Here is a 72,089-nt window from a genome sequence, read left to right as displayed (position 1 = left end):
GCACTTCTTGTCCTTCCACATGGGGAATGCACATTCTCAAAATTCCATCAGCACACTTTTTGAACAAATAGGGCTCATCCCAGATGTAGTGTTTAGCATCCTTGATTAGCTTTCTCTTCATGTGTTTGTTGATGTTGGTTGGTAGTTCCCCAATAGCCTTGAAGTTGGCTATGTCTGCAAACCAAGGGGCTTCTTGGATCATCATCAAATGCTCATCAGGGAAGCTCTCATTCACTGCAAATTGGTGTGCCTCTTCTTCTTGTGGAATCCTTGAGAGGTGGTCAGCTACTTTATTCTCTGCTCCACTCCTATCTTTAATTTCAAGGTCAAATTCTTGGAGTAGCAGGATCCATCTTATGAGTCTGGGCTTGGATTCTTGTTTAGTAAGCAAGTATTTGAGTGCTGAATGATCAGTGAATACAATTACTTTAGAACCAATAAGATATGATCTAAATTTATCAAAAGCAAAGACTATAGCTAGAAGTTTCTTCTCTGTAGTTGTGTAGTTCTGATGAGCGGATAATTTATACACTTTTTGACATTGTTTTTAGGTATTTTTAATATATTTTAGTTACTTTTTAGTATATTTTTATTAGTTTTTATGCAAAAATCACATTTCTGGACTTTACTATGAGTTTGTGTATTTTTCTGTGATTTCAGATATTTTTTGGCTGAAATTGAGGGGCCTGAGCAAAAATCTGATTCAGAGGCTGAGAAAGGACTGCAGATGCTGTTGGATTCTGACCCTCCTGCACTCGAAGTGGATTTTCTGGAGCTACAGAAGCCCAATTGACGCTATCTTAATTGCGTTGGAAAGTAGACATCTTGGGCTTTCCAGAAATGTATAATAGTCCATATTTTGCCCGAGATTTGATGGCCCAAACTGGCATCCAAACGCCCAATAGAGACCCTTTTCTGGCGTAAAAGGCCGGAACTGGCACCAGAACTAGAGTTAAACACCCAAACTGGCATCCAAGCTGGCGTTTAACTCCAAGGATGGCCTATGCATGGGAAAACTTCAAAGTTCAGCCCAAACACACACCAAGTGGGCCCCAAAAGTGGATTTCTGCACTACCTACTCATTTTCTGTAAACCTAGGTTACTAGTTTAGTATACATAGCACTTTTGACTATTATATTTCATCTTTGGATCTTTTGATCACTTTTGGAGAGGCTGGCCATTCGGCCATGCCTGGACCTTCTTCTCTTATGTATTTTCTACAGTGGAGTTTCTACACCTCATAGATTAAGGCGAGGAGCTCTGCTATTCTTCATGAACTAATGCAAGTATTATTGTTTTTCTATCAATTCACGCCTACTTATTCTCCAAGATATACTCTCGTACTTAATTCAGTTAAGTAAGAATGAAGGAGGTGACCCGTGACAATCACCCACTATCTTCATTAATCGCTTAGCCAAAATCCGCGTGCCTGACAACCACAAGCGGTCTATATGATGCTCAACGTAGTCATTGGACGACAGCTGGAGTATACTCTCTTGGGTTTCTGATCCACAGACTGAGTCCACGTGGTTAGAACCTTCGTGGTATAGGCTAAAAAAAATTGGCAGCATTCCTGAGATCCAGAAAGTCTAGACCTTGTCAGTGGTATTCCGAGTAGGATCTGGGATGGGATGACTGTGACGAGCTTCAAAATCACGACTGTTGGGCGCAGTGACAGTGTGCAATAGGATAGAGAGATCCTATTTAGACACAAGTGGGAACTGACAGATAATTAGCCATGCGGTAGCTGTGCTTGGTATTTTTCATCCGAGACGAGAAATCCAACAGTTGATTTGCCGTACAGAAATCGCAGCCGGACCATTTTCACTGAGAGGATCATTCAACTTGTCCTGGAAGGAAGGACGCATGATTAGATGAAGACAATAGGTAAACAGAGGTTCAAAAGCAACAAAGCATCTCCAAATGCTTATCTGAAATTTCCATCAATGAATTACATAAGTATCTCTATGTTATTTTCCATTTTATTTACCTTTTGATTATCAATACCTCATAACCATTTGAATCCGCCTGACTGAGATTTACAAGATGACCATAGCTTGCTTCAAGCCAACAATCTCCATGGGATCGACCCTTACTCATGTAAGGTATTACTTGGACGACCCAGTGCACTTGCTACTTAGTTGTGTGGAGTTGTGAAAAGTGTGATCCCAATTTCATGCACCAAGTTTTTAGTGCCATTGCTGGGGATTGTTCGAGTTTGGACAATTGACGGTTCATCTTGTTGCTTAGATTGGGTAATTTTATTTTATGTTTGAGTTTTTTTTCGAAAAATACAAAAAAAATTTGTGTTTCTTGTTTGAGTCTAGTGTCAAATTTTAAGTTTGGTGTCAATTGCATGTATTTACTTTTCTTAAGTTTTCGAAAATATATGCACTGTGTTCTTCTGTGATCTTCAAGTTGTTCTTGATGATTTCCTTTGTTCAATCTCATGATTTTCTTGTTTTGAGTTTTATGTTATTTTTCATATGCATTTTTGACTTCATAGTATCTAAACATTCAAAATTTCTAAGTTTGGTGTATTGCATGTCTTCCTTTTCTAAAAAAAAAATTTTCAAAATATGTTCTTAATGTTCATCTTGACATTCAAAGTGTTCTTGCATGCATTATTGGTTTGATCTTAAATTCTTATGTTTTGAGTTATTTTGTGTTTTTCTCTCTCCTCATTAAAAAATTCAAAAAAATAAAAAATATATATCTTTTCAAGTAAATAATACAGAGAAATGAAGATTCAAAATATAAAGCAGAAGAATCACAAGAAAAAGAGCTCACTGGCGTTAAAATGCCAGTAAAGAGGCACTTTGGGCGTTAAACGCCAGAATGGCTATCATTCTAGGCATTTAACGCCAGTAAAGCTATCATTATGGGTGTTAAACGCCAGAATGAGCAGCATTCTGGGCATTTAACGCCAGAGATGGCAGCATTCTGGGTGTTTAGAAAAACGTCCAGTAAAGGATTCATGGCGTTTAACGCCAGCCAGGGTATCTGGCTGGGCGTTAAACGCCCAAAGAGGCAGCCAAATGGGTGTTAAATGCCAGAATGGATAGCATTCTGAGCGTTTAACGCCAGGATGACACAAGGGAGGTAATTTCTTTTCCAATTCAAATTCTTTCAAATTTTCATTGTTTTAATTCATAATTTTAAAATCCTATCTTTTTCATATCACATTTTCAAAAATTCTTGCTAACAATTAATATTTTGATTAAAAAAAATTGCAAGTTTGTTACTTTCTTGTTAAGAAAGGATCAATCTTTAAATTCTAGAATTATATCTTTCAGTTTGTTGTTTGTCAAGGCATCAATTTTAAAAATCAAATCTTTTCAATTCCTTTTTCAATCATATCTTTTCAAATCATATCTTTTTCAATCAAATATTTTTCAATCATATCTTGTTTTAAAAATTTTAATTTCAAAATCTTTTTTCTAACTTCTTCTCTTTTCAAATTTATTTTCAAATCTTTTTCAACTAATTACTATTTCTTATCTTTTTCAAAACCACCTAACCACTTTTTCACTTCCAATTTTCGAAAATCACTAACCACTTTTTCAAAAATCTTTTTAATTAACTAATTGTTTTAGTTTTAATTTTTGAATACTCTTTCTCTCTCTCATCTCTTTCTATTTTATTTGCTAACATTTCTCTTCTACTTATATTTTGAACCCTCTCTCTCCCTCTGTGTTCGAATTCTTCTCATTCTCTCTCTACCTCATTCCTCTATTCTTCTTTTTTTCTGACACATAAAGTAATATGTATACTGTGACATAGAGGATTCTACTACTCCCTTTGTTCTCTTCTTTTTCATATGAGCAGAAACAGGGATAAAAACATTCTTGTTAAAGCTGATCCTGAACCTAAAAGGACTCTGAAGAAGAAGCTAAGAGAAGCTAAAGCACAACACTCCGGAGAGGACCTTACAGAAAATTTCAAAAAAGAAGCAGACATGGCAGCCGAACCCAACAACAATGCTAGAGATGCAAGGAAGATGTTTGGTGACTATACTGCACCAACTTCCAACTTCTATAGAGGAAGCATCTCAATTCCTGCCATTGGAGCAAACAACTTTGAGCTTAAGCCTCAATTAGTTTCTCTAATGCAGTAGAATTGCAATTTTCATGGACTTCCATCGGAAGATCCTTATCAGTTCTTAGCTGAATTCTTGCAGATTTGTGATACTATTAAGACCAATAGGGTTGATCCCAAGGTCTACAGACTTATGCTTTTCCTCTTTGCTGTGAGAGACAAAGCTAGAACATGGTTGGACTCACAACCTAGAAAAAGCCTGAACTCTTGGGACAAGTTGGTCAACGCTTTCTTGACCAAATTCTTTCCACCTCAAAAGCTGAGCAAGCTTAGAGTGGACATCCAAACCTTCAAACAGAAGGAAGGTGAATCCCTCTATGAAGCTTGAGAAAGATACAAGCAATTAACCGAAAGATTTCCTTCTGACATGCTTCCCGAATGGAGCATCATATGTATATTCTATGATGGTCTGTCTGAATTGTCCAAGATGTCATTAGACTATTCTACTGGTGGATCTCTTCATCTGAAAATACCTGCAGAAGCCCAGGAACTCATTGGGATGGTTGCAAATAACCAGTTCATGTACACTTCTAAAAGAAATCCTGTGAATAATGGGATGACTCAGAAGAAGGGAGTTCTTGATATTGATATTCTGAATTCCATATTGGCTCAGAACAAAATATTGACTCAACAAGTCAATATGATTTCTCAGAATCTGACTGGATTGCAAGCTGCATCCGGTAGTGCTAAAGAAGCCTCCTCTGAAGGAGAAGCTTATGACCTTGAGAATCCTGCAATGGAAGAGGTGAATTACATGGTAGAATCCTATGGAAACACCTATAATCCTTTTTGGAGGAATCATCCAAATTTTTCATGGAAGGATCAACAGAAGCCTCAACAAGGCTTCAACAACAATAATGGTGGAAGAAATAGGTTTGGCAATAGCAAACTTTTTCCATCATCTTCTCAGCAACAGACAGAGAATTCTGAGCAGAGCCTCTCTGGCTTAGCAAACATAGTCTCTGATCTATCTAAAACCACTCTCAGTTTCATGAATGAAACAAGTCCTCCATCAGAAATTTGGAGGCACAAGTGGGTCAGCTGAGTAAAAGAGTTACTGAAACTCCTCCTAATACTCTCTCAAGCAATACAGAAGAGAATCCAAAGAGAGAGTACAAGGCCATTAATATAACCAAAATAGACGAACCTGGAGAGAGTGAAAAGGCAATGATTCCCAGTGAGGAAGACTTCAAGGGACATCCATTGACCAATAAGGAATTCCCTATTGAGGAACCAAAAGAATCTGAGGTTCATACAAAGACCATAGATATTCCATTGAACTTAATTTTGCCATTTATGAGCTCTGATGAGTATTCTTCCTCTGAAGAGGACGAAGACACTGTTGAAGATCAAGTTGCTCAGTATCTAAGAGCAATCATGAAGCTGAATGCCAAGTTATTTGGTAATGAGACTTGGGAGGATGAACCTCCATTGCTCATCAATGAACTGAATACCCAGATTCAGCAGACATTACTTCAAAAGAGACCGGATGCCAAAAAGTTCTTAATACCTTACACCATAGGCACCATGACCTTTGAAAAGGCTCTGTGTGAGTTGGGGTTAGGTATCAACCTTATGCCACTCTCTGTAATGGAGAAACTAGGGATCTTTGAGGTACAAGCTACAAGAATCTCACTAGAGATGGCAGACAAATCAATGAAACAGGCTTATGGACTCGTAGAGGATGTCTTAGTGAAGGTTGAAGGCCTTTAAATCCCTGCTGACTTCATAATCCTAGACACTAGGAAGGATGAGGATGAATCCATCATCCTTGGAAGACCCTTCCTAGTCACAGCAAGGGCTGTGATTGATGTGGACAGAGGAGAGTTAGTCCTTCAATTGAATGAGGACTACCTTGTGTTTAAGACTCAAGGATCTTCTTCTGCAAACATGGAGAAGAAGCATAAAAAGCTTCTCTCAATATAGAGTCAGACAGAGCCCCCACATTCAGACTCTAAATTTGGTGTTGGGAGGCCATAATTATGCTCTGAGTATCTGTGAAGCTCTGTAAGAGCTTCCTGTCAAGCTATTGACATTAAAGAAGAACTTATTGGGAGGCAACCCAGTTTTATTTATCTATATTAATTACTTTTTATTTTATTTTCCATTGTTATTATATGTTTTCTTTAGGTTGATGATCATGTGAAGTCACAAAAACACCTGCAGAAATAAAGCAGAAATAAAAAACAGCATCAAATACAGCACACCCTGGAGGACGAGCTTACTGGTGTTTAAACGCCAGTAAGGATAGCAAATTGGGCGTTTAACGCCTATTCTAGCAGCATTCTGGGCGTTAAATGCCAGAATTGGCAGCCAGACTAGTGTTTAACGCCAGAAAAGGGTGTCTGCCTGGCGTTAAATTCCAGTAAGGGTAGCAGAATGGGCGTTTAACGTCTAGTCTGGCAGCATTCTAGGTGTTAAACGCCAGAATTAGCAGCCAGATTGGCGTTTAATGCCAGAAAAGGGCATCAGCCTGGCGTTTAACGCCAGAAATGGCGCACAGTGGGCGTTTAAATGCCAGAAAGGTGTAGGGATGAGAAATCTATGACACCTCAGGATCTGTGAACCCCACAGGATCCCTACCTACCCCAACTCACTCTCTCCCTTATTCACACCTCTCCATAACACTCTTCCCCAAACACCATTCACCTATCAAATCCTACTTTCTTCCCTATAATCTCTCCACCACTCACATCCATCCACTATTTCCCCAAAATAAACCCCACCTACCTCACCATTCAAATTCAAAACCATTTCCCTCCCAAATCTACCCCTTCTCACACGGATTCCCTATCTCCCTTACCCTGTAAATAACCCTCTACACTCCTTCATTTTCACACATCACTAACACTTTCTACCCCCTTGGCCGAACCCTTCACACACCTCAATTTCCTCCATTTCTTCTTCTCCTCCTCCTTTCTTTCTTTCTTCTTTTGCTCGAGGACGAGAAAACCTTTTAAGTTTGGTGTGGGAAAAAACGTTGCTTTTTGTTTTTCCATAACCATTAATGGCACCTAAGATCGGAGAAACCTCTAGAAAGAGGAAAGGGAAGGCAATTACTTCCACTCCGAGTCATGGGAGATGGAGAGATTCATTTCAAAGGTCTATCAAGACCACTTCTATGAAGTTGTGGCCAAGAAAAAGGTGATCCCTGAGGTCCCCTTCAAGCTCAAAAAGAGCGAATATCCAGAGATCCGACGAGAGATTCGAAGAAGAGGTTGGGAAGTTTTCACCAATCCCATCCAACAAGTCAGAATCTTAATGGTTCAAGAGTTCTATGCTAATGCATGGATCACTAAGAACCATGATCAAAGTGTGAACCCGATCCCAAAGAATTGGCTCACAGTGGTTCGGGGGAAATACTTGGATTTCAGTCCGGAAACCGTGAGGTTGGCATTCAACTTGCCAATGATGCAAGGAGATCTTCATCCTTTCACAAGAAGGGTCAACTTTGATAAAAGGTTGGACCAAGTCCTCATGGATATCTGTGTGGAAGAAGCCCAATGGAAGAGAGACTCCAAAGGCAAGCCGGTTCAACTGAGAAGGCTTGACCTCAAACCCATGGCTAGAGGATGGTTATAGTTCATCCAACGCTCTATCATTCCTACTAGCAACTGATGTGAAGTAACTGTGGATCGGGCTATCATGATCTATAGTATCATGATTGGAGAGGAAGTGGAAGTTCATGAAATCATACCTCTAGAACTATACAAGGTAGCTGACAAACCTTCCACTTTGGCAAGGTTAGCCTTCCCTCATCTCATATGTCACCTATGCAATTTAGCCGCAATTGTCATAGAGGAAGACATCCTCATTGAAGAGGACAAGTCCATCACTAAAAAGAGGATGGAGCAAACAAGAGAGCCCACTCATGGACCTCAACAAGAGCATGAGGAAGTCCCTCATCAAAAAATCCCTGAGATACCTCAAGGATACATTTTCCTCCACACAACTATTAGGAGCAACTCAACACCTCTTTAAGAGATTTGAGTTCCAATATGGAGCAACAAAGGATGGAGCACTAAGAGCACTCCATTATCCTCCATGAAATTAGAGAGGACCAAAGAGCCATGAGGAATGAACAACAAAGGCAAGGAAGAGATATTGAGGAGCTTAAGCACTCCATAGGATCTTCAAGAGGAAGAACTAGCCGCCGTCACTAAGGTGGACCCATTCTTTAATTTCCTTGTTCTTATTTTTTTCTGTTTTTCGGTTTTTATGATTTATGTTTTGTCTATGTTTGTGTCTTTTACATGATCATTAGTGTCTAGTGTCTATGTCTTAAGGCTATGAATGTTCCATGAATCCTTCACCTTTCTTAAAAGAAAAATGTTTCTATTTGCAAAAGAACAAGAAGTACATGAATTTCGAATTCTATCTTGAAATTAGTTTAATTATTTTGATGTGGTGGCAATACTTTTTATTTTCTGAATGAATGCTTGAACAGTGCATATTTTTTATAGTGAAGTTTATGAATGTTAAAATTGTTGGCTCTTGAAAGAATAATGAAAAAAGAAAAATGTTATTGATAATCTGAAAAATCATAAAATTGATTCTTGAAGCAAGAAAAAGCAGTGAAAAACACAAAGCTTGCGAAAAAAATGGCAAAAAAATAAAGAAAAATAAAAAGCAAGCAGAAAAAGCCAATAGCTCTTTAAACCAAAAGGCAAGAGCAAAAAGCCAGTAACCTTTTAACTTAAAAGGCAAGGGTAAAAATAATCCAAGGCTTTGAGCATTAATGGATAGAAGGGCCCAAGGGAATAAAATCCTGACCTAAGCGGCTAAATCAAGCTGTCCCTAACCATGTGCTTGTATCATGAAGGTCCAATTGAAAAGCTTGAGACTGAGTGGTTAAAGTCGTGATCCAAAGCAAAAAGAGTGTGCTTAAGAACTCTGGGCTCCTCTAACTAGGGACTCTAGCAAAGCTAAGTCACAATCTGAAAAAGGTTCACCTAGTTATGTGTCTGTGGCATTTATGTATCCGGTGGTAATACTGGAAAATAAGATGCTTAGGGTCACAGCCAAGACTCATAAGTAGTTGAGTTCCTATGGATGCCAATCATTCTGAACTTCAAAGGATAAAGTGAGATGCCAAAACTGTTCAGAAGCAAAAAGCTATTAGTCTCGCTCATCAGATTGAAACTAAGCTTCATTGATGTTTTGGAATTTATTGTATATTCTCTTCTTTTTAACCTATTTTGCTTTTGGTTGCTTGGGGACAAGCAATAATTTAAGTTTGGTGTTGTGATGAGCGGATAATTTATACGCTTTTTGGCATTGTTTTTAGGTAGTTTTTAGTATGTTTTAGTTACTTTTTAGTATATTTTTATTAGTTTTTATAAAAAAATCACATTTATAGACTTTACTATGAGTTTGTGTGTTTTTTTGTGATTTCATATATTTTTTGGCTGAAATTTAGGGACCTGAGCAAAAATCTGATTCAGAGGCTGAGAAAGGACTGCAGATGATGTTGGATTCTGACCCTCCTGCACTCGAAGTAAATTTTTTGGAGCTATAGAAACCGAATTAGAACGCTCTCAATTGCGTTGGAAAGTAGACATCTTGGGCTTTCTAAAAATGTATAATAGTCAATACTTTGTTCGAGATTTGATGGCCCAAACTGGCAACCAAACGCCCACCAGAGACCCTTTTCTGGTATAAAACGCCGGAATTGGCACCAGAACTAGAGTTAAATGCCCAAACTGGCATCTAAGCTAGCGTTTAACTCCAAGGATGGCCTATACACGTGAAAGCTTCAAAGCTCAGCCCAAACACACACCAAGTGGGCATTGGAAGTGGATTTCTGCACTACCTACTCATTTTTTGTAAACCTAGGTTACTAGTTTAGTATAAATAGCACTTTTGACTATTGTATTTCATCTTTTGATCTTTTGATCACTTTTGGGGAGGCTGGCCATTCAGCCATGCCTAGACCTTCTTCTCTTATGTATTTTCTACGGTGGAGTTTCTACACCTCATAGATTAAGGTGAGGAGCTCTGCTGTTCTTCATGAACTAATGCAAGTATTATTGTTTCTCTTTCAATTCACGCCTACTTCTTCTACAAGATATACTCTCGTACTTAATTCAGTTAAGTCAGAATGAAGAGGGTGACCCGTGACAATCACCCACTATCTTCATTACTCGCTTAGCCAAGATCCGCGTGCCTGACAACCACAAGCGGTCTACATGATGTTCAACGTAGTCATTGGACGACAGTTGGAGTATACTCTCTTGGGTCTCTAATCCACAGACCGAGTCCGCTTGGTTAGAACCTTCATGGTATAGGCTAGAAACAATTGGCAGCATTCCTAAGATCCGGAAAGTCCAAACCTTGTCTGTGGTATTCCGAGTAGGATCTAGGATGGGATGACTGTGACGAGCTTCAAACTCAAGCCTGTTGGGTGCAATGACAATGTGCAAAAGGATAGAGAGATCCTATTCTGACACAAGTGGGAACCAACAGATGATTAGCCATGCGGTAGCTGTGCCTGGTATTTTTCATCCGAGACGAGAAATCTGACCGTTGATTAGCCGTACAGAAACCGTAGCCGGACCATTTTCACTAAGAGGATTATACAGCTTGCCATGGAAGGGAGGACGCATGATTAGATGAAGACAATAGGAAAGCAGAGGTTCAGAAGCAACAAAGCATCTCCAAACGCTTATATGAAATTCCCATCAATGAATTACATAAGTATCTCTATGTTATTTTCTGTTTTATTTACCTTTTGATTAGTAATACCTCATAACCATTTGAATCCGCCTGACTGAGATTTACAAGATGACCATAGCTTGCTTCAAGCCGACAATCTCCATGGAATCGACCCTTACTCACATAAGATATTACTTGGACGACCCAGTGCACTTACTGGTTAGTTGTGCGGAGTTGTGAAAAGTGTGATCACAATTTCGTGCACCAAGTTCCTTTGATTCTCATTAAGAACCTTGCTAGCGTAGTAAATAACATGCACTAGCTTGTCTTTCCTTTGTCCCAGAACAACACCAATAGCAAAGTCAGATGCATCACACATTAATTCAAAGGGTAAGTCCCAGCTAGATGGTGCTATAATAGGTGCAGAGGAAAGTCTGTTTTTAAGTTCATCAAAGGCTAACATCCACTCTCTATCAAAGGCAAAGGGGGTATTTGAGACAAGTAGGTTGCTAAGGGGTTTCGGAATCTTTGAAAAATCTTTAATAAATCTTCTATAGAAACTAGTATGTCCCAAAAAGTTTCTAATTGCCTTGACGTTCAAGGTGGATGCAACGTCTCAATTACTTCCATCTTTGCCCTGTCCACTTCTATGCCACTTTTAGAGATCTTATGACCAAGAACCACCCCTTCAGTCACCATAAAGTGGCATTTTTTCCAGTTTAAAACTAGGTTGGTTTCTTGGCATCTCCTTAGCACCATGGCAAGATGACATAGGCACTTAGAATATGAATTTCCAAACACAGAGAAGTCATCCATAAACACCTCTATGAACTTCTCAATCATGTCTGAGAAGATGGAGAGCATGCACCTTTGGAATGTTGCAGGTGCATTGCACAATCCAAAGGGCATTCTCCTATAAGAACAAATACCATATGGACACGTAATTGAAGATTTCTCCTGGTCTTTGGGGTCTACAACTATTTGGTTGTAACCTCAATAACCGTCTAGGAAGCAATAGTATTCATGTCTGGCCAATCTTTCAAGCATCTGATCCATGAATAGTAAGGGGAAGTGATCCTTCCTAGTGGCTTCATTAAGCTTTCTGTAGTCAATACACATGCGCCAACCAGTCACTGTTCTTGTTGGTATCAATTCATTCTTCTTATTTGGTACAACAGTGACTCCTCCTTTCTTAGAAACTACTTGCACAGGGCTCACCCAAGGGCTATCTGAGATGGGGTAAATCACCCCTGCTTGCCACAACTTCAACACTTCTTTTTAGACCACTTCATTCATGGTTGGATTCAGCCTTCTTTGTTGTTGTCTTGAGGGCTTAGCACCTTCTTCAAGTAGGATCTTGTGTATGCACATTGAAGGGCTGATTCCTTTTAAGTCTGCAAGTGTCCACCCTATGGCGTCTTTGTGTTGTTCAAGCACTTGGATAAGCTCCTCCTCTTGCTCCTTACTCAAGCTTGAATTGATGATTACTGGGTAAGTGTTGTCATCACCCAAATATGCATATTTTAAACTTGGTGGTAAGGTATTCAGCTTTAATTTTGGTGCCTCTACTTCGTTGTTGTCCTTGTGGTTTAGCATGATTGAATTCTCCATGGCTCTTTGTGGTAGCTCTTCACTTGATACTGGTTGTTCTAGATCCACAGTTCCTTCACATTGTTCTTCTTCTAAAATCCCTTGAACTATCTGTTCTATAGTGTCCACCATCATGCATTCTCCTATGGGTTCCTTGGGGTAGCTCATTGCCTTAAAGACATTGAAGACCATCTTTTCTTCATGCAATCTCAAGACTAGTTTCCTTTTTTGCACATCAATGATAGCTCCAGCAGTAGCTAGGAATGGTCTTCCTAGGATGATTGAGGTGTTCGCTTCCTCTTCCTTGTCCAGCACAACAAAGTTAGCTGGGAAAATGAATTCCCCCACCTTCACCAGCAAGTCCTCCACTACCCCATGTGGAAATTTGAATGTTCTGTTAACCAATTGCAGTGCCATTCTTATTGACTTGGCTTCCTCAACCTTCATCCTCCTCATCATGGTTAGGGACATGAGGTTGATGCTAGCTCCCATACCATACAAGACTTTCTCAATATTAATGTCCCCTATGATGCAGGGGATTTGGAAACTCTCTGGGTCTTTCATTTTTTGAGAAAGCTTCTTTTGTATGATGGCACTACACTCCTCAGTTAACACTATGGCCTCTTTTTTTCCCCAGTTTCTTTTTCTTATCATAAGCTCTTTCAGAAGTTTGGCATAAAGCAGCATTTGCTCCAATGCTTCAGCAAACGGTATGTTAATTTGGAGCTTTTTAAAGATCTCTAAGAACCTAGAGAATTGGCTATCCTTCCCATCTTTCCTCAGCCTCTGAGGATATGGTGCCTTTGGCACATAAGGCTTCAAGATTATCTTTGGTGAAGATGGGGCAGGGATCTCTTCTTTATTATTGTTTCCACGCTTCTCTGCAGCTTCTTCTTCATGGTTATCCTGGCTCAGGGTTGCTTCTTCTACAACCTTCCCACTTCTAAGTGTGATGGCTTTGCACTCCCCTCTTGCGTTGGCCATGGTATCACTAGGAAATTTATGTGTGGGCATTGGGATTTGTTTGGATAAGATCCCACTTGTGCTTCCAGCTTTGAGATTGCTGTGCCTTAATTCTTCAAATTTGATCTATATTCTTCTTGATTGGAGTCTATCTTTCTTTTAGCCTGTGTCTCTCTCTCTAAGAAAGTAGAGATGGCTCCTGTAAGCTGTGATGATAGTTGTGCTATTGCAGCCTCTACTCTCTCAAAGTTGCTCTTGATCTCACATGGTTGCATGGGTGAAGTTGATGTATCTTGATGGTGGTTGTTGTGTGTTTGCTGGATGGAGTGGTATGATGTATTTTGTGAGTTGTGATAGGGTCTATTGTTGCTTGATTGATGGTTGGGGTTGTGAGTGTTGTATTGGTTGGATGGGTAAGGTTTGTTGTGATCTTGGTTGTGGCTTTGTTGGTTCCCCCATCCAAAATTTGGGTGGTTCTTCCAACCTGGATTGTATGTCTTGGAGTTGGGATCATATGGTGAAGTAGAATTGTTCACATAGTTAGCTTGCTCCTGTTCACATTCAACTTCTGGTGCATCTTCTTCTTGTTGAGGGGTTTGGGCTTGAATAGTTGAAACTTGATTGCTCTCCATCTCTTTGGTCAAGGCTGCTAGTTGTGCAGTAATCACCTTGTTTTGAGCTAACAGGAAATCCATTGAATTGAGCTCCATAACCCCTTTCCTCTGAGTTTTCTCTGAAGCATAAAAGTACTCATTCTCAGCCACAGTCTCAATGACATCTATGGCTTCTTCAATGGTCTTCTTCTTGTTGAGTGATCCTCTTGAAGAATGCTTTACTGCTTGCTTTGACTCATATGACAGCCCTTCATAGAAGATGTGTAGTTGCACCCATTCCTTGAACATATCTGGTGGGCTTTTCCTTGTCAAATCCTTAAACCTCTCCCAGGCCTCATAGAGTGTTTCACCATCTTGCTGCCTAAAAGTTTGCACCTCAGCTCTTAACCTGTTGACTCTCTGTGGAGGGTAAAATCTTGCTAGAAATTTGTTTACAACATCATCCCATGTGGTTAAGCTCTCATTGGGAAATTCTTCTAGCCACTTTGCTGCCTTATCTCTGAGTGAGAAAGGGAACAAAAGTAGCTTGTAGGTTTCAGGATGTACACCATTAGATTTTACAGTATCACAGATCCTCAAGAATATATTGAGATGTTGGTTTGGGTCCTCTTGGGCACCTCCTCCATATGAACAGTTATTCTGGACAAGTGTGATGAGTTGAGGTTTCAACTCAAAGTTGTTAGCATGGATTGTTGGCTTCAGAATGCTGCTACCACAGTTTTCTGGATTTGGGTTGATGTAGGAGCCTAAGACTCTCCTTTCTTGCTCAACATGATTGCCAGCTTCCTCCCCAACATGGTTATGTGCTTCCTCTTCCATGGTGGGTTCTAGATCTCCTTCCACTACTTCCTCTCCAATAATGCCTTTGCCTCTTGCTTCCCTCCTTAATCTAAGGAAGATCCTCTCAGGTTCACTATCGAAGGAGGATGAAGTTTCTCCTCTTCTACCTGTCATACATTCAACAAATAGCAAATAGAGGACAAGTGGAAGAATCACCTTAGTTAAGATTAGTGGTTAACTTGGCTGATGCAATTAATCAAACAGTTAGAAGAATGGAGATATGGACAATGGATAATTTGAATGATCTCAGTAAAAAGACCAAAATCCAAATAAAAAGTAAAAAAATGATGAAGAAAGAAAAGAAAAAAGAAAAAATAAAAAGGTAATTAAAATGCTTAATCTAGCTCTCCAATCAATTTAATCATTATCAAATTCAAACCAATCCTCGACAACGGCGCCATAAAACTTGATGAGTCTGGAATTCACACCCTATAATTTTTTTATTATGAATTCGCTCTTTTGGCAAGCACACCAAAATTATCGTCAAGTATTAACCCACAGTAGAGTGGGATCGTATCCACAGAGATTGGTAATTTTGAGCAATTTTAACTAATTGGTGAATTAGTCAACCTAAATAGAATAGATTGTGATTGCAGAATTATAAATGGGCAGAAACGTAAATGACATGAAAGTAAAGAAAAGCAGTAAAGTGCAGAAATAGAAATAGCAAGAATGTAAAGGGCAGAAGCTTAAATGACATAAATATAAATGGGAATGGAGAATTGCAGAATGTAAAAGAAAGCTATAAAGAAAGTGATAGATGAGGATGGGGGAATTCATTGAGATCAGGAGATGTTGTCTCTTTGGATTAAATCCAGCTTATATCCTCTTCAATCATGCAACTCATTGACCTCTTGGCAATCATGATTGATTGAGTCCCAATCCCTTGGTGACTCAATCTCTCAGATCTTGATCAATAGCCAATTCCTTGGTCTAATTGCTCATAAAGAGAGATATGCTTGGTCCGTGATTATACCACACATCATCATAGGTCTAAGTAGAGGGAGGATTTTATGTCACCAAATCCAAACACCAAAACCCAGATCCTAGTCAAGTGTGAAAAGGCATTTCTAGCATGGTTTCATGATTCCTTTTCCAAGGTTCCCATGAAACCTATTTTGCATTCAATCTCTTTCCCAAGATAATTGAACACTAAGCATGAAGAACAAAATTCCTTCTCGAAATCAAAGAGAAGATGAAGAGAAGAAGAAATTTTCTATCATCAACCCATCAAGTACAACAGAGCTCCCTCTCTCAATGAGATGGAATTTAGCCACTCATATCTCAGAGAAAAGTGCTCAAGATGAAGAATATGATGAAGTAAAAAGTAAATCTAAAAGCTTCCTAACTGCTTGAACTCCCTTTCTCAGTACTTCTTGGGGTTATTTATACTACTCCTAGTTCGAGAAATAAAAGAAATACAAAAAGTGAAAAGAAAAATTACAATTTGGAGGGAAAAGAACTCAATAAACGTGATCTTCCAGCTGGTGTGTGGCTGGCGCTTCAGTGGCGTGCCATGCCTTCCTCTGATTCTGGCTTGGCGTGCCACGCCCAGCTCATCAAGTGGCATGCCCTCCTTCAGTAACATCCCTGGCGTGCCACGCCTTCGACCTCAAGTGGCACGCCTAGGGTCTTTTTAACCACGTGTATAGCCTGGCGTGCCACGCCTTCGATCCCAAGTGGCACGCTCAGGTCTTCTCCCTCTTCTTCTTGCTTCTAAAAGATTGAACTAGCATGGCACGCCCAGGGTTTGGCATGCCACGCCCATGCTGTGTGCTTGATCCATCTCTCTGGAAAGTTGAACTAGCGTGGCATGCCCAGGGTCTGGCGTGCCACGCCCATTTGTATGCTTGGCTCCTTCGTTGGCGTGCCATGCCCATCATTCAAGTGGCACGCCCAGTTCCTTCTTGGTTGATTGGTGATCATGGCGTGTCATGCCTGAGACTCAAGTGGCACGCCTGAGTGGAGAATGGTGGCTGGTGTGCCACGCCTTCGACACCAAGTGGCACGTCCTTATGGTTGGCGTCCTAACTCCCTCTCTGGAAAATACAACCAGCGTGCCACGCCCAGAGGCTGGCGTGCCATGCCCATCATTTAGCCTTAGTTCCAGTAGGTGGCGTGCCACGCCCAGCATTCAAGTGGCATGCCATAGTGAGATTTTTGAGCTAGCGTGCCACGCCTTCGATACCAAGTGGCACGCCCAGCCCTTGCTTTGGCTTCTTGTTCATTGGCGTGCCACGCCTGGATGCTCAAGTGGCATGCCCAAGTGAGGGTGAGAGCTTGGCGTGCCACGCCTTCGACCTCAAGTGGCACGCCCAGACCTTTTTAGCGTTCAACCCTTTCTCTAGAATCTTGTACTAGCGTGTCACGCCATGCTGCCCAAGTGGCATGCCCATTCGTTTGTGGGTTTCTTGTGCTTGGCGTGCCATGCCTGGCTCCTCAAGTGGCATGCCCAAGTGACTTTTGATGCTGGTGTGCCACGCCTTCGACACCAAGTGGCACGCCCTATAGTAAGTGATGGGTTAGGCGTGCGACGCCCAACCTGGCGTGCCACACCCCTTCAATGGCCTTCATTGTTGTTCTCTGGAGATCTGTATCGGCGTGCCACGCCCATGTAATTGCTTGAGAAACTCCTCTGGCCTTCAGTACTCGCGTGCCACGCCCAGCTCCTGGCGTGCCACGCCAGTGCATTTTTGTGGCATTTGCTTCAAGTGGCACGCCAATTTCACACTCCCAACTTGTTTTGTTGTTTTCTTCCCATTTTTGATGTCTTTTTCACCTGAAATTTAGCACAATCCATTTCAAAGCAATGTACTATGATATTCATCAAATATTGCATGAATTGCAATGATCAAATGAGATTATGCTCTTTTGTGGTCCTTTTTATGCAAGAAAAAAGGGTAGATGATGCAAGTCATCAAGAAGCAAGCCATCAGAGGTAGAACTAGAGAAGGTAGTTGCAAGCAAGAAGCCATTGTAATGATGGCATTAAGAAACAGAAAATCAAAAGTATGGTGTGGTTGAGGTCTTTTCCACTAAAGGTAAGATGTCGTGAAGCAATCTCAAGCTCTCCATACCCAAAAATGGAAGAGATCCAATTCGGTCAGAGGAAGAAGATCTCTTGGAAGCATGGCTCGTCTCTACTTTTGATCAACCACTACAAGAGGTAGCTACTGTAGCTACTTGGAGGAAGAGGCAAAAGTTAGAGCAGATATAGCTGTCATCGTCAAGGACTCATTAAGGGCTAGGAATCTTTCTTAGGGAGCAAGTCAAGATGGAAGGCCCGGATTGATGAAGTTTGGTGAGAAGAGATGACACAGAGGTAATTGCATGTTGGTTATAGCATTCAGTTTTCTCTCCTCTCTTTCTGGCCGAACCGGTTTTGTTTGAAGAAGAAGATTAGCTCGGTTCAACAATTTCAACCTTGGAGACTTCTCCTTCTATAAATAAGGGAGAACAGCCAGGATTTGAAGCAATGAAAAAATAGTGAAAAGCACATAGTTCTCATAACTACCTAAGCTAACGGAAGTTATTCTCCTTCAATGTTCTTCATTTTGTAATTTTCTGTTTAGTTTTGTCTGTCTTGAGTCTCATGGATAAAGGCAAACAGTGAGGTTTGTATGAAAAAGCCATAGAGCGGAAAAAAGCAAAGTATACAAAATTAAAAAAAAAAGCCATAGATGTCTTAGAGGTCCTTTGCACATCTGTGTTGTGTTTCATGATTCTGTGGGAATCTCCTTACAAGTTGGGTTAGCACTTAGCAGTTGAAAGCTTGGTAGATGACCAAGTCAAGTTCAGGATTGGGGTTAGATTCTGTACTTGTCCCAAATATGAAGGGTAGTTCCTAGGGAGAATTGGTGTATGTAATCATGATGATTATAGTAAAATTCCATCATCGTTGTGATGGAGACTAGATGTAAGCTGCATTACACTTGGCAGCTAAACCAGGATACTTCGTGGTGTGATTCTCTCTTTCTTCTACTCCATTTCTGTTTTTGCTGCGTGGGAGATAAAACTGAAAAATATCTCTTGCCTGGTTACGAGATAAAAAGAAAACGTCTCGTGGCTAGGTACGAGACAAAAAGCAAAAAGTCTCCTGAAGTTATTTCAAAGGCTAGCAAGTGTTACTAAGCAGAAAAAGGGGTTAAGATTCAACTCCGCTTCTCTTAACCACTGATTACCATCAATAATAATAATAATAATAATAATATGATAATTATATAATAATGGCACCGGTTATTAATAACCAATTTATATTTTTCTAAATAAATTTATTTTAGAAAAATATCTTTATTATAATTATATTACAATATTACAATTAATATTTAATAAATAATGTATAATTATACTAATTTAAGAAAATATCTTTATTATCTATTTATTCTATTTATTTTATTATATAAAAATTGGATTTTTGCACTCAATGATGGAACTTATGTGGCATGTTCTTGGGGTGTTTTCTTATTTATTTCATTTAATTCGTTAAAGCAAATCAATTATAATTAATTAATTATATCAATTAATTAATTTGATTAGATATTCAAATCTCACCATTTATTATAATTTACATGAATTGATTAATTATAATTAATTATATCAATTAATTAATTTGGTTAATTATATTAATTATTTAATTTGATTGGAGTAAATATCAAATTATTTAATAAATATTAAATATGATAACAAAATATATGAATTAATTTAATTAGTTCATTTTTTTCAATATCATCTATTTATACAAGATCAAATATTTTTTACTCATTCGCTCTCTTTTCTCTCTTTCTCTCACTCCCTCCCTCTCTATTTCTCTTTCTCTTTACTTTTTTTTATTACTATTTTTACTTTATTGTTAATTATTTATTTTACTTTTACTCCTCATATATAAATTTATTATAATTCATCATATGTTCTTTTTTAATTTAAGTGATTTTTTAGGTTATATTTTACGATTGATACTTTTATTTTATTTAGTGTGTTTTTTTAGTCTGTGTTTAATATAATAATCTATAAATATCTATTCTATTATATAAAAATTAAATTTCTGCACTTAATGATAAAAATGTCGTGACATGCTTTTGATGATGGTGTTTTTCGATTTATTTCTTTTAACTCATTAAATTTAATTTATTATAATAAATTAATTATATCAACTAATTGATTTGGTTAATTATTTAAATATCATATAATTTATTATAATTTTTATGAATCAATTAATTGTAATTCAATTTGAATTAAAACATCACAGAAAAAAACTGTTAATATGCGTATGAATGAAGTCGGGATTGAGGAATATGTATAGATATAAAAAATAAAAAATTATTGCATGACTGTTGAATAAAAAATAATCATATATATATAAAACGAAATAATGATAACAAAAAAATAATTAACATATGTGATTTAAATGTTTTAATAACCGGTAACATGGAGTTTAACAAAATATAATTCATATATTTTTTATTTATGTATATGTATATAATTATATATATATATATAATTATTTAACAAAATTAATATATACATATATATAAATAAAAAATTATTATACATGAACTCTTTTATTCCCTCAAATAAATTTATTCTAATTATATTATAATTAACTCATGAATAATGCATGATTATATTAATTTAAAAAATATCTTTATTATAATTATATTAAATTAATATTTAATACATTATTAAACTACTTATCAATCATCAATATTTTTAATCATTCTAATTATATCAATTGATATAGTTGTAATTCTTATTTAAGTGCAATAATAATTTTATTAGGAGATAGTTAATACACACATTAATAGTGACTCATTTAATTTGATGATGATGATGATGATGATGATGATGATGATGATGATGATGATAAGGTCTACATGGTACATGCATTATATTTTAAAAAGGTAAAATATGTTTCAAAAAAATTAGGGTATCAATAATCAATTGTGATTAATATCAATATCAATAATTAATTCTTATAATTATTTTTGTACTACTAAAGACTACATATAGTTTTTTTTATAGAATAAAAAAGGTTGTGATTCATAATATTTTCGTAAAGTTATATTGTATGAACACAAAATTAATTAGATAACAAATTGAATTTTAATTAATATGTTTTATTTTCTGCTCATATTTTTTATTAATTATTTTACTTTTTATAATTACAGTAAATATTGAATGCAAAAAAGAAAAAAAATATTGAATGTTATCTATTTTATTTGTTTAGAGTCATAATTAAATTTGATATAATTATAGCAAATATCTAGAATTAATAATAACATGATACTATAATTTTAAGTTGTATAATATAATAAAAAAATATAGCAATTTATGTATGGTTCCTATATAGCAATAATATTATATATATTTATATCTCCTTTTTTAGCTCTTTTCTAAATATATTGGCATATAATTAATGTCGATAACATATATATTAAGTAAGTATCTCTATTGAATTAATCATAAAGGTTAAAATATAATGGCATAAATTTCACCTAATTGTAGTAAGTATCTCCATTGAAAATATTTGCTAATTATTACCATGTATAATTAGTGTGTGTATATAAGGATTAATAGTGAATTGTTACAATTATTTATCATCTAGGAAATTCGTACCTCAGACATAGATCTTCTTCTATTTATTATTTCTCATACCTAAGGGCTACTAACTACGATTCTGTCAACAATATTACCTATGGTAGATTATATAATGAAAAAGTTTGAAAAATAAAGACAAGAATTATAAGGTTATGGAAAGTCCCATCCAAATATACGAGAACAAGACGACTTACATAGAAATGATTCTCATGGATGATAAGGTAAGTTGATTATTTTTCATGATTATTTCAAGTAATGCTAAGTCCATTTTATAATTATTTTATGTTCATATTTTAAGTTTATTTGATAAGTAAACTCTTGCACGAATTAAAGACAGTGTAATTTTATAGATTTATAAGTGCTAATAACTTTTATATTTAATTTGTTTTATATTGTGATAATAGCCAATATATTTGTTGGTGGATTTGACTATTACTATATGATATTTATTATCACATTCAATATATATGTCTGATTTATTGAAAAAAATAAATTATTAAAATCGATTAATAATTATTTTAGAGTTAATCCAATTAACACTAGATTCAAAAAAATCAAACAATGCATAACATATTATTTTTTTATTAATCAAATTAGAATTCAAATTAATTTTAAAAAATAATTTAAAATTATAATTTCAATCTTATCACGTGTATAGCACGAGTAATTAAACTTGTTAGAAACAATAGAATCAAATTGACTCGAAACCTAATCGGATTTTGAATTAAAAAAAAAAGAAAGAGTTCACTAATAAATGGATACTTCAAATTTTATTTAATTGACAAAAATAATTTCAGAATACGAACGATAAATAAGTCACTAGAGAATTTAAAAAATTACAAAAAATTAGATGTTGGATATATATGACTAAAAACACTTTAGAGATCGAATTTTTGTAATTTTAGGCAAATCGATTTTTTTTTTTGGTAAATAGTCAAAAAGTTTTCTAAAAAATAAAAAAGAGATTTGTTTTAATTTTTTGTAAACACATTTTGAATGGTTACCCTAAATGCACATGCCAAGTATGAAAGTCATTTTTCACTTGTAAAAAAAAAAACATTTTGTCACATTTAAAGTATTCAAGTTTATAACTTTTTTGTTTGCAATAAAAATTTCAGTACTATTTTAGTAATTTACACTAAAAACGAAAAGAAAAAAATATAATGGATCCAAAATAGCGTCATCGACCATCTGCTTTAGTCTTCACTTCACCTGGGTTACTTCGATCTACTTCTTTTTTTTTTTTTTGGTCAATGGATTGGACAACCCCCAATCCTAGGTTACACACTCACACACACCACACCCACACACACATAATATCCCCTTCTTTTGGTCAAGTTTGCACTAGATGAGGTTTGAACTTGAGACCTCTTTGTAATTTTCACCTCCCCTTGCACTCTCTTCTCTATATGTTCTCTCTAATGTGCTTGTTTAGTTTGTTGTGCCTTTTTCTATTGTCAGGCTTTGGTCTTCTATAGGTAACTGTTCATACAAAAAGACCTGGGGTAACCCAATCCAAACTTGATCTTGCAGCACCTCTTATAAATTAGGTTGCTTTATCATAACTCGGCCCAACAACACGTTCCCTGTCTTCTTCGGCCAACTCTAAATGGGTCGGATCAGCTAGATATGGGTTTCAAAATAACTACTTTAGTTATCACCACTTTTATGATAACCACTTCAATATAGGGTAACTTCACATACTGCTAGGGGTGGAAAAAGGCCAGGCGGCCTGTCAGGGGCCTGCAGCCTGACCTGTGTTTGGCCTGACCTGTTATAAAATAGGTACAGGCTCAAGCTCTTTTAAAAGCCTTAATACGTTAATAGACCAGGCCTTGGCTTACTAATTAGCCTTATAGGCCTGTCAGGCCTGCTTGGACCTGTTAAAATATAATTAAATATATAAATAATTATTTATTATTAATAAAATTATGAGATATTTTAAATTTATTATATTTTATTATAAATATTTTTGTATATTTTAAATATGTTAAAAGTTTAAAATTTTTTATAAATATTAAATATATGACATATTACATATAACTATTTTTATTAAAAAATAATTTTTTTAAATAATATTTTTATTTTTGTAAAAAAAAAATAATCAGGCCTTTTAACAGGCTTCAGGCCAGGCTAGGCTGAATAACAGGTCAGGCCTAGTACTTTATAAAGAGCCTATAACAGGCTGCAGGCCAGGCCTGTTAAGAGCAAAGCCTGGCCTGGCCTGGCCTGTTTCCACCCCTACATACTGCAAGGGAAACCATCTTATATAATCTGAAGTTATCTCAAGATATGACTCAATCTTATCCTTACTATATAAATACTCCAACAGTCAGGTATTTTTTCTATCCAATTTTTTGCACAACCTATTAAAACTTTTGCTAACTTAAGTATCAAATTTTTTTCAGGTACTCCTAACCACTGTTCAAGAAAGGACGACAGAGACCTCTTTCAAGACATTTGGACCTCACATCTAGGCCCAACATTCCATCCTTGCTTTTAGGTAATTACTTTAGAATAATAACGAAGTAGGAGAAGAAGGTGAGGTGATGACTACTACTCTACTAAGGCTGCACATTTTTAATAGTTTCTGAATAAATTATTGAGTCGGACTGAATTGACCCCTTTAATGGTTATATTGAACAAAAAAAATACAAATTAAAAACATAAAACATAAACATTGTTAGAAACCAAAAGAAAAGATTGAAGAAATAATTTTGTATATGAGTCGTGTGTTGATATGATATAATGTACAATTTATTAATAGGTGATAAAAAAATTAGAAAGCAATCAGACTAACATCTTCTTTTAAGCTAATCAATATACAAGTACGCTAAGTAAATTCTAATACCTCCCCAACCCTCTCTTTTCGAATTCAAGTAGGAGCTAACGAAATCATTTTGAGTTTGGATACGAAATCTGAAATCTAGTGATATGATGGACCTTACTAAATAATATATCAGTAGTCTAATCTATAGTCTTAATAGAATGACACTAACTAAAAGTCATTGACGGACAAACTGACAATTATTCTCTACGTGTTTAGTGTAATTGTGAAAGACATCATTATAAGGTTTTTTCAATAAATAAAAAATTATTTTCTAAAACAAAAAAATTATTTTATTTATCCAAATGTTTTTTTTTTCAAGTTACATGAAGATTGGGTGGGTCAGACTCGATCTAGCCTTGATCTAAAAAGGCTATCTCGATCTGGCTCCCACTTACTCATCCTACTTTTATTTTTTCTTTTGTCTCTTATCTCTTTCAACTTTTAGTTTCAACTTTTAAGATGCCATGATTTTTTTTCTCTTCCCTCCTTTAATTTTTAGTTTCAATATATCATAATTTTTTCTTTTCTCTTCTCCCTTTTTTAACTTTTCGATTTTGCCAATACATCTCAAGTTTGATTCTTTCTTCTCTCTTTTTTTTCCTCCTTCAACTTCCAAGTTCAACATACTATTATTTTTACTTCTCTTTCTTTCTTCCTTTCTCCCATTTTTTTTTTCTTTTTTTATAAACGATGCATAGATTCTTTTACATTTTTTTAGTGTTATTTTTCCATTTGTTGATCTTTATGTAAAATGGCTATGCACCAATCTGAATTTTTATTTTGATTTCATCTTATTTTTGAGTTTTGTGATATGTTAGGATTTTATTTTTATTTTTTTAATTAAATTTAAATTTACTTAATATTATCATTTTTAAATTTTTATTTTAAACGTATGAATTACTGTCAAATCAGGAACATCTTTCTCGAACTGCTGCTGCATCGATGTTAGATCGAGAACATCTTCCCTAAACTACTACTAGATTAGGATAGTCTTCCCCAATCTGAAGCCAGATCTGGCCTGGCCCACCTGGTATGTGTGAAACCTGCCAAAAAATTGGATTTGGGTAAATAAAATCACTTTGTTTTTTAGAAAATAATGATATTATTATTTATTTAAAAAAATCTCATTATGAGCAATCTAAATAGAACTTCTTATCATAATATAAATTAGTAGGAAATGATTGAAGACTCTCATGTCTTAGAGAGAAGACAACAAATTGGGACTACTTCAACAGAAGTGTCAACAAGAACATGATATTCTACTTAGGTGCTTGATCATGTAGCAAATGTTTGCATCTCAACATTCGGGAGAAAAGTAAAACAAACAATAGTCAATAATAGAATGACGATCAATAGGGTTATCAACCCAATCAGTATTAGAATATGCTTAGAGGATCAAAGAAGAGTGAGCAAAGACCATGGAACATAGTGCCTTTTAAAGAAGTATTGCAAAAGAAAAGCTTGCCCTAACAAACAAGATAGAGAAAACTTGAACAAAACAGAATTGGAATTCAGAATTTGTATTAATGACTAAATAAAAGTAAAATGTAAAAATCGATCTTTCACACCACTTCTTCGAGACTTATATAGAGTGACCAAAGCTGAAAAATGAGACCAAGACTCACACTACCTAACCCATAACAGTAAGTACAACTAGTTATCAACTATTTACACTTTCTTGGCCTTGATTTTTAATTGATCTTGCTTTTCTTTATTTGCCTTAATAGTCCCCTCAAACTTGAGTGAGACCTCTAAATGACTCAAAATTTGTCTTTCAATCACTGAAAAGCAGTCATTGAGAGAGGTTTGGTTAGAATCTGCCACTTGTTCATGACGTGGGATGTGTACTACATGCAATGAGTTCGGCTTAAGCTTCTCTCTAATAATTTGAACATCAAATTGAATACTCTTGGTACGATTGTACAGTACAAGGTTGGTGATGTAATTAGAGCTGTATTGAGGTTATCACAAAAAATTGTATTGTCTTTAAAAGTATCTTCAATTCGGATAGTAGATTTGTGAGCCCTGATGAGCGGATAATTTATACGCTTTTTGGCATAGTTTTTACGTAGTTTTTAATAAGTTTAAGCTACTTTTAGGGATGTTTTCCTTAGTTTTTATGTTAAATTCACATTTCTGGACTTTACTATGAGTTTGTGTGTTTTTCTGTGATTTCAGGTAAATTCTGACTGAAATTGAGGGATTTGAGCAAAACTCTGAAAAAGGCTAACAAAAGGACTGCTGATGCTGTTGGATTCTGACCTCCCTGCACTCGAAATGGATTTTCTGGAGCTACAGAACTCCAAATGGCGCGCTCTCAACGGCGTTGGAAACTAGACATCCAGGGCTTTCCAGCAATATATAATAGTCCATACTTTAATCAAAGATTGACGACGTAACTTGGCGTTAAACGCCAAGTTCATGCTGCTGTCTGGAGTTAAACGCCAGAAAAACGTCATGATCCGGAGTTGAACGCCCAAAACACGTCATAACTCAAAGTTCAACGCCAAGAAATGCCTTAGCTCGTGGATTGATCAAGCTCAGCCCAACCACACACCAAGTGGGCCCCGGAAGTGAATTTATGCATCAATTACTTACTCATGTAAACCCTAGTAGCTAGTCTAGTATATATAGGACATTTATCTATTGTATTAGACATCTTTGGTCTCAGTTTTGTTTTATTCTTCATCTTAGGAGATCATTGATCACGTTTTAGGGGGCTGGCCATTCGGCCATGCCTGAACCTTATGCTTATGTATTTTCAACGGTGGAGTTTCTGCACACCATAGATTAAGGGTGTGGAGCTCTGCTGTACCTCAAGTATTAATGAAGTTCTATTTTCTTTTATTCAATTCCTCTTTTATTCTTATTCCAAGATATTCATTCGTACCCAAGAACATGATGAATGTGATGAGTTAGATAACCCTCATTATTATTCTCACTTATGAGCGCGCGTGATTGACAACCACTTCCGTTCTACATGCAAAGAAGCTTGAATGTGTATCTCTTAGATTCCCCAACAGAATCTTCGTGGTATAAGCTAGATAGATGGCGGCATTTATGAGGATCCGGAAAGTCCAACCTTGTCTGTGGTGTTCCGAGTAGGATCCTGGGAATCCGGAAAGTCTACCTTGTCTATGGTGTCCGAGTAGGATTCCGGTAATGAATGACTGTGACGTGCTTCAAACTTGTAACCTGCTGGGCGTAGTGACAACGCAAAAGAATCAATGGATTCTATTCCAGTAGGGGAGGGAACCAACCGGTGATTGGCCGTACTGTGACAGAGTGCGTGAGCATTAGCTTTCACTGCGAGGATGGGATGTAGCCATCAACCATGGGTGATGCCTCCAGACTGGTTAGCTGTGCGAGTGACAGCCGCATAGGATATTTCCCCGAGAGGAATGAAAGTAGCCACAGTTGATGGTGAACCCCTATACAAAGCTTGCCATGGAAAGGAGTAAGAAGGATTGAGTAGAAGGAATAGGAGAGCAGGCGTCCGTGAGCTCTACAGCATCTCCATTCCGCTTATCTGAAATTCCTATCAATGAATCTACATAAGTATTTCTATCCCTTTTATTATTTGTTTTCTTATTTCTATTTTCGAAACCCATAAATCAATATTTAATCCGCCTAACTGAGATTTGCAAGGTGACCATAGCTTGCTTCATACCAACAATCTCTGTGGATTCGACCCTTACTCACGTAAGGTTATTACTTGGACGACCCAGTACACTTGCTGGTTAGTTGAACGGAGTTGTGAATTCAACCAGTGCCATAATTAGAACATTGATCACAAATGATACAAGAATTTTGATCACAATTTCGTCCACCAAGTTTTTGGCGCCGTTGCCGGGGATTGTTCGAATATGGACAACTGACGGTTCATCTTGTTGCTCAGATTAGGTACTTTTCTTTTCAAAAATCTTTTTCAAAAATTTTTCTTTTATTTTTCGTTTTTCCTAACATTATTTTCGAAAAAATTAAAATAAAAATACAAAAAAATTAGAAAATCATAAAAATAAAAAAAAATATTTTGTGTTTCTTGTTTGAGTCTTGAGTCAATTTTTAAGTTTGGTGTCAGTTGCATGCTTTAAAAATTTTTCTTGCATTTTTTCGAAAATCCCATGCATTCATAGTGTTCTTCATGATCTTCAAGTTGTTCTTGACAAGTCTTCTTGTTTGATCTTGATGATTTCTTGTTTTGTGTTGTTTGTTGTTTTTCATATGCATTTTTCGTTTGTTAGAGTCCATGCATTAAAGATTTCTAAGTTTGGTGTCTTACATGTTTTCTTTGCATTAAAAATTTTTTCAAAATTATGTTCTTGATGTTCATCATGATCTTCAAAGTGTTCTTGGTGTTCATCTTGACATTCATAGCATTCTTGCATGCATTCATTGTTTTGATCTAAAAATTTCATGCATTGAGTATTTTTGTTGTTTTTCTCTCTCATAATTAAAAATTCAAAAATCAAAAAAATATCTTTTCCATATTTCCCTCCAAATTTCGAAATTTTGGGATTGACTTGGTCAAAAATTTTAAAAATTAGTTGTTTCTTACAAGTCAAGTCAAAATTTCAATTTTAAAAATCTTATCTTTTCAAAATCTTTTTCATTTTTTTTATTAATTTCGAAAATTTTAAAAATCTTTTTCAAAATATTTTCAAAATCTTTTTCTTATCTTTTTATCTAATTTTCGAAAACTAGCTAACAATTAATGTGATTAGTTCAAAAATTTGAAGTTTGTTACTTTCTTGTTAAGAAAGGTTCAATCTTTAAGTTCTAGAATCTTATCTTGTAATTTCTTGTTAGTTAAGTAATTTTAAAAATTAAATCTTTTTCAAAATATCTTTTTCTTAAAATTTTTATTTTATCTTTATCTTATCTTTTTCAAAATTTGATTTCAAAATATCTTATCTAACTTCTTATCTTCCTATCTTTTTCAAAATTTGATTTCAAATCTTTTTCAATCAACTAACTAACTTTTTGTTTGTTTCTTATCTTTTTCAAAACCACCTAACTACTTCTCCCTCTTCTATTTTCGAAAATATCTCTCTCTTTTTCAAAAATTCTTTTTAATTAATTAATTGTTTCATGTTTTAAATTTTAATTTTAATCTTATGTTATCTCTAATTTTCGAAAATCACCAACTCTTTTTCAAAAATTATTTTCGAAATCTCCCTCCTCTTTTATTCTTCTATTTAATTATTTAATTACTAACACTTCTCTTCACCTCTCTTCATTCATATCCTAACATCTCATCTCACATCTCTGCCATCCTCACAGTTGTGTTTCTTTTTTTTTTTCTTCTTCTTTCTTCTACCCCTTTCTTCTTCTACTAACATAAAGGAATCTCTATACTGTGACATAGAGGCTTCCTTTTCTTTTCTTGTTTTCTTCTCTTTCATATGAGCAGGAACAGGGATAAAGGCACTCTTGTTGAAATTGATCCAGAACCTGAAAGGACTCTGAAGAGAAAATTAAAAGAAGCTAAATTACAACAATCCAGAAGAGACCTTCTTGAAATTTTCGAACAAGAGAAAGACATGGCAGAAGAAAATAATAATAACAATGCAAGGAGAATGCTTGGTGACTTCACTAAGCCAACGTCTAAGTTTGATGGAAGAAGCATCTCCATTCCTGCCATTGGAGCCAATAACTTTGAGCTTAAGCCTCAACTAGTTGCTTTAATGCAACAAAACTGCAAGTTTTATGGACTTCCATCTGAAGATCCTTACCAGTTTTTAACTGAGTTCTTGCAGATCTGTGACACTGTAAAGACAAATGGAGTTAATCCTGAAGTCTACAGACTCTTGCTTTTCCCTTTTGCTGTAAGAGACAGAGCTAGAGTATGGTTGGATTCACAACCCAAGGATAGCCTGGACTCATGGGATAAGCTTGTCACTGCCTTCTTGGATAAATTCTTTCCTCCTCAAAAGCTGAGCAAGCTGAGAGTGGATGTTCAAACCTTCAAACAAAAAGATGGTGAATCCCTCTATGAAGCTTGGGAAAGATACAAGCAGCTGACCAAAAGATGTCCATCTGACATGTTTTCAGAATGGACCATATTAGATATATTCTATTATGGTCTCTTTGAATTTTCGAAAATGTCACTGGATCATTCTGCAGGTGGATCTATTCACCTGAAGAAAACGCCTGAAGAGGCTCAAGAACTCATTGACATGGTTGCAAACAACCAGTTCATGTACACATCTGAGAGGAATTCCGTGAATAATGGGGTACCTCAGAAGAAGGGAGTTCTTGAAATTGATGCTCTGAATGCCATATTGGCTTAAAACAAAGTGTTGACTCAGCAGGTCAACATGATCTCTCAAAATCTGAATGGATTGCAACATGCATCCAACAGTACTAGATAGGCAGCTTCTGAAGAAGCTTATGATCCTGAAAACCCTGCCATGGCAGAGGTTAATTACTTAGGTGAACCTTATGGAAACACCTATAACTCATCATGGAGAAATCATCCAAATTTCTCATGGAAGGATCAACAAAAACCTCAACAAGGTTTTAACAATGGTGGACGCAACAGGCTGAATAATAGTAAGCCATATCCATCATCTTCTCAGCAACAGACAGAGAACTCTGAACAAAACACTTCTAATTTAGCCAATATAGTCTCTGATCTGTCAAAAGCCACTTTCAGTTTCATGAATGAAACAAGATCCTCCATTAGAAATTTGGAGGCACAAGTGGGTCAGCTGAGTAAGAAAGTCATTGACACTCCTCCCAGTACTCTCCCAAGCAATACAGAAGAAAATCCCAAAGGAGAGTGCAAGGCCATTGATTTAATCAAAGTAGCCGAATGCACAAAGGAGGAGGAGGACGAAAATCCTAGTGAGGAAGACCTCCTGGGACGTTCCTCAAGCAAGAAGGAGTTTCCTATTAAGGATCCTGAGGAATCTGAGGCTCATCTAGAGACCATAGAGATTCCTTTAAATCTCCTTCTGCCATTCATGAGCTCTGAAGAATATTCATCCTCTGAAGAGAATGAAGATGTGACTGGAGAGCAAGTTGCTCAATACTTAGGAGCTATCATGAAGCTGAATGCCAAGCTGTTTGGTAATGAGACTTGGGAAAGTGAACCTCCCTTGCTCATTAGTGAACTAGATATTTGGATTCAGAAAACTCTACCTCAAAAGAAACAAGATCCTGGCAAATTCTTAATACCTTGCACCATTGGCACCATGAGCTTTGAAAAAGCTCTATGTGATCTGGGGTCAGGAATAAATCTTATGCCACTCTCTGTAATGGAGAAGCTGGGAATCATTGAGGTACAACCTGCCTTGTTTTCATTACAATTGGCAGATAAGTCCATAAGACAAGCTTATGGAATAGTGGAGGACGTGCTAGTAAGGGTTGAAGGCCTTTACATCCCCACTGATTTCATAATCCTAGACACTAGGAAGGAAGATAATGAATGCATCATCCTAGGAAGACCTTTCCTAGCCACAGCAGGAGCTGTGATAGATGTCAACAGAGGTGAGTTAGTCCTTCAATTGAATGGGGACTACCTTGTGTTTCAGGCACATGGCCATCCCTCTGTGACAAAAGAGAGTAAGCATGAAGAGCTTCTCTCAGTTCAGAGTCAAGAAGAGCCCACACAGTCAAACTCTAAGTTTGGTGTTGTGAGGCCACAACCAAACTCTAAGTTTGGTGTTCAAACCCCATATCCAAACTCTAAGTTTGGTGTTGGGAATATCACACTTAAGTTGACCTGATCACCTTGTGGCTCCATGAGAGCCACTGTCAAGCTATTGACATTAAAGAAGCGCTTGTTGGGAGGCAACCCAATTTTATTTATCTAATTTTATTTTATTTTGTTTCTTTGTTATTTTTGTGTTTTATTAGGTACATGATCATGAGGAGTCACGAAAAAAATCAAAAAAATTAAAAACAGAGTCAAAAACAGAAGAAAAAAAAAATTTTCACCCTGGAGGTAGCACAGACTGGCGTTCAACGCCAGTAAGGAGCATCTGGCCGGCGTTCAACGCCAGAACAGAGCACCATTCTGGCGCTGAACGCCCAAAACAAGCAACAACCTGGCGTTAAACGCCAGGATGCGCACACAGAGGACAATCTGGCGCTGAACGCCAGAAACAAGCATGAAACTGGCGTTCAACGCCAGAAACATGCATTACATGGGCGTTTAACGCCCAGAACGTGCATCAAAGGGCGTTTGAACGCCAGAATAATGCATGAAGGCATGTTACATGCCTATATGGTGAAGGAATGGTATTTGTTTTCACCTCAGGATCTGTGGACCCCACAGGATCCCCACCTAACATATTCCCACCTTACTTCCCAATCCTAGTTTTTGTGATGTGATTCCCCATGTCACAAATCTCAACATCTTCTTCATCAATCACCTCAATTCCTCTTCCCAATTACCCCATTCACCATTCACATCAACCTCCTCTTCCCAATAAACCCCACCTACCTCCATCAAATTCAAATTCAATTTCCCACCCTTTCCCACCCAAAATGGCCGAACTCCCACCCTCCCCTCTCCCTATAAATACCCTTCTTTTCTTTTACATTTTCACACATCACAAACCCACATTCTCCCACATAGCCGAACCCTCTCTTCTCCCTCTCTACCATATTTTCTTCTTCTTCTTCTACTCTTCTTTTCTTTTCTTGCTCGAGGACGAGCAAATTTTAAGTTTGGTGTGGTAAAAAGCCTAAGCTTTTTGATTTTCATTCACCATCAATGGCACCTAAGACCGGAGTTTCCTCAAGAAAAGGAAAAGGGAAAGCAAAAGCTTCTTCCTCCGAGTCATGGGAGAAGGAGAGATTCATCTCCAAGAGCCATCAAGACCACTTCTATGATGTTGTGGCAAAGAAGAAAGTGATCCCTGAGGTCCCTTTCAAGCTCAAGAAAAATGAGTATCCGGAGATCCGACATGAAATTCAAAGAAGGGGTTGGGAAGTCTTAGCCAACCCCATGCAACAAGTCGGAATTCTAATGGTTCAAGAGTTCTATGCCAATGCATGGATCACTAGGAACCATGACCAAAGTATGAACCCAAGCCCAAAGAATTATCTCACAATGGTTAGGGGGAAATACTTGGATTTTAGTCCGAAAAATGTGAGGTTGGCGTTTCACTTACCCATGATGCAAGGTGATGAACGCCCCTACACAAGAAGGGTCAACTTTAATCAAAGGTTGGACCAAGTCCTAAGGGACATTTGTGTGGAAGGCGCCCAATGGAGAATAGACTCCAAAGGCAAGCCGGTCCAACTAAGAAGACTGGACCTCAAGCCTGTAGCTAGAGGATGGTTGGAGTTCATTCAAAGATCCATCATCCCTACAAGCAACCGATCTGAAGTTACTGTGGATCGGGCCATCATGGTTCATAGCATCATGATTGGAGAGGAGGTGGAAGTTCATGAAGTCATCTCCAATGAACTCTACAAAATAGCTGACAAGCCTTCATACATGGCACGGCTAGCCTTCCCCCACCTTATATGCCATCTATGTTACTCAGCTGGAGTTATCATAGAAGGAGATGTCTCCATTGAAGAAGACAAGCCCATCACCAAGAAAAAGATGGAGCAAACAAGAGAAGTTCCTCACGGCCCCCAAGGAGAACATGAGGAAATTCATCATCAACAAATGCCTCATGGAATGCACTTTCCTCCCAACAACTATTGGGAGCAACTCAGTACCTCTTTAGAGGATTTGAGCCATAATGTGGAACAACTAAGGGTGGAACACCATGAACACGCCCTCACTCTCCAAGAAATAAGAGAAGATCAAAGAGCAATGAGGGAGGAGCAACAAAGGCAAGGAAGGGACATAGAAGAGTTGAAGAACATTATGGGTCCTTCAAGAAGAAGACGCCACTAAGGTGGATTCATTCCTTATTCTTTGTTTTCTTTCTGTTTTCGGTTTTTAATGCTATGTTTATCTATGTTTTTGTGTCTCTACTTCATGATCATTAGTATGTAACCATGCCTTAAAGCTATGAATAAATTCCATTAGTCCTTCACCTCTCTTAAAAGAAAAATGTTTTAATTCAAAAGAACAAGAAGTACATAATTTTCGAAATTTTTAGTAAATTTAATTTAATTATATTGATGTGGTGGCAATAATTTTTGTTTTCTGAATGAATGAATGAACAGTGCATATGTCTTTTGATATTGTTGTTTATGAGTGTTAAAATTGTTGGTTCTTGAAAGAATGATGAACAAAGAGAAATGTTATTGATGATCTGAAAAACATCATGAAATTGATTCTTGAAGCAAGAAAAAGCAGTGAAAAAAAAAAAGAGAGAAGGGGCGAAAATTCTAAAGCAAGGATCCAAGGCTTTGAGCATCAATGGATAGGAGGGCCCAAGGAAATTAAATCCGGGCCTAAGCGGCTAAATCAAGCTGTCCCTAACCATGTGCTTGTGTCATGAAGGTCCAAGTGAAAAGCTTGAGACTGAGTGGTTAAAGTCGTGATCCAAAGCAAAAGAGTGTGCCTAAGAGCTCTGGACACCACTAACTGGGGATTTTAGCAAAGCTAAGTCACAATCTGAAAAGGTTCACCCAGTTATGTGTCTGTGGCATTTGTGTATCCGGTGGTAATACTGGAAGACAAAGTGCTTAGGGCCACAGCCAAGACTCTTCTTGGAGTTAAACGCCAGCTTTTATGCCAGTTTGGGCGTTTAACTCCCATTTGGGTGCCAGTTCCAGCGTTTAACGCTGGGATTTCTTGAGGTGACTTTGAACGCCAGTTTGGGCCATCAAATCTTGGGCAAAGTATGGACTATCATATATTGCTGGAAAGCCCAGGATGTCTACTTTCCAACGCCGTTGAGAGCGCGCCAATTGGGCTTCTGTAGCTCCAGAAAATTCACTTCGAGTGCAGGGAGGTCAGAATCCAACAACATCTGCAGTCCTTTTCAGTCTCTGAATCAGATTTTTGCTCAGAACCTTCAATTTCAGCCAGAAAATACCTGAAATCACAGAAAAATACACAAACTCATAGTAAAGTCCAGAAAAGTGAATTTTAACTAAAAACTAATAAAAATATACTAAAAACTCAACTAAAACTACCAAAAACATACTAAAAACAATGCCAAAAAGTGTATAAATTATCCGCTCATCACAACACCAAACTTAAATTGTTGCTTGTCCTCAAACAACTGAAAATCAAATAAGATAAAAAGAAGAGAATATGCAATGAATTCCAAAAACATCTATGAAGATCAGTATTAATTAGATGAGCGGGGCTTTTAGCTTTTTGCCTCTGAACAGTTTTGGCATCTCACTCTATCCTTTGAAATTCAGAATGGTTGGCTTCTTTAGGAACTCAGAATCCAGATAGTGTTATTGATTCTCCTAGTTAAGTATGATGATTCTTGAACACAGCTACTTTATGAGTCTTGGCCGTGGCCCAAAGCACTCTGTCTTCCAGTATTACCACCGGATACATACATGCCACAGACACATAATTGGGTGAACCTTTTCAGATTGTGACTCAGCTTTGCTAAAGTCCCCAATTAGAGGTGTCCAGGGTTCTTAAGCACACTCTTTTTGCCTTGGATCACAACTTTATTCTTTCTTTTTCTTTCTTTTTCTCTTCTCTTTTTTTTTCGGTTTTCTTCTTTCTTTTTTTTTTTGTATTCACTGCTTTTTCTTGCTTCAAGAATCATTTTTAATGATTTTTCAGATCCTCAGTAACATGTCTCCTTTTTCATCATTCTTTCAAGAGCCAACCTTCATGAACCACAAATTCAAGATACATATGCACTGTTTAAGCATACATTCAGAGAACAAGAGTATTGCCACCACATCAAAATAATTAAACTATTATAAAATTCAAAATTCATGCAATTCTTTCCTTTTTTTCTCAATTAAGCACGTTTTTATTCAAGAAAGGTGATGGATTCATAGGACATTCATAACTTTAAGGCATAGACACTAAGACACTAATGATCACAAGACACAAACATGGATAAACATAAGCATAAAATTCGAAAAACAGAAGAATAAAGAACAAGGAAATTAAAGAACGGGTCCACCTTAGTGATGGCGGCTCTTTCTTCCTCTTGAAGATCCTATGGAGTGCTTGAGCTCCTCAATGTCTCTTCCTTGTCTTTGTTGCTCCTCCCTCATGATTCTTTGATCTTCTCTAATTTCATGGAGGATGATGGAGTGTTCTTGATGCTCCACCCTTAGTTGTCCCATGTTGGAACTCAATTCTCCTAGGGAGGTGTTTAGTTGCTCCCAATGGTTTTGTGGAGGAAAGTGCATCCCTTGAGGTATCTCAGGGATCTCATGATGAGAGGGGTCTCTTGTTTGCTCCATCCTTATCTTGGTGATGGGCTTGTCCTCATCAATAGGGGTATCTCCTTCTATGTCAACTCCAACTGAATAACAGAGGTGACAAATGAGATGGGGAATGGCTAGCCTTGCCAAGGTGGAAGACTTGTCCGCCACTTTATAGAGTTCTTGGGCTATAACCTCATGAACTTCCACTTCTTCTCCAATCATAATGCTATGAATCATGATGGCCCGGTCTAGAGTAACTTCGGACCGGTTGCTAGTGGGAATGATTGAGCGTTGGATGAACTCCAACCATCCTCTAGCCACGGGTTTGAGGTCATGCCTTCTCAATTGAACCGGCTTGCCTCTTGAATCTCTCTTCCATTGTGCGCCCTCTTCACATATGACTGTGAGGACTTGGTCCAACCTTTGATCAAAGTTGACCCTTCTTGTGTAAGGATGTTCATCTCCTTGCATCATAGGCAAGTTGAACGCTACCCTCACACTTTCCGGACTGAAATCCAAGTATTTCCCCCGAACCATAGTAAGATAATTCTTTGGATTCGGGTTCACACTTTGATCATGGTTCTTGGTGATCCATGCATTGGCATAGAACTCTTGAACCATCAAGATTCCGACTTGTTGAATGGGGTTGGTAAGAACTTCCCAACCTCTTCTTCGGATCTCATGTCGGATCTCCGGATATTCACCCTTTTTGAGTGAAAAGGGGACCTCGGGGATCACCTTCTTCAAGGCCACAACTTCATAGAAGTGGTCTTGATGCACCCTTGAGATGAATCTCTCCATCTCCCATGACTCGGAGGTGGAAGCTTTTGCCTTCCCTTTCCTCTTTCTAGAGGTTTCTCCGGCCTTGGATGCCATAAATGGTTATGGAAAACGAAAAAGCAACGCTTTTACCACACCAAACTTAAATGGTTTGCTCGTCCTCGAGCAAAAGAAGAAAGAAGAGAGTAGAAGAAGAAGAAATGAGGAGAAAGGGAATGGCTTTGTATTCGGCCAAAGAAGGGGAGAAGTGGTGTTTAGGTTGTGTGAAAATGAAGGAGTGAAGAAGGGTATTTATAGGAGAGAGGGGAGATGGAGTTCGGCCATTATGGGTGGGTTTGGGAGGGAAAGTGGTTTGAATTTGAATGGAAGGTTAGGTGGGGTTTTATGAAGGATGGATGTGAGTGGTGAAGAGAAAGATGGGATTTGAGAGGTGAAGGGTTTTTGGGGAAGAGGTATTGAGGTGATTGGTGAATGGGGGAAGAAGAGAGAGAGTGGTGGTGGGGTAGGTGGGGGTCCTGTGGGGTCCACAAATCCTGTGGTGTCAAGGAAAAGTCATCCCTGCACCAAATGTTGCTCAAAATCACGTTTTGAGCCATTTCTGGCGTTAAACGCCGGGCTGGTGCCCATTCCTGGCGTTTAACGCCAGGTTCTTGCCCTTTTCTGGCGTTTAACGCCAGTCTGGTGCCCCTTTCTGGCGTTAAACACCCAGAATGGTGCCAGACTGGGCGTTAAACGCCCAACAGCTAACCTCACTGGCGTTTAAACGCCAGCAACATCTTCCTCCAAGGTGTGCTGTTTTTCTTCCTGTTTTTCATTTTGTTTTTGCTTTTTTCATTGATTTTGTGACTTCTCATGATCATCAACCTACAAAAAAAGATAAAATAACAAAAGGAAATAGTTAATTATAAAACATTGGGTTGCCTCCCAACAAGCGCTTCTATAATGTCATTAGCTTGACAGAGGACTCTCATGGAGCCTCACAGATACTCAGAGTCATGTTGGAACCTCCCAACACCAAACTTAGAGTTTGATTGTGGGGGTTCAACACCAAACTTAGAGTTTGGTTGTGGCCTCCCAACACCAAACTTAGAGTTTGACTGTGGGGGCTTTGTTTGGCTCTGTTTTGAGAGAAGCTCTTCATGCTTCTTCTCCATGGTGACAGAGGGATATCCTTGAGCCTTAAACACCAAGTATTTTTCATTCACTTGAATGATCAGTTCACCTCTATCAACATCAATCACAGCCTTTGCTGTGGCTAGGAAGGGTCTGCCAAGGATGATGGTTTCATCCATGCACTTCCCAGTCTCTAGGACTATGAAATCAGTAGGGATGTAATGGTCTTCAACTTTTACCAAAACATTCTCTACAAGTCCATGAGCTTGTTTTCTTGAGTTGTCTGCCATCTCTAGTGAGATTCTTGCAGCTTGTACCTCAAAAATCCCTAGCTTCTCCATTACAGAGAGAGGCATGAGGTTCACACTTGACCCTAAGTCACACAAGGCCTTCTTGAAGGTCATGGTGCCTATGGTACAAGGTATGGAAAACTTCCCAGGATCTTTGTCTCTTTTGAGGTAATTTCTGCCTAGACAAGTTATCCAGTTCTTTGGTGAGCAAAGGAGGTTCATCTTTCCAAGTCTCATTTCCAAATAACTTGTCATTTAGCTTCATGATTGCTCCAAGGTATTTAGCAACTTGCTCTTCAGTGACATACTCATCCTCTTCAGAGGAAGAATACTCATCAGAGCTCATGAAAGGCAGAAGTAAGTCCAATGGAATCTCTATGGTCTCATTTTGAGCCTCAGATTTCCATGGTTCCTCATTGGGGAACTCAGAGGAGGTTGGTGCACGCCCATTGAGGTCTTCCTCAGTGGCGTCCACCTCCTCTCTTTCCTCTCCATATTCGGCCATGTTAATAGCTTTGCACTCTCCTTTTGGATTTTCTTCTGTGTTGCTTGGGAGAGTACTAGGAGGGAGTTCAGTAATTTTCTTGCTCAGCTGACCTACTTGTCCTTCCAAATTTCTGATGGAGGACCTTGTTTCATTCATGAAACTTTGAGTGGTTTTGATTAGATCAGAGACCATTGTTGCTAAGTCAGAGGTATTCTGCTTAGAACTCTCTGTCTGTTGCTGAGAAGATGATGGAAAAGGCTTGCCATTGCTAAACCTGTTTCTTCCACCATTGTTGTTATTGAAACCTTGTTGAGGTCTCTCTTGATTCTTCCATGAGAAATTTGGATGATTTCTCCATGAAGAATTATAGGTGTTTCCATAGGGCTCTCCTAGGTAATTCACCTCTTCCATTGAAGGGTTCTCAGGATCATAAGCTTCTTCCTCAGATGAAGCATCCTTAGTACTGCCAGGTGCATTTTGCATTCCAGACAGACTTTGAGAAATCAAATTGACTTGTTGAGTCAATAACTTATTCTGAGCCAGTATGGCATTCAGAGTATCAATCTCAAGAACTCCTTTCTTTTGACTTGTCCCATTGTTCACAGGATTCCTTTCAGAAGTGTACATGAATTGGTTATTTGCAACCATCTCAATTAGTTCCTGAGCCTTTGTAGGCGTCTTCTTCAGATGAAGAGATCCTCCAGCAGAGCTATCCAAAGACATCTTGGATAGTTCAGAGAGACCATCATAGAAAATACCTATGATGCTCCATTCAGAAAGCATGTCTGAGGGACATTTTCTGATTAATTGTTTGTATCTTTCCCAAGCTTCATAGAGGGATTCTCCATCCTTCTGTCTGAAGGTTTGAACTTCCACTCTAAGCTTACTCAATTTTTGAGGTGGAAAGAACTTTGCCAAGAAGGCATTGACTAGCTTTTCCCATGAGTCCAGGCTTTCTTTAGGTTGTGAGTCCAACCATATTCTAGCTCTGTCTCTTACAGCAAAAGGGAATAGCATCAGTCTGTAGACCTCAGGGTCAACCCCATTAGTCTTGACTGTGTCACAGATTTGCAAGAATTCAGCTAAGAACTGATGAGGATCTTCCAGTGGAAGTCCATGGAACTTGCAATTCTGTTGCATTAGAGAAACTAATTGAGGCTTAAGCTCAAAGTTGTTTGCTCTAATGGCAGGGATTGAGATGCTTCTCCCATAGAAGTCGGGAGTAGGTGCAGTAAAGTCACCCAGCACCTTCCTTGCATTGTTTGCATTGTTGTTGTTTTCGGCTGCCATGTGTTCTTCTTCTTTGAAGAATTCGGTCAGGTCCTCTAAAGAGAGTTGTGCTTTGGCTTCTCTTAGCTTTCTCTTCAAGGTCCTGTCAGGTTCAGGATCAGGCTCAACAAGAATGCTTTTGTCTTTGCTCCTGCTCATAAGAAAGAGAAGGGAACAAGAAAATCGTGGAATCCTCTATGTCACAGTATAGAGATTCCTTGAAGTGTCAGAGGAAAAGAAAAATGGAAGACAGAGGTAGAAAATTCGAACTTATCAAAGAAGATGGAGTTCGAATTTTGCATTAAGGGATAGTGTTAGTCCATAAATAGAAGGATGTGAGGAGAAGGGAAGTAATTTTCGAAAATTAAGTGAAAGATTTTGAAAATATTTTTGAAAAACATTACTTAATTTTCGAAAATGAGAGTGGGAAAGAAATAAGATGATTTTTGAAAAAGATTTTGAAATTAGAAATCAAAAAGATTTGATTGAAAACTATTTTGAAAAAGATGAGGTTAAGAAGATATGATTGATTTTAAGAATATGTAATTGAAAAGATATGATTTGAAAACAATTTTAAAAAGATTTTATTTTAAAAATTAGTAACTTGGCTATCAAGAAAAGATATGATTCAAACATTAAACCTTTCTCAACAGAAAAGGCAACATATTTGAGATGTTCAATCAAATCATTAATTGTTAGTAAGTATCTTTGAAAAAGGAAAGGAATTGATTTTGAAAACATTTGATTAAAAAGATATGATTTGAAAAAGATTTGATTTTGAAAAGCTTAGAAAACTTGAAAAAAATGATTTGAAAAACAAAATCTTCCCCCTTTGCCATCCTGGCGTTAAACGCCCAGAATGGCCTCCATTCTGGCGTTTAACGCCCAAAATGCTACCTCTTTGGGCGTTAAACGCCCAACCAGGTACCCTGGCTGGCGTTTAAACGCCAGTCTGTCTTCTTCACTGGGCATTTTTGAATGCTCAGCTTTTTCTGTATAATTCCTCTACAGCATGTTTTGAATCTTCAATTCTTTGTATTATTGACTTGAAAAGACACAAATTAAAAAATATTTTTGGATTTTTAATAATCAAAATGCAACAAGAATGAAATAACAATGCATGCAAGACACCAAACTTAGCAGTTTGTATACTACTGACACTATATGAGACGCATAAACACTCAAGCCAAAAGAATTCAAAGATCAGAGTAAGAAATCATCAAGAATTACTTGAAGATCCTTAAGATACATGAATGAATGTATGCAATTGACACCAAACTTAAGATGAGACTTGTGTCTCAACAAGGAACATAACATATTTTTGGTTTTTATGAAATTTTTTTTTTGATTTTTTGTGTTTTTCGAAAATTAAGTGGAAAAAGATATCAAAATTCTTAATGAGAATTCCAGGAATCAGTGCAATGTTAGTCTAAGACTCCGGTCCAGGAATTAGACATGGCTTCACAGCCAGCCAAGCTTTCAAAGAAAGCTTCGGTCCAAAACACTAGACATGGCCAAAGGCCAGCCAAGCTTTAGTAGATCACTGCTCCAAAAGCAAGATTGATAAAAATCAACAAGCTCTTGTGATGATAAGTTGAAACCTCGGTCCAATGAGATTAGACATGGCTTCTCAGCCAGCCAGACTTCAACAAATCATCATGAAACTCTAGAATTCATCTTCAAGAATTTCGAAAAAAAATACCTAATCTAAGCAACAAGATGAACCTTCAGTTGTCCAAACTTAACAATCCCCGGCAACGGCGCCAAAAACTTGGTGCGCGAAATTGTGAACAATACTTTTCACAACTCTCATAATCCCCGGTCATGAACTCCAAAAACTTGGTAGTTCAATTCCATGGCATTACACAACTTCGCACAACTAACCAGCAAGTGCACTGGGTCGTCCAAGTAATACCTTACGTGAGTAAGGGTCGATCCCACGGAGATTGTTAGTATGAAGCAAGCTATGGTCATCTTGCAAATCTTAGTCAGGCAGACTCAAATGTATATGGTGATGAACGATAATAACATAAAAGATAAAGATAGAGATACTTATGTAATTCATTGGTAAGAACTTCAGATAAGCGCATGAAGATGCCTTCCCTTCCGTCTCTCTGCTTTCCTACTGTCTTCATCCAATCCTTCTTACTCCTTTCCATGGCAAGCTCGTGTAGGGTTTCACCGTTGTCAATGGCTACCTCCCATCCTCTCAGTGAAAGCGATTGCATATGCTCTGTCACAGCATAGCGGAATTCAGCTGTCGGTTCTCGGTCAGACCGGAATAATATCCATCGATACTTTTGCGTCTGTCACTAACGCCCCGCCTGCTAGGAGTTTGAAGCACGTCACAGTCATTCAGTCATTGAATCCTACTCAGAATACCACAGACAAGGTTAGACCTTCCGGATTCTCTTGAATGCTGCCATCAGTTCTCGCCTATACCACGAAGATTCCGATTAAAGAATCCAAGAGATAAACACTAGAGCCTTTGTTGCTTGTAGAACAAAAGTGGTTGTCAGTCACCTTGTTCATAAGTGAGAATGATGATGAGTGTCACGGATCATCACATTCATCAAGTTGAAGAACAAGTGATATCTTAGAACAAGAACAAGCGGAATTGAATGGAAGAACAATAGTAATTGCATTAATACTCGAGGTACAGCAGAGCTCCACACCTTAATCTATGGTGTGTAGAAACTCCACCGTTGAAAATACATAAGCATTAGGTCTAGGCATGGCCGAATGGCCAGCCTCCCAATGATCTAAGATAGCATAAAACGAAGATAGCTACCAAAAGTCTACTAATACAATAGTAAAAGGTCCTACTTATAGATAACTAGTAGCCTAAGGTTTACATAAATGAGTAAATGACATAAAAATCCACTTCCGGGCCCACTTGGTGTGTGCTTGGGCTGAGCAATGAAGCAATTTCGTGTGGAGACTCTTCTTGGAGTTAAATGCCAGCTTTTATGCCAGTTTGGGCGTTTAACTCCCATTTGGGTGCCAGTTCCAGCGTTTAACGCTGGGATTTCTTGAGGTGACTTTGAACGCCAGTTTGGGCCATCAAATCTTGGGCAAAGTATGGACTATCATATATTGCTGGAAAGCCCAGGATGTCTACTTTCCAACGCCGTTGAGAGCGCGCCAATTGGGCTTCTGTAGCTCCAGAAAATCTACTTCGAGTGCAGGGAGGTCAGAATCCAACAGCATCTGCAGTCCTTTTCAGTCTCTGAATCAGATTTTTGCTCAGAACCTTCAATTTCAGCCAGAAAATACCTGAAATCACAGAAAAATACACAAACTCATAGTAAAGTCCAGAAAAGTGAATTTTAACTAAAAACTAATAAAAATATACTAAAAACTCAACTAAAACTACCAAAAACATACTAAAAACAATGCCAAAAAGTGTATAAATTATCCGCTCATCAACTATCCAAAACTAATTAGTGAGTTACTTGGAGACAGTGGCAGCACAGAGGACTCTTTTGGTGTGGTGGCAGCATGGACGACAAAGTGCATGGCGGTGGTAGTGACCAACTGACAGGGCTTCATTAGGGTTTTTCTTAAACAAATTAAAAAATAATAAGAAGAAGGAGGATGGCAATATACCTGGAGGGAGAAAAGAGGCAGCTCTGGCGACATAGGGAGCAGCGGCAACAGCCGTGGCGGCGGCAATAGTGGCAGGAGCAACGACAACGACGACAATAGAGTAACCAACATACCCCAAGGAGTCCACGCAGTCTTTGAACATTGTTGGTTGTGGGTGACACTGATGGAAGAGTTGATCGGAGGTGGTTTGAGAGAGAGAGAGAGAGAGAGAGAGAGAGAGAGAGAGAGAGAGAGAGAGAGAGAGAGAGAGAGAATGGTTCAAAAATTTGGGGGGAGAGAGAGTTCGTGATTCAAATTTCGGACAAGATTATTGTTAGATTTATTGACGGATAAATCCAACAGTAATGCTTTGCGAATGACCAAAATGTTACATTATAATAATTCAGATTAAATCTTCCAGTAATGATCGTGCCAATTTCTTTTTTTCCAATTATTATTGGTAAATTTATCATCAAAAAACTAAATCCGACGGTATTCAATATTTTCTTATAGTGAAAGGAACCGAGTTAGGCAAGATAAAATTATGCATTATGGTTGCTCATCTAGTTGGAGAAATCACTTCTCAAGTAAGAATTATCGTTATAACCTTTTGAATAAGGGTGTAAAAATGATGTAATTTGAAGAAAAGCCTAAAATAATCCTAAAATAAAAATACAAAAAACAATGGCACCCTAACCTACGTTTAAAAAAATATGAAAAAGATACATTCAAACCAAACATATCTGAGGTAGGAAAAGCAAACCATGAAGAAGTAAAGGGGAAGATTTTATGAATACCTCAGCTTTGGCACGTGGAATAATTCAAAACTAACAAGTCGATACTCAAAATAATGGTGATACACGTAACGGGTATAATAAACATATATGAAATTTTATTAGTGAGAGTAAATTGTCCCTAAAGTAAGAATTTGATAAGATACTATAAAAGAGAAGAAGGAGCTGGAAGAGATAAATTGGATCGCCAATATTACGAAACACATATTAACTAACTTAAATATCAAAGTGTTCTTGCAGGTATCTTTTTTGACATGGATCTACTCTTATATTAGTTGACAAGTTCCTAAATACTAAATCAAAAGGTTAGTGTTATCCGAACAATACATATTAAAAAAATTGAATTTAAATTTAAAAAATAACAAAAAAGTATTTTTATAAATATATAATAAAAAATACTTAAAAAAACAAATTTTTTCCATAAAACCTTTTTCGAATTCCATGATATATAATGGAAGTGAATATATTGAGTTACGAGAGAAGGGGTTAGTGAATCAAATATCGTAATTCTTCAAGGCGTGTGTTACACACACTTTCTTTTAGGCTTAATTCGCCCCATCAATATACAATGGTGTGTAAAATGGGTTACTGGCAAATTTTTTGTAGGATACAATGAAGAACACTTGACTTGTTTATGCACTAACACAGTCAAACTTTACACTAAATAATAATTTATAGAATAATATTCTATATTCTTTCTTTTGCGCATAAAGAAAGTGATGAGATGGATTTATGACAATAATAAAATGAGGAAAATTCATAGGTAGGGAGTATATGCAACATGTAGCTACGTACTCAACATTCATAACTTTTCAAATAGTTACAACCTTTCAATAGACATAATTTTTCAAATTATTACAACCTTTCAAGAGACATAACTTTTCAAATAGTTACAACCTTTAAATAAGTCACAACTCTATGAAGAGATGTAACTCTTCAAAATAGCTTTTCACATATTTTGAAAATATATCTCACAATCCCCTACCATTTTCAAAATTCTTTTCCAATCCTATCATTCTGAAAGTTTTATGCTTTCAGTAGAGGTATCTTGCGATTTGAACCCTTACCTAGTAACCAGTGGTATTCACTCATCCAAATTTAAAATGGTAGACAAGTTTTGAACCATTTAACTTATATGAACAAGCGTGTACTGATAACACATAAAATTTTGGTATCATTTAGATGTTATATTAAATATGACAAATTTAGTATACTACATGGCCTTGCGTCTTGTATCCTTTCGTGAGTACTTTAAGAGTAAAATCTTACCTCCAAGAACCAGCCTCAGTTCACACTCATATAGGTAGACTCTATCAAAAGTATCCCATAATTAAATACTTTAGAAATAATATACTTGCTATAGGTCTATTAAGAGCAAAAACTTACCATATTCCTTTATATCATTATAGTTTCAAGTACTTTTTACATTGGGATGAAAGAAATAATTATGAGTACTTACAATTACTCTAATAGTGTACTTTATCGCATTAAACTCAAGACTTGATGTTACTCAAGTGTGAGTTGGATTTTCACCATTGGTAATTACTTAAAATACAAATTTTAGTCCCATCCCTTTTGATATCTTAAACACCAAATTTCTTGTCAGTCCTTTCGTGAAAGGATCTGCAAGATTTTGTTCTAACCTTATCAAATTTATAGATATAACTCCATTGCCAATAAGATTTTTAACATAACTATGTCTTACTCTAATATATCTAGATTTTTTCATTATAAACTTGGCTATAAGTCTTTAATAATGTTGCTTGGCTATCACAATATATAGAGATTGGTGCCATTAGTTTTGGCCAAATTAAAATTTTATGTAATAAATCTCTAAGTCATTCAGCTTACTTGCTTGCTGCTGCCAAAGCAACAAATTCTGTCTGTTATGCAAGTTTGTTTCTTGGATCTCCAAGAAACAGCACCCCCACCAAGGGTAAAGATCCAACCACTTGTTGATGCATGATTTTCAGTATATTCTTCTAAAACAAAAGGTTCACCACTATACAACAAAGTATAGTTTATTGTTCCTTTCAAATATTTTAATATTCTTCAGACAACATGCCAATGATCTTTATTTGGATTGCTTGTATACCGACTTAAGCGACCTACAGCATATGTTATATCCAGTGACGGATCCAGAAAATTTTTTCAGTCGGGGCAAAATATATATAATATAATAATAATTTTTATAATTATACTATGATGTTATAAAATAGGAATATTCTTTAAATTATTTAACCAATAAATTAAAATAAAATAATAATTCAAAATAATAACAAATAATTTAGAATTCCATTCTTCTAGGTTTTATATTTTGAAAAGATTGAATAATCTTTTCATTGTCAATACAATCAAATGTCTCTCTTTCTATGTATGTCACTAAAAAATCATTTAAAAATTCATCTCACATATGGTTACGAAGTCGACTCTTTATGATGTTCATAGTAGAAAAAGTTTTTTCAACTGATGCAGTTGCTACGGGCAAAACTAAAACTAACTTCAAAAGAAGAAACACTAATGGATAAACAATATTTTTTCGAGTCTCAACCAACTTCTGAGAAAGAACACCAATTCCATTTAAGTTTGAGAATTGATCATCAAAACGCACATCTAGTATGAAGTTCTCAAGTTGACTGTCAAGTGCCAAAAGTTGAGTGGAAGAAAATTCTAATGGATAGAATTGAGCTAACTGGATCAACTTCTCCTTATCAAATGCAAAAAATGAGTGTCTTAGATTCAAACAAGCTATGCAAAGAAACAATTCAGTATTCATCTCTGTAAAATGATTATTGAGTTCTTGAAGTTGTCTATCAACTACTTGATAGAATATCTCAACTTGAAAATGATGCAAATTTGATATCTTTTGAGTTTTGCGTCTTGATATTCCTTGTGACACAAATATATCATCCATGATTGAAACAGTAATATCATGTTTGTCACAAAACAGTGAGACTTTGTCAAGTAAAAGAGGCCAGCCATCATCTCTTATATTTTGCAACCGTTGCTTAGACACTTTGACTAATGCCATATAATTTACAATGTCTTGATCATTCCTTTGTAATGCTTGAGATAACTCAATAGTAACTCCCAAGATATTTTTCATCAAGTGCAAGTTGAAAATGAATTCAAAGGATTGAATGACATTCAATAAATGACATGCTTCACCTCTTTGTTCTGAATTATTTCCATCTTCCTCAACATATTCAAGAACATTAACCATAGAAGAAAATAAAGAAATTAATCTAAGTATAGTTTCATAGTGTGAAACACATCTAGTGTCTCCAGCTCTTTTTAAAGCTGTTTCTTGATTCAAACCACGCTTACTAAAAATTTCTCCACTTTTTAGTGCTTCAATTGTCTTAGTCATCTGACTATCACGAAGCATATCTCTTCGTTTACACAAAGCTCCAACAACATTGCACAAATTAGTTAACAAATTAAAAAGCAAAATAATTTCAACTTATTTTTTGCAACCGTTACAAGAGCTAACTGAAGTTGGTGGGCAAAGCAATGTACATAGAAAGCATAAGAATTTTCTTTCAATATCAAAGTTTTCAAACCATTAAATTCTCCTTGCATGTTACTTAAACCATCATATCCTTGTCCACGTACTCTTGATAAACTTAAATTATATGTTTCTAATAATGACTCCAATGCTAACTTTAGAGATAAAGCATTAGTATTAGAAATATGAACAAGATCAAGAAAATGCTCCTTAACTTGTCCTTCTTTGTTCACATATCTTAAGCAAACTGACATTTGCTCCTTAATAGAAATGTCGTGGGCTTCATCAACCAATACAGCAAATAATTCATCTCCAAGATCATCTACAATAACTTTTGTCGTTTTCCTTGCAGCAGCTCTTACAATGTCTTTTTGGATTGAGGGTGCTATTAGTTTAAGATTCCCACGAGCATTTTTGAAAGTACAACCAATCTCTTCATTATGTTGTGCAAGAAAGCTTAGAAGGTCCAAAAAATTTCCTTGGTTAACAGAATCATTTGTCTTATCATTACCACGAAAGGCCAATCTTTGTCGCAAAAGAAATCTAATACAATCAATTATTGCTGTCAAGTGAATTTGATAATTCTTTTTAGCTTGCTCAGATTGTTTTTCAATAGCAGTAGTGATGTGTTGTTTTGGTCTCATAAGTGCTTCACATTTTCTCCAAGCTTGATTATGAGCGCTATAATGAATCCCACATGAATTTGTAGTCTCTCTTTTTTTTCTAATTTGAAAAGCCATTAGTTACAAAAGTATCACCACCTTCAGTCTCAAGTTTCATAAGATAACAACAAAGACAAAAAACAGCATCTTTTGATATACTATACTCTAACCAGTTGCCATAGTCATCAAACCAATTAGGATTAAATCTTCGAAAAGAAGAACCACAAGCAGTTTACGGAAAATCATGAGTCCTTGGTTGACAAGGACCTTTTTACTAATATGCACATCTAACTTTGTCTCTGTCATTCGGGTGATAACTTGAAATCTTTGGTCGTTGTCCTGGATCTGCTATAAGACCATCTACTCCGAATTATAAAAACCTCATTTTATTAGAAGAGGTCGATGAATTGTTTTGGGATCCAATCTCCAATGATGAGGTTCTTTTGAAATATTTCTCCATTACTAATAAGATAAAATTATAAATCTAAGTTAATTAATTAATAAAAAAATTCACAATTCTACACAAATTAAAAATTACAATATAAAATTATAAATACAAAATTGATAAACATATGTCATTTAAATAATTTTCCAACAACAACAAAATAATTTCCAGTCTCTCTTGTCATCCACTCATTTCTTTGTCTTATCATTATTTAAAGAGGATGCTTGTGAATTCCAATCAAGAGGAAGGTAATCAAGCCGCTATGAAAGAATTAAAAATACCATATCTGATGCAACAAATAGAATGCTTTATGTTAATCAACAAATATGTATCAGATCATTAAAAGGAATCGTCAGAAGATTTCTACTTCCAAAAATTCAAAATTAATATTAGTTGATTACTGACTGATTTAATCAAACTAAATTAAGTCTTCAAAAACACAAAAACAATTAAATCAATGTACAAAAACAATTAACAAAGAAATTAATCAAACTAAACTTGCAATTACATCAAAACAAATTCAAATATTCAATCACAAATTCACAATTAACAAACCAACTAAATCAATTATCAAACAACAATGAAGCAAATAAGTGAATAAGCAGAATTGCAGATCGATGAATCATGATTCATGAATGTACCAAAAAAAATCTAAGATTGAATCTGAACAGCTGAACTCTAGGAACTAGGAAGCAAAGGTGTAGAACCCAGTAGGCAGTAGCCAGTGATGTCTCTATGCAGTGTTCAGCGGCAGCAGGACGAAACACAGGAGTTCTCTGCTGAAGCCTGAAGAGTGAAGAGTGAAAACCAAAGAGAGAAGAAGAGGATCGCAGATTTGTAGTACTCGAAGAAGAAGGACGGATGGAACCGATCGATGAAGAAGAAGGCAGAAGGGGATGCGGAGATGTGGAGACATAGCAGTGACTCTAGAGACAGGAGGGCGGAGTGCCGGAGACATCAGTAGAGAGAGAGCCGTGACACTGGCTGAGATGCGAAGTGGCTCTGGTCTTTGGAGACAAGAGTGCTGAGTGCGGGCTGCAAAGGTTGGAGGCTGCGATGTGTGAAGGCTGGAGGTTGCGAAGCTTAGAGGCCTGGAGCAGATGAAGAAGATTGGGGAAAAAGATGGGTTATGGATTTGATTTGGGGTAGGGTCAAAACAAATTATATAGTGGGGGCATTTAAGACATTTTACTAAGAACTATCAAGTAATTTCTGAAATTTTACTGGGGGCAACTGCCCCCACTACTCAATGAATGCATCCGTCCCTGGTTTAGCGGCAGTAGGACGAAACGCAGGAGTTCTCTGCTGAAGCCTGAAATGTGAAGAGTGAAAACCGAAGAGAGAAGAGGATCGCAAATTTATAGTATTCGAAGAAGAAGGACGGACAGAACTGATCGATGAAGAAGAATGCAGAAGGGGATGCGAGATGTGGAGACACAGAAGTGACTCTGGAGACAGGAGGACAGAGAGCCAGAGACGTTAGCAGAGAGAGAGCCGTGACACTGGCTGAGACGCGGAGTGGCTCTGGTCTCTGGAGACAAGAGTGCCGAGTGCGGGTTGCGAAGGCTGGAGGCTGCGAAGTGCGAAGGCTAGAGGCTGCGAAGATTGGAGGCCTGGAGCAGATGAAGAAGATTAGGCAAAAAGAAGGGTTAGGGATTTGATTTGGGGTGGGGTCAAAACAAATTATATAGTGGGGGCATTTAAGACATTTTACCAAGAACTACTAAGTAATTTCTGAAATTTTACTGAGGGCAACTGCCCCCACTACTCAATGAATGCATCCGTCCCTGGCTATATCTGGTCTAGTACAACTCATAGCACACATTAAGCATCCAATTATTTTTGCATACTCAATTTGTGAAATAGATGAATTTGCGTTGGGTACTAATTTAATACTTAGATCAAAAGAAGTACTCACCGAATATTCTTCATTTAATAAAGGTTTCATGGTCAACTTTGGTTTTAAAAATCTTAAATTCATCCAAGACTTCTTCTTTAGAATGCATCAAATATATGTAATAATATCTACTAAAAGCGTCAATAAAAGTGACAAAATATTTCTTTCCGCCTATAATTGGCCAACCATGCAAATCACATACATATACATCAGAATGTATTAATTCTAATAATTTAGAATTTCTTTGTACTCTTTGAAAAGGAAGTCTTGTTATCCTGGTTAACATATAAGTTGTACATGCATATGAATTTTTAATTGATTTGGAATAAGATCATATTTTATCATATCATTTAATTTATGAAAATTAACATGTTCTAAACGATTATGCTTTAAATCACAGGACTCAGCAATATACACAGAAACATTATTATTATTAATAGTATTTACAATATTTAATTTAAAAATATTCTCACATAGATATCCTTTACCCACAAACGCTCCACACTTAGACAGAATAAATTTGTCTCCTTAAAATACAGACTTAAACCCATACTTGTTAAGTAAAAGTACAAAACTAAATTTTTTCTGATTTCGGGTACATAATATACATCAGTAAGAGTCAGTACTCTTCCAGAAGTGAATTCAAGTTCCACGGTTCCTTTGCCCATTACATGAACAGTTGATGTGTTTTCCATGTACAAAATAGCCCCATTCTCTTCTTTGAATGTCTTGAAAAAATTTCTATTCTTGCAAACATGTCGAGTTGTACCAGAATCCATCCACGATGACCCAATGTCTTCAATCATGTTGATCTTAGAAATAACATCAATAAGATTATCTTTTATTGCTATGTCATTCTTTTCTTTCTTCTTTTTTAAGAAACGACATTCTTTCTTAAAGTGTCATAGTTTTTCACAATGAAAACAATTTTCCTTCTTTTTATTCTTTCTGATATCACCATTGTTACCTTGAGATTTATTAAAATCTTGGTATCTTTTCTTGTTGGGTTGATTGGATTTTCCATCTTTCATTATGTGAAGATTAGCATGAATACTTTGCTCTTTAGTATCGTCTTGTTTATGATACTCTTCTTCAAGACGAAATTGATTACTTAATTGCTCATAAGAAATATCACTCTTTCCATGATGGAGGCAGTTTGTCAATAATTGAAGATACAATAATGATATTATCCATGTGTATGTTATGTTGCTCAAAATTATTTAAAATATGCTCAATTTCATGCAGTTGTTTCATGACAGATCTACCATCAACCATCTTATAATTATTAAAGCGAGTGACAAGAAATTTCTTACTTGTTGCATCTTCGGCCATATATTTTGCTTCTAATTTGTCCCATAATTCTTTTGGGCTCCCAATATTTTGGTAGACATCAAACAGTGCATCAGCCATGCCATTTAATATGTGCCCATTGCATATATAGTCATCGTTGTCCCATTTTTGTCTGGCTCGAGTTTCTACAATGGCCTCCTCTTTAATTTTTGGAGGTCTTGGTATGGCAAGAACATATGCCACTTTAAGTGTTGTGAGAAGGAAGTGCATCTTCTTTTGCCATCATATGAAATTTTCACCATCAAATATTTCTAACTTGACAAAATCCTACGTCAACTCCGTAATTGATGAGGTGGCCATTTTTGTTTTATTGGTGAACAATTAAGCCTAAAGATTGTGATTTATAAGAGAAGGGGTTAGTGAAACAAATAGCGCAATTCTTCAAGGCGTGTGTTACACACACTTTCCTTTAGGCTTAATTCACCCCACTAATGTACAATTGTGTGTAAAATAGATTTTCTGTAGGATACAATGAAGAATACTTGACTTGTTTATGCACTCACACAGTTAAGCCTTACACTAAATAATAATTTACAGAATAATATTCTCTATTATGTCTTTTGCGCATAAAGAAAGTGTTGAGATGGATCTATGACAATAATAAAATGAGGAAAATTTATAGGTACGGAGTACATGCAACATGCAGCTACGTACTCAACATTCGTAACTTTTCAAATAGTTACAACCTTTCAATGGACATAACTTTTAAAATAGTTACAACTTTTCAACAGACATAACTTTTCAAATAGTTACAACCTTTGAATAAGTCTCAACTCTATGAAGATATGTAACTCTTCAAAATAGCTTTTCACATATTTTGAAAATGGTAGAAACTCAGGTGCAGTCGACTTCACGTGAAGTTGATAACTGAGAGTGGTTAGATAATTTGACTGATTTGACTAAATTTTCATCTAAGGCTCTTAGCTATCAACTTCATGTGAAATCGACTGCATCTACCTTTGAAAATATATCTCACAATATATACATAGTTGTGGTTGTAAAGCTAAATGAGACAGTGAATAACATCAATTACGTACTAGATATTACACAAAATCTTATTAGTTGTCGATAATTATCTTTCTGTTCAATAAGAATTCAGCAAACTATCCTGTCATGGTTTTCAAAATGAAGCCCAACAGTAAGATGATATGTTGTTAAGTTTTTATTGAACAAAAGACATTGTTTTATACACTATTATGAATGCATCGCATAAGAAAATTAATTCATAAAACCCACAGCTAGTCGGCTACACTTCTAACATTTGCATATGCAATAAACAAACTAATGTCCAGTTTCACTCATATACCTTATACAGTAACAACATCACTATTCCACTTCATACCCATTTCAATTAGATAACATATTTGTTGTTTGTTTCTAAAGTACCATAATAACTAGATCCAACAGCGGAATCAGTAGTTGCTGACCAAAATTGCGCACTCTTCACTTTTGATATGCTTGTCAACACACTTAATGGAGTCAAATCCCCAATAACTGTCACCTTCTTTGAAGCAAAATCTATTTTAAAGGAACTAACTCCTGCCAAAATTAAAATTATTATCACCCTTAATTAGGGGCATGGCCTAAAATGTTGTTAATTAATTAGAAATTAAAAGAAACCATTTTTTAGGTGCGACAATAAATACCTTGCATTTTGGAGAGATGTTTCCTCACTTTTCCTTCACAACCCTTGCAGTGCAAAGAAACCCTTAGGACAACTTCCTGCTACAAAATTCATTCAAAATAAAAATAATTAAAAAAAAAAGAAAAAACGTCATTACATTTGTTGTATGTGTTACATGGAACTCTTTTTTTTTACCTTTTCTATTGTTAGAGTTGAGTAAACATTTCAAGGGAACAAAAAAGAACTTACTCCAAAAATAGTCTTAGGTGTGTTTGACAACGTTATAAAATTAAACTTATTTCAATAATTTTTATTTGTATAATCATTTTTTAAAATAATCTATTATGTGACCATTTATTTAAGTTTGACTACTTAACTGAAAAGTAGTTTTAAGATAATTTATCATGTATAGAATGTAATAAAATAAGTCATTTTAAGTCGTATAATAGTTACAAAAGTGAATATAAAATATTGTTTATATTATTTAATATTGATACTTAAGGTCAAATCGATAAAATTATAACAATTTAAAAATTAATAAACTTCAAAATATTATTTTCACTTATAAACTACATATAACTTAAAATTAGAATAACATGCCATTTGTACTTATAAATATTTAGAATGTTGATAATTCTAAAAAAAGAAAATTGATGTTGCACCCAAATAATAGATGGACTTTGATTGATAAAATAATTTTTTTATATAAATAAAATAAATGTTTTATTTTAATATTTTGTATAATTAGTAGAGTATTTACCATTTTAAATTGCCGTGTAACATCTTGGATGTAGTGGCTAAAAAAAATTTATCTGCATATCTCAAACGTTATGCATCTGAGATGTGTCGGAAATTCTTAACCACAGATCATGGGTGTATCCGACACTACTTTATAAAATTGGTTGTACACATTTCACACTCAATTCATATACTACAATTCTATATATATTCATAGATATGTCTTAGTAGTGAGTTTTTTTTTTGTTGTTTTTTACCTAAATGTGGTCATAAAAAATGGTGAGAGAGTGATATTTGAGTGTAGTTCTTCTGTGATGTTGTGCACTTATCGTCTAAATTCTCTCGATGCGCTGAAGAATCTCGTGTTAATGAATATGGGTATAGCTGGTTCTAAGGAGAATGTGAACATCGAATACAAATTTCTATCAACGATGCCCAATTGTGGGTTTGAAATAGGACATTTTGGGTCTAAGGTTATGACCATGTGCATGTAATGTTCGACGTGCATCCGAAGCTAATGTTGAACCATGCGATGAAATGCTATACTGAGGTTCGTGACATTAGTAGTGGTGGTGGGTCTTTTTCTTTGATCAAGTTAGGCCTACTTCTAACAGCAAATCCGATTCACTACGCCAAACTGAGAGATCAGGTAGAGGAGGAGGAAAGTGAGTTTGTCTCGGTGTATGTTACTGACACTGGGTCATCTAGTGAGAGTAATGTATCAGATGAGCATATGTCAAAGTCTCCAATGGTGGAGTCCTCAGTTCCTCCCTCTCCATAATTGGCTATTCCTCAAGTTTCAGATGTTTCAAGTTATTATCATACTATTGACTTGGATGCCATGCAAGTGAATTATCCTTTAAATATTGTCAAAGGAAAAGATTGTAAAATGCATGGTGCGTGGGGTTGAATTTCGGGTGGGATACATGTTTAGGAGTGGAAATGATGTTCTTATGAAAGTGAAGAAGTATAACATTCGGCGAAATGAAGAATATAAGTTTGTGGAGTCGAACCGATTGAAATTAAGGATGGCAATTTTTCTCAGCAGGGTTAGTATCCCCGAGGATTTACCCGCCGAGAAATGGATATGGAGAAATTTTCTATCCGTTAGGAGATCCCTGCCCCATGGGTACCCATTTATATTAAATGACTAAATTATCCCATATATATATACATACATATATATATATATATATATATATATATATATATATATATATAACCCTACTTTTCCATCATCTTTTCTATGCTGCATCCCTTCCTTCCCTCAGATTATACCAACGCTTTCTCACTTTTACAACCATACATAGAACATCTCAGCTCAAGCCTCATTGTCGGTCACTTCCACCCTCATTCATTCCCACCGCCGGTCACCGCCTCCTCACTCACTATCGCCGCCTCATCGTCGCCGCATCCTGCATCGCGCTTGTTCAACAGCGTCAATGCCTCATGCTCCATGTTCTTTTATCATCGTCACGACCTCTAATTTGAACTTTCTCATCGTCGCGCTTCCAGAAGAATTTTCACCGCCACAAGCAGTGTTGTCACTGCCTCTAACAGCCTCTTCGCTGCTCATTGTCGCTGCTTCTCGTAGCCTTGTCGCTGTCGCCGCATTATTCCTTCCTTTTGTCGTCACCACCTCTCGTTTGTCGCCATCATCTGTACTAAGTGTCTTTCTCTGATTAGTTTCTGAGTTTTTTTCAACATTTGAGGATTTAGGGTTTGTTCAATTGTTTGAAATTCTTAATTTTTGGAGTTTATATTTCTGTTTATTCAATTGTTTGTGCAATTGTTGTTAAATTTTTATTTGGAAATTCAGAATTTATTTAATTATTAATTTTCTAAATTTAAAATTGATTGATATTAGATGTAGTAATTAATCTAGTATTAAAGGTTTTTGCTGGACATAGCCTGTGAACAAAAGGGGATATTATGGATTGTATTTGTATTATGATGAAGGATTATGTTTTTGGAGATATCCGCGAGGATCAAATATCTGGAGGTTATCGGGTACCCACTACCTATCACGAATATGGGGAACTGTTGTCATTTCTAACTGAAATATCACTGTCGCTGTAAGAAATTCTCAACTAGTATCTTTGGAATCTTCGTGTAGTTGTCATTCCTAGCTGAAATATCATTGTTATTGTAAGAAATTCTCAACTAGATATCTTTGAAATCTTCGTGTAGCACTTCGACAAAATCTCGTATAATCTCATATATTGGTCATTTTCGTTTTCATGTTGCATACACTATTTTTGGAAGGATTCAAATACTAACAAAGCTACCTTCCAAGTTACTTTCTCTCTCTCTTATTCCCTTTTCACATCAACACTTTAATTTGTTCTTCACCACTTGCGAGTTGGAATCTATCTTTTATGAGTATAACATTAATTTTATTTTTCTTGGACAAAATTGTTAGTATTTTCAACATTTGTGATTATAAATGATATTATGATAATTTATTCCTAAACATTATTAGTTTCAATTATATTCTATTTTTAAAATTTTATTCAAACATAATTATTTGCTGTCAATTGTTTTTGTGAAAGTAAGTCAGATTTTGATGATTTTTAAAGACAAACACTTATTTCCCGAGAGTACACTCGTTCTTTTTACTTTTCATGAAAATTACCATAAATTAAAATATTTGCCAATGTGCATCTGTATACAGCAGTCTAGTAGAAGTGGAGAGGGCTTGAAGGGAAACGTTTCCCAAATTTTTTCTCATTAGAAGAAAAAAAATATGCTATGGACTACACAATATAGATTTCGTTATAGTCCATCATAAATCATATCCATAAAGAAATTGTATTGGAACATACAATACGCGTCTAGACTCATAAACCAACTAGCGTTCGATGTTTAAAAACATTATTCTTAGAATTTTTAAAACATTTAAAAATTAAGACTGAATTGAACTGTAGTGGACTAGTCATTTGAAGATGAGTAGTTCCATAAAATACAAGTCAATAGGGCCAGTTACATCCCGATCCACAGATATTATTTTAGTTAACCAATAATCTCAAGTTAAGGTTGAGCCTTGAGGCACAAGAGAGTCACGTGCCTATGAGATCGCTAACAAAAATGCTATGTATCTGTACACCGAAAATCACCCACTAATTTATACATACCTCGGTTAGTAGTTAATTTTTTATGTAAATCTAAGTATGATATAGGATCTCTAATTCTCGAACAGGATTATCTATGTCCATTAAGTAGAAGATACCTATGAATTCATCCGAGAGAAAGAAAACGAAAAAGAAAAAGTTGGTTTCAGAGAAAACTAACCTGGTCCGAAGAAGCAGACTTGGGATGATGGGAAGAGGTAGAAGGTTTAGATAAAGTGTTGGTTTCAGTTTGAATTTCATCTTGACCCTTTTTATTATTATTATTTAATACCAAAGCTGGATCATAAGAATCTGATACACCATCATTGTTATCATCGAAGAAAGCAGTGTCACTGAGCAAACACCTTGTTGAACCAACAGGAGGAGTAGTAGTGAATAAATCACCATTATTATTGTTTTGCTTAATCCAACTTCTCCTTGCCAGAACGCTATCAATCTGCTTAGAAGAGTAGACATTATTTTCTGCTACGTTTTTCTTCTTTTGATCATGATGACCACCCTTTTTAGCACTGTTCTTGTTCTTATTCTCTGCATTACTTGATGATGGTTTTGAAGAAGATCTTTTCTTCTGAGGGTTGATTGGTGGGTGAGAAGAAGAAGAGGAGGAGGAGGAGGAGGAGGAGAGGTTTGCTCTTCTAGAATGGCAGATGATGGGGTTGTGGCGGTCGATGGCTTTGCCTCCGAGTTGAATGGTGTTGGTGGAAGAAGAGCATGAGGCTTCATCCATGGCGGCACAAATTGCCGTTGAGGCTTGTGAAGCACAGAACATGTCTTTGGTTGAAGAAGCTAAGAGAGTGTGAGAATAGAGAGAGAGAGAGAGAGAGAAGAAAAGAAAGAGACAACAAAGTAGGAACAAAAATGGAAACGGGATTGCTACTTATTGGCTTTTTGTTGCATACTTCAATCCTTTGTGATGGGGTTATTCAAAAATTTCTTAAAAACATTGGCAGGGTAAGTAGGTTTTGTAATTTATAATTATTAATTAGTTATTATTGATATTTTTAATAGTGTGAGATTATATTTAATAGTGTGAAATTACTTATTTTTTTTGCTAGTTAAATACTGATCAAATTTTAATTATATTTGCCTAAGTGCTATGTTAAATAATGGGATAAAGCATTTTTGTTCTCAGTAATATTTAAAAAATAATAATTTAAAGTTATCTTATTTAATTTAAAAATTTAATTTTGATATTCTATTAATTATTTTATACATAAATTTAATTACATAATATTATATCATTACATATAATTATATTTTACATTAATTAAGAAAATAATCATCTAAAAAATAAATATATTATATAATTGTGTTTTTTAATAATAATTATATAATTATGTAAAATATATTACATTATTAATGTATTAAAATTAAACTCTTAATATCTATAATTTCATTCATGCAACATCCATTATTATTACATACTAATTATATTTAAAATTATTCAATAAACAGTACTATATGACTAGCAAAAATTTTTGTTTTTAAAATCAGTAGTTAGAAAATAATATTTAAAAGTGTCAACTAAAAGTATGATATTAAATCAGTAAACTAAAAATATTAGATTGCTAATTAAAAGTGTTGACAAATATAGATTAAAATTAATGGCTCTTGATTTTTTTCTTGTTCAATTATTTCAACAATAATTAGAAAATATAAAATTAAAAACAATACAAAAGAAAATAACTTTAAAATATTTTTAATTAATTTTTTATTGCATCTTAAATATTTTTATATTTTAAAGTTTGTAATATTTAATTTGATTTAATTTTTCTTAATATTTGATAAGTTTGAATTGTACATGTTAACTTTCCTTTTCAATCTCTTCCAATTCTGTTGTCACTACAACCAACAAAACCAAACCAACACCATCATCTTCTCTCTCCACCATCACAAATACCATTCTTTGACATTTATACTACTCTTTAGTCTTTACATATATATTTTTGTATATCCTTCATTTTGCATCTATATACAAGTAAAAAATCATGGAAATGATCAATTATTTATCTGTTTTATTCTAGCATTGTTTTATTTCTTTTTTAAAATAATTGAATTTCCTCTTTTTTCTTTTTAAGAGATACAGGACTGTATGAATATGATGAGTGATAGTTTAGAGAAACGGAACTCAAATAAAAGTTGGCAGTTGGGAAAGAAATTGAAAAATCCATAAGCTTTCTTTTTCCAATATTAAAGTTGATGATAAGATGATAAGTTTGAATAATTTTCCTAAGATAGGATGAGTTTTGATCAATGTTCTAACATCTAAATGTCTAATAGTTTAACACCTAATAAGCTGAATTGATGGCACAATGGATTATTATTGTAGTGGGGACCTCAACCATTTAAAGGTACCCAAGATAATGATATATGATGTACACAACAAGGGTCATCATATAGTTGTCAATGATTTTAGCATAGTAATATAATGGTGCACGTTAGAATCAAGTGCCATAAAATAAACAAATTAAATTAATAATCAATGTAAAACTAGTAGGAGTAGAAAAATGGGCGTGTAACATCTCAGATTAACATATCAAATTTGTAAAATAAAGATAAGTTGAATTAAAATTTTGAATCTACTAATCCGTACGGTCAAATATAGAGATTTTAGTAAGACGAAATAAGATGAATAGACATGACGAACCAGTTTAATTTTTTATATATATATATATATATATATATATATATATATATATATATATAGGTGAGTTCTACCCAACCTCCTCTATTTCAACATGTAAATTATCCCTCGTGACGTGACATACTTTAATTGGATGCTTAGTTTTAGTTTGAGTTAATTTAACTCAATAAGAGTTAATATGTTAACTAAAGTAGAGTAATTTTGTAATTAAATATTTTTATAAGAGGGATAAATATATAATTTCTATAAACATTAAAAAATAAAGTTATATTTTTATCATTGTGTAAAAATTCAATTTACCCCGGTCCCATTTCTCTCTGAAATTGAAAGAAAAAATCAACTCATTGAGTGTTCCATATTTTGATGAACCAGGAAATAAGTATTTAGAGAAAATAACTAATTAAATGGCCAGGAAAAAAAGATTTGAGTCTGTCAGAACACCGTGAGACCATCTCGACCACAAGGTTGTAGCGCGAACGATCCTCTACCGTTCAGATGGCATGCGCTTTGGAACAATTAATCACGCTCTGACCTCACGGTCATAGTTCATCCGCCAGACTTTGGTTCCTGTCTTCTTAAAACTCAAGGATACAGATGTACGAGCCTATAGAACAGATCCTGTTCAAGTAAGGTCGTGTTCTGTGTTTTGTGTTCTTTGTGTTTAGTTATAAAAACTGCTTTTGTTTTGTGAACCTAGCCCAGGTGAGACTAAGTTTACGTTTGCGAAATTCAAAAAATCTTAAAATTTAAGAACGTGAAATCGATTATGATGGCTTTTTATGATGATAGTGTAGAAGGGAAAGACGAAAAAGAAGATGAAAATAATGATGATGACGATGATAATGATAGTGATGGTGATGATGATATGGGATTTTTAGATGGCATTGAAATTAAATTTGGAGGTATTTAATTACATAATTACCCACTTTGGGCTATAATTTAATTACCAATAATTTAACTATAGTTAACATAGCAACCAATTAAAAAATGACATGTCACAGAGAGTAAATTACATGTTATTATAGGAAGGGTAGGCTAGAATTTACCATATATATATATATATATATATATAAGGAGATGACTGCTGAATATGTAACAAAAATTAAAAATTAAAACTTTTAAATACAATTCTTTTAATTATTTTTTGTTATTTTTATTTATTTTATTTTATCCTCATATATACGTTTTATGCTATGTGACTCGGCTTGTTCTTTAAATCAATGGTTAAGTACGATTTTAGTCTCTAAGGTAGGGGTGAAAATTTGTTTCATTTTTAACTTTTATTTTGCTATAAAATGGTTTCTAAAATTTAACTTAGTTTTAAAATCATCCTTTAGAGAAAAATACTTTTTCCCTTTCTTCTCCAAAATCAACCACAAAGTAGAGATAGATACACTACAACATTTTGGGTCTATGGCCACGGTTTTTTTGGTCACGGTAAAAAACCGTGACCATAGACCCTTTATGGTCACAGTTTTTTAGGGTGACCAAAAAAAAAACCTATGGTCACGGTTTTTTTGGAAAGAGTGACTATAGAGTACCTATGGTCACGGTTTGTTAAAAAAGGGTGGCCTAAAAGGGTCTATGGTCACGGTTTTAAGGGGTAACCTAAAGGGGTCTATGGTCACGGTTTTTTACAGTGACCAAAAAGGGTCTATGGTCACGGTTTTTCAAAAAATGGTGACCTAAAAGGGTCTATGGTCACGGTTTTGGGGGTGGCCTAAAAGGGTCTATGGTCACGGTTTTGGGGGGTGGCCTAAAAGGGTCTAAGGTCACGGTTTTGGGGGTGGCCTAAAAGGATCTATGGTCATGGTTTTTTACAGTGACCAAAAAGGGGCTATGGTCACGGTTTTAAAAAAAGGGTGACCTAAAGGGGTCTATGGTCACGGTTTTGGGTGTGACCTAAAGGGGTCTATGGTCACGGTTTTGAGGGTGGCCTAAAAGGGTCTATGGTCACAGTTTCGGGGGGTGGCCTAAAGGGGTCTATGGTCACGGTTTTGGAGGGTGGCCTAAAAGAGTCTATGGTCACGGTTTTAGGGGTGACCTAAAAGGGTCTATGGTCACGGTTTTTTACAGTGACCAAAAAGGAGCTATGGTCACGGTTTTTCAAAAAAGGGTGACCTAAAGGGGTCTATGGTCACGGTTATGGGGTGTGACCTAAAAGGGTCTATGGTCACAGTTTTGGGGGTGACCTAAAGGTATCTATAGTCACGATTTTTTACAGTGACCAAAAAGGATCTATGGTCACGATTTTTTGGAAGGGTGACCTAAAAGGGTCTATGGTCACGGTTTTGGGGCGTGACCTAAAGGGTTCTATGGTCACGATTCTTTACAGTGACTAAAAAGTGTCTATGGTCACAGTTTTTCAAAAGGGTGACCTAAAAAGGTCTATGGTCACGGTTTTGGGGGGTGACCTAAAGGAGTCTTTGGTCATAGTTTTAATCATTTGAATTTAAATTAATTAAGATTTTTATGTATTTTTTATAATTTTAAATATTTTATCTTTTAAAAATTTAATAATTAAAACTAATAATAATTTTATATGATTTATTTTAAATATTAAAAAATTTTAAATTTAATTTTATAAATAAAAAATTAAGTTGAATACTATTAATTTTAAATTAAAAAAAGATTTAAAACTTAATAACATAAAAAATGATTTAATAACTTAATAATGAAAGTGTTATATAATTAAATTTAAAAAATTTCTATTATGAATAAATTATGGTTTATTTATTAAATTGAGTTCTTAGAGTTAGAGATTAGGAATGATTAAATGAATTTTTGTAAATACTTTAGATTTAAGTTAATTAACATTTATGTACAACTTTTATTTTAATTAGTTATTTTATATAAATCAAAATTAAAGTTATGATAGAAAATAATGAAAGGTCATATAATTTAATTTAGGTAATTGATATTTTAAATTTAACCGTGGTTTATAAAATATAATTAGTATGTTTACTTTATAATTTAAATTAGAAATAATTATTTAAACTCAAAGATATCTTAATAAATAAATTTTATCTATTCTAAAAATAATCCTTACAATATTATATTTAAATTCTAGATTATTATTCTATCACAAATATTTTATAAAATTGTTACTCTAAAATTCCTAAATAAAACCTTAATTCCCCAATCCCTAACTCAAAACACAACGCACACACACATTCAGAAAGGGAAGGAAACGAGAAACAGGGGGAGCTCGAGGGGGAAGAAGAAGGCCAGGGAAGGAGAGGGAGAAGAGCGTGCCGGCGTCGCGCCCAGCTCATCGCCGTGGAGCTGTCGCCGCTCTCATCACGGGCCGTCGCTCGTTGTCGCTGCTGGGTTCCTCGTCAGCGCTACTGCAGACAAGAAGAGAAAGAGAGAAAGCCAGCGCGAGAGAAGAGGAGGAAGGGCGCTGTCTTGCGCCGTCACTGTCACGCCTTGTTGTCGCAGCTATGGAGACCACCACCGTTGTTGGAATCGCAAACTGAGGAGAAAGGGAGAGCGACGCTGAGAGAGATTGACGGAAGCCAGTGAGAGAAGGGGAGCCGATTTCCGTCACCACCACCGCACCCAGTCGCCACCGGTGGAGCTCGCAAACTGCAGGGATGACATAAGCAATTGCACACCTGATCAACTAGATGTTGTGCAAGGTGAAAAAGAATAGAATCAATTAATGTGTGTATGTTAATAATGAGTAACGTGTTTGATTTGTTCAAGGTTTAGAGAGGATTTCATAAAGGTGTTGACTGGGATGAAGATTGGGATAAGCTTGAAGATAAAGGTATATTTATTTGTTAAGGAAGGGTGACCACAGAGGCTATGGCCACGGTGAAAACCGTGACCATAGCCTTATCTATGGTCACGGTTTTAAGGAGGGGTGACCATAGAGGCTATGGTCACGGTTTTTTACCCTGACCATAGATTAACCTATGGTCACGGTAAAAAAACGTGGCCTAAAGTGTCAGATTTTGAAAATTGAAACCGTGACCATAAAAACCGTGACCATAGACCTATAGCCACGAGAGAATAGACCACGGTAAAAAACCGTGACCATAGATCTATAGTCACCCTTTTTACTAGCTATGCTCACGGTTTTTTACCGTGGCCATAGGCCTTTTTTTTTTGTAGTGATACAGAGACAAAAGAAAAAATAAAAGTAGAAGAAGAATCAATAACATCAACAATGGTGAATCAACAAGACAACAACAACAATAACAAAAGTAAAAATAGAATCAACAACAGCAACAATAAAAGCAAAAACAGAAGCATAATCAACAATAATAAAACAACAACAACAATGTGAATGGTGAATCAACAACAGCAACAACAAAAGTAAAAATAGAAGCAGAAGTAGAAGCAGAAGGCAAAAAGCAGAAGCATAAAACAAAAACAACAATTGGGCTCGATGGTGACGTGGCCTCACTCCAGCGATGACGACGGCGGTTCGCAGCTGAACGCGGTCTTCCTCAACACCTCTGTGCCTCTCTTCTCTTCCTCTCTGCTTCTCTCTCTCTCTCTCTCTTTCTCTGCTCATAGTGACGCGAATCCAAGCCAGCGGTGACGCCAACAACTGCAGTTGTACTGGTGCGACGACGGAGAGGAGTTGCAGCGGTGGTGGATGGTGGTTTCAGTGGTTTCATTGGTATGACCTCTCCCCTTCCCTTTCCCCCTTCTTCTTCCCTGCCCCCCACCCTCCGCATGATTCCCCCTTCCCCTTCTCCTTTGTTTTATTTCTTTTTTTTTAATTTATTTAGTTAAGGATAATTTGGTAATAAAAATTAAATTTTTGATAAAAAGGACGATTTTAAGATTAAGTTAAATTTTGGGGACTATTTTATAACAAAAAAAAAAAGGCGGAGACGAAACAATTTTTTAGCCCCTACCTTAGAGACCAAAATCGTAAATCCTTAAATCAAAGATAGTTATTTTGTTTTTCTATTACAAAATTTTGTTTCTATTTTTGTATTTCTTTCAGAACTATTTTTCAATTGAAAATTAAGTTAGAATTGTTATTAAATTAAGAACAGATATTGTGATGTACAGTCCTATTGACGTTGAAAACTTATTTTTATTTGTCTTGTGATTGATTATATTTTATTTGTGTTTAAATTATGATTTTTTTGTCTTTTTTATTAGATTAATTTTAATTAATTTAAATATTAAAAAAAAGAGTTAGAGGGACTAGTCTATGAACTTGCCAATTCTCTATAAAACAGAATAAACTAGTATTTTAGAAAGAATGTTCTAAAAAACACTAAGCATATTTGGAAGGGAAAGAAAGAATGTCCTCAATGGCCATAATATATAATTACTGATATTTTTCGCATTCTATGAGAAAAATGGAGATAGGGAGTACAGGAGCATCAAATATTATGCACCATATTATGTTCAGTGAACTTTATGAGAGCCAACTAACAATTTCAATTGCTTTAAAGAATGAAAATGATGCATGGTAGTATGGACGCTGTATTGCCTTAACTCCTTGCTTGTTTTCATATAAACCAACAAACTCATTGAACCATTATCCTGTCTATTTTCCTTTCAAGTTCTTTCAATCATTTAGAGCATTTATTGATATTGAGAACTTTAATTTGTATATGTGTATAAATGTTGTGGAGATTGTAAATCCATAAGCAGAAAACTAAGAGGGCGTTCAATTTGTATTTGTATTTTTTTTGTTTTGATTTTTAATATTATTTATTTTTAAAATTTTGTGAAAAAAAAAAAGACAAAATAGTAAAAGTAATAATTTTTTATTTTGTTTTTTTCATAAAATTCTAAAAATAAAAAATATTAAAAAAATTACAAATCAAACACATCCTAAAATTTTTAATTCAAGTTATCAAATATTTTGGTTGTTATTAGTGTAAAATCTCCATTATTCAGTCTTATATATATTAGGAATTAAAAAGGGTTTGATGTATGTACAACTTTTTTTATAATATTATATTTTACTATTTTTAAGACTTGAACCTAAAAATTTCTTCATTAGAGTGCAAAGTACTTGTCATTGTCTAACTATATTAACATTTATTATTATTATTATTATTATTATTATTATTATTATTATATTATTATTATTATTATTATTATTATTTAATAAGTAAAAAAATAAATTAATAGACACAGTTGAAATTTAAGATTTAAACTTTAGTATTTATTCTTTATTAAATGTTTGAAACATATTCTACAAAAATAGCAATTTAAATATTTTCTACTATTATATGAATTCTTTTAATAAGTAATGTATAAATGTTCATTAAGTATGATCTAAAGCTGTACTTAACTTTAATGTCACATCCATTCTTCTCAATAGAAGGTTGTTTAAGAAAAACAAAATTTTCCATCCTATCAGCATCGCTCTTTAGTAGCATGTCAGCACAAGTATTAGTTAACTACTCTTAAAACATTAAACATATAAGATACATATTGACATACCTATCGTGGATGAACACACTAAATAATACTCTATCTCCTTCTGGAAATAGACTAAAAAAAATTCTGTGGATATATTTATTTAAAGAAGTCTCATATATTTTAGCTTTATTTAGACTCAATTAAAGTTTATAAATAATATGAAAATATTTTTCTCTTAAAAAGAATGTTCTTTTGTATTGTATTTATGTATTGTATTCTTCCTCTGATTAATTTATTTGAGATCAGGGAATATGTGAACCTTATAATTTTAAATGTTTGAAAGAGTACAAAATTAAGCATAAACAAATGAGCAATGATTATTAAAAGTTCTAATTTTCTTAATATTTAATTTTTTTAACTATATATGTTAGTTTTTAAAATATCAAAAGAATAAAATATTTAAAATTTTATTTATTTAAAAATTTTGAAAATGATTAAAAAATAAATTAAAACTCTAAATATTTTTCTAAGCAAATATAGAAAACAATTGCTGATGTTAATACGTTTCGAAGAAAATGAGGAATATAAACTCTTTAAGTTTTAAAATCTAAATCTTAAATTCTAAAATTTAAGTCAGAATTTAAGATAATTTATATAAATATTTAGTACCAAATAATATAGAACTCTTGTATAAAACTTAGTTGATAAAAACTAAATTATAAATAATTATTCTTTACATTGATCACATAAACAATCATTAAAAATAGATATGATTAGTCGTGACCGTGTATCAATATATGAAAATTCAACTCTTATATATATATTCAAAAAGGTAATAATATAAAAAATTTGCTAATAAATACCTTAACATTATATTTTTATAAAATTTATTGTAAACTTAATTTATTTTTTATTTTTTTGAAAAAATTGAATCCTTAACAAGTAAACCCAATATTATATACAAAAAAACTTAAGTCAATTATTTTTATATCGTTAAAAATTGTCGTAAACATTTGTTACCAAAACCCTTAGTATTAAATCACTGAATTATTTCAGTATACTTGGGCGTGGCCTACATGTTTAAATAGTTATCAAGCAATTTGACAGGAATCTTTAGGAAATCTGCTATTCGAATTTGTGACAGAAAACTTGGTCACATGAAAACACAGCAACGGCAGCATATATTTTTTTGCAGCAGTTTACATGTGCTAAGTTCACAGATATGACAGTATATGGTTTTGTGAAAGAAATTGTTGGTAAGAACGAGGGCCCATAATTTTAATATAATACACCAAACATATTTTAGTACACTTCAACATTTATTGATTCTTGTACTCCTACTACACAAGAAAAAATTATTAGAAGATCATTAAGTATAGTCGATTACACTTGAAATTTTATCTAAAATTAAAATCAAATTGAAGACCGTTAGTTTTTAAACGGTGCTATATTAAATGGCCCTAATGCAAAATCAAAACAAAAATGTTTCTGGTTTGAAATTTCTCATATGCTTAACTTTTTTTTTTTTGTTTTGTGATAGAAAGAATTTTATTGATAGAAAAATCAAAAGGTATGAATTAGACAATAGGCAGGGACAAAAAGGGAATACTTTCACCAAAATAAAAAGAAAATAACAATAGAGAGAGAAATTCTATTGGGACTTCAATTCATCTTTTTCTTCAATTCCACCATCTTCGATGTCATTTTCACACAAAGAGCAAGGGCTTTTTTTGTGTCTAGAAAGATTAGTGTGTTCCACGTCTTCCAGAGTTGTCAGAGGAGATTTGCGGATAGATCCAAATCATTTTCACCATTTGGTTTCTTCTTGAGTTTGTTAACTTGCTATGCAGTTTAGACCACCACCGCTACATCGAAGTTGACAAAGCTGGCAGCGGGAGATGAGTTTGATTCCAAGCTTTTATGGAATCTGGACAAGTAATTAGACAATGAGTGACCGATTCTTCAATCTCCAGACATCACGGGCAGCTCGAGTCTACTGATAGAATTTTATCTCTGATTTTATTTCGGACAGGTATATATACTCTCATGTATGATTTTTTAGATAAAGTTCTTTATGTTTGGTTCAACTTTTAATTTTCAGATTTCTGACTACAATGATTTTTCTTTGCACTGCTCAGGTAGAAACTCTAGTGGGGGTTGAAAGAACTGGAGTGCAAGATTGTATCCATATGCCACAGAATAACTACCCTTCTTATCTCTCAACCAGGTAATTGTATCATCTTCTTCTTGAATAGGTGTGTTGATTATATATTTTGCAATGACTAGGTTGAATAGTTGTCTGATTAAAAGTTGATTCCACTGTCTGTTACTAAGAATTAACTTTGAAACCCACTTAGGAGAGTAGTCTGAGGTTGGAGTAGAGTTTGGGATTATGGCCAAGTAGTCTTTAACCCATAAATCTTCTCGAATGAAAATTGATTGTCTATTCTTAATTTTTCACAAAGTTTCCTTCTCTAGTACTTTTTTTCCCCCATCATGCTATGCCATCCCCAAGAAGAATTATTATTACCATATTCTACCCTTAGGAAAGTAGTCATTAGTCTATACTATTTGGATTTATAGCCTTTAGCAATGAAAGAATTAGGACGCATCAAAAGTCTCCAACATTGCTTAACCAATATAGCAAGGATAAAGGTCTTGAGGTCTTTGAAGTTAAGTCTTCTCTGGTTCCTTGGCCTACTACATGTAGTTTGCCAGCCAAGTCATTGCATTCTTCTCTCTGTGTCCTTTTGTCCCTACTAAAATTTTAGCATAGATCTTTATTGATCGTCCAAAAATATTTTTGATAGTTTGAAACAACTCAATATGTAAATGGAACAACTGTAACCACTTCTTTAATAAGAATTTCTTTGCATTGCCACCTGTAGATTGATTAACGAAATTTAGCATGCCGATTTAGAATTCAATGATGAATATGATCGTGAGTATAGTCTAATCGACACTTAAACTTCGCACCAAACAATCCTACAGTCTATAACCGAGAGTACTAGTCTCCCGAGTCGTCCTCCCTTGGAATTGCTAAAGTATGCATCTTATTGATTAGAAAGCCTTGTTATGATTTCTTGAAGGTTTAGCAAAATAATAGGAAACAAACAATCAATCCTTAAAAGACTTGGCTTAGGGTTGGCATTAGAAATTCTGTCCTTATAGTTCCTTCAATGATGACAACAATTAGGCCTTTCTTCATTTAGTTAACCCCTAGGCATAGAGGAAAGTCAAATGAGAGTAATCAATTTGAGTCAGAAGTCCTAGCTTCACCTTATGGAAATCTAGCTTTAGTGCACTCCAAGTCAATTAGCAATCCCTAATTCCAAATCAACAATTGACACAACTATTCAACTTCTTCTAATGGCCCAAACCCTATGCCAAGTAAGAAACTTCTACTCCATAACTAGTGTTGACATTTTATCAAACATTTGATGAGCAAGAATGAAAGTCATAGTAAAAATGAGAAGAAAATAGAATTAAAAGTATTGCAACACAAGGAACTAACAACAATTAACAAAGAACAACAATGAAAATCAAATTTTCAAGGAATTGATAAAATCCAAAACTACAAAGTTGAATCCTAGATCTATGAGAATTGAGCAATTACAAGTACTACTTGAGATTGGAGAAGAAGATCTATGACATGAACAAAGTGAATTGAGAATTGCAATGGATCTCACCAAAGAGTGATTGAAAATTCAGAAATTGGATGAAGAGGAACCCTAGTGAGAGCTTTGAAATCTCTCTCTCCTTCTCCAAGAGTGTAACTAACTATCTTCAAAATATCTAGAATCTAGAAAAATGAGCTAAAAGTCCCTTAACCCTTGTCTCTTTTGGTCTTCTTAAGCTTTTCCCGCCAAGGCACTTCCCCAAAATGGGATTCCCAACTGCCTCCACGCCCAAGTCACGTGGCTCTTAAAAAATCACATTCGAACATCGGCGCGCACGCGCACACTGAGGCATCTTGTAATGTGCGCAGAGGCGTAATGTACGCGTGCGCACCACTGAAGATCATGGCCTAGCCGCTACGCAAGCCGGCTCATGGCTTGGCTCTTGGCTTCGACTTCTAGCTGCTCAATCCACGCGGACGCGTCAAGTGCGCGCACGCGCCCATGCTGAGATTTCCGAATCTCAATTCTCATGCTCCCTTCCTTTGCGCCCGTTCTCGTTCTCTCTTCCGGTCCATCTCTGCCCTATATTCTGAAACCACTTAACACACAGGTCACGGCATTGAATGGCACCAAGAGAAGATTAGAAATGTATCTAATTTAGTGCAAAATAAGCATGTTTTCATCCATGAGGCAAAATTAGGAAAGGAACACAAAGTCTTGTATTTTCATATAGAAAGCGTGTGGAATCATTGATAAAACCCCTGAAATCAACACAAGATAAACCCTCAAAATGGGGTTTATCAACCTCCCCACACTTAGATTCTAGCATGTCCTCATGCTTAGAGAAATGCAAAGGAAACACAAAAGACCGAGGGATCATAAAGACATAAGACTCATGAAGTGCAACCTATTTATACGAATGCAACTATGACTAGTACTAATATCTACTTGGTTAGGAGCGAATCGACCCTCCTAAGATATATGCAAGCACATAGGGTCCGATGATGGTCAATATATAGGTTTTACCAATTTTAAGCATCAAATGCAATATATGCAACCTTGCATGAGGAACGCTCGTGAGAGCCGGGAATCAAGGAATTGAGCATCGAACCCTCACCGGAAGTGTTTGCACTCTAGTCGCTCGGTGTTTGGGGTTGGTTCACTAAATCCTCCCCTAGTCATGCTTTCCAAGATTTGTTTTTTCATCTAACAATCAACAATTATTCAATGTATGCATACAATTATCATGAGGTCTTTTCTTTAGGTTGTAATGGGGCTAGGGTTAAGGTAGGATGCGTATTTGGTCAAGTGAGCTTGAAGTTTGAATCTTCGATAGGCTTAG

The 72,089-nt window shown here is 35.6% G+C and overlaps 2 protein-coding genes, 2 non-coding genes and 1 pseudogene across 5 annotated transcripts; 1 reads left to right on the top strand and 4 right to left on the bottom strand.

Annotated features, from left to right (window-relative positions):
- Positions 1 to 4,363: 4,363 nt before the first annotated feature.
- Positions 4,364 to 4,471, bottom strand: LOC130964477 (small nucleolar RNA R71). The gene has a single exon (XR_009080570.1). It is a non-coding gene; the product is annotated as a small nucleolar RNA R71 (small nucleolar RNA).
- Positions 4,472 to 39,906: 35,435 nt separating this feature from the next.
- On the top strand, positions 39,907 to 40,014 carry LOC130963751 (small nucleolar RNA R71). Its single transcript, XR_009079870.1, has one exon. It is a non-coding gene; the product is annotated as a small nucleolar RNA R71 (small nucleolar RNA).
- A 7,173-nt stretch (positions 40,015 to 47,187) lies between these two features.
- LOC130962784 (uncharacterized) lies at positions 47,188 to 48,932 on the bottom strand. Its single transcript, XM_057888951.1, has 2 exons — positions 48,344 to 48,932; positions 47,188 to 48,188 (listed from the first exon to the last, which is right to left on the bottom strand). Exons 1-2 carry the CDS (start codon positions 48,930 to 48,932, stop codon positions 47,188 to 47,190), a joined length of 1,590 nt encoding a protein of 529 aa, XP_057744934.1.
- A 4,650-nt stretch (positions 48,933 to 53,582) lies between these two features.
- Positions 53,583 to 59,012, bottom strand: LOC130960824 (protein SODIUM POTASSIUM ROOT DEFECTIVE 2-like). 2 transcript variants are annotated; one of them, XM_057886303.1, is made up of 3 exons: positions 58,296 to 59,012; positions 54,289 to 54,367; positions 53,583 to 54,181 (listed from the first exon to the last, which is right to left on the bottom strand). In XM_057886303.1, exons 1-3 carry the CDS (start codon positions 58,902 to 58,904, stop codon positions 53,994 to 53,996), a joined length of 876 nt encoding a protein of 291 aa, XP_057742286.1. In that variant the 5' UTR covers positions 58,905 to 59,012; the 3' UTR covers positions 53,583 to 53,993. The 2 variants fall into 2 exon arrangements, with proteins under 2 accessions (XP_057742286.1, XP_057742287.1); XM_057886304.1 differs by having other exon boundaries at positions 53,587 to 54,181; positions 54,289 to 54,364; positions 58,296 to 59,011.
- A 2,193-nt stretch (positions 59,013 to 61,205) lies between these two features.
- LOC130964696 (small nucleolar RNA U3) lies at positions 61,206 to 61,415 on the bottom strand (annotated as a pseudogene).
- Between the last annotated feature and the right edge of the window lie 10,674 nt (positions 61,416 to 72,089).

Source organism: Arachis stenosperma, chromosome 2, assembly GCF_014773155.1.
Source record: "Arachis stenosperma cultivar V10309 chromosome 2, arast.V10309.gnm1.PFL2, whole genome shotgun sequence".
Taxonomy (NCBI): Eukaryota; Viridiplantae; Streptophyta; class Magnoliopsida; order Fabales; family Fabaceae; genus Arachis; species Arachis stenosperma.
The sequence above is the reverse complement of the archived record's forward strand: the minus strand, read 5'-3'. Positions and strand labels throughout refer to the sequence as shown.

Bases quoted from the DNA above. Each gene is read 5' to 3' on its own strand.
- LOC130962784 (XM_057888951.1), bottom strand. From the start codon at position 48,932: ATGAGACCAAAACAACACATCACTACTGCTATTGAAAAACAATCTGAG. The intron at 48,189-48,343 runs GTTTGAAAACTT...ATGTTGTTGGAG, and splicing joins CATGCAAGGAGAATTTAATG to CTTTGTGTAAACGAAGAGAT.
- LOC130960824 (XM_057886303.1), bottom strand. From the start codon at position 58,904: ATGTTCTGTGCTTCACAAGCCTCAACGGCAATTTGTGCCGCCATGGAT. The intron at 54,368-58,295 runs GTTAGTTTTCTC...TGAATTTTGTAG, and splicing joins AGTCTGCTTCTTCGGACCAG to CAGGAAGTTGTCCTAAGGGT. The intron at 54,182-54,288 runs GTATTTATTGTC...TAATTTTGGCAG, and splicing joins ACATCTCTCCAAAATGCAAG to GAGTTAGTTCCTTTAAAATA.